Here is a 66521-nt window from a genome sequence, read left to right as displayed (position 1 = left end):
ACCACCCTAGGCTGTCGTCATGAGTTGCCAAGGCTATGGAAGCCTTCCAAGTTTGCCAACTCTGATCATATTTAGACAAGTTCATAAAAGACAGGGTGAGGATAGTAACAAATGATCCTAAGAGTGGCATTTACCAGGTTTGAACAATTATACAGCATTAAGTGGGGAAGAGGACCATCAGTACACACAGGTTGGGAGTAGAGCCATTGGTGGTAGAGTAGAGGTTATGATTACAAAGGAATGAGGCCCAAGTATGCTAGACAGGGTCTAGAACAAAGGACAGAGTCATTATTAGAGGCGCTAAGAAAGGTGCTGTCTAAGTTACAATTAAGTTTTCTGATTGAGAGGCAAATAGAACCTGATAGAAGGGGCTTGATATTAATCTGGTGGGCTTTAGGCCTTGTAAGTTAAGAGGCCCAGACCTATCTATCTCTTCACATGGGGTATATCCTAAGGGGGGTGTGAACCTCCTAGGGGAAGGCACTCTGTTGACTTTCATTACTTGGCTGGCCTGGGAGGAGAGCTGGCCAGGTAAAGGCAGGTGGCATCTCTAACAAGAAATTTACAGTTCTGCCTGCAATGCTGCTGACCCTACTTGACCATCCCCTCAGCTGCAGTGGTCACTTTGGAAGTTGGGCTGAGTGAAGGGCTTTTCAGCTTAGAGCCAATAAGATCTGTGGCTCTGACCTGGGCATCCTTCGACTCCAGGGCAGGTCCATTTCCAGTGATCCAACTCTTTGGTTTTTCCAGTTTGGGCCCAACTGAAAAAATTGAAGGACCTATGTATCTCATCTTATAGAGACACCAACTAATCAGGCTATTTGGATTATATTAGAAGTACTGTCGAGATGTGATGTGGTACCAAACTTTAAGTTTCTATAATGGAAAATGCTATTAATACAAATGTTTGAGAATTAAAAAGTCTAATGATCTTGTGTTACTAGACATGATAGTTATCTTAATGAGAAAGCCCCAGAGGCCAAAAGGGTTAAATACTTGTAAAATCCTACAGGTGCTTTCAAAAATACTGTGAAGTAAACAAGTGCCTCTTGTTGGTTGATGAGTTTATAATTTTAAACATGGCGACTTAAAGTCTTTTGTCATCCACAGTTATATATGATGTGCTGCTCATAAAACTAAAGCGTTGTTGGTTCTGTGTTTAGCTGTCCTCCTATAGGCTCCTATGGACTTTTTCCAGCCACTTCTATTGTATTCAGTACTTTGGGATGGCTCTGTAAACAGATGAAGCCAATAATGTATTAACAGTACCAACTGAGAGAAAGTATGGTTAACTGAGGTTACTAAAAACAAAAAGCAATTCAAATCAATTGGCAATCGACAAAAAGAGTTAAAGATTTTAAAAGCTATTATTAAAATTGCTATATTGGTCTACTATGCTATGTTATATGTGTGTACATATTGTATGTCCACATGGGGAAATTTTATTAAGAGTTTTATTTTAAATGGCTTATAGATAAGATTGTCCATAAATTTAAGCTGCTAACATCAATCAAAGATACATTTTAATTTGTGTGACCTGAATCTGTGTATCATATGTTTTAAACTTGTTGGTAGCAAGAAACTAAAAACATTTTATATGGTTGTGCTTAAGTTTACTGGTTAAACAAACTACACCATGTTAGATATTTAAGAGGTGTTTTCAAATACATGATTCTTAAAATTTATAGAAGGCATTGGACCTTCTGGTAAATGTTTTCTTAAGTTGTTATCTAATTGTTGAAACTGTTTGCTAAGTATTCATGTGATATTGCTATTGTCAGCAAGCGATCTAGGACTTGCTCCCTCATTTCTCTATTCTAAGCCCAACTTGTTCTTTCATTTCTCTATTCTCTTCAAGGTAGGAAACTAATTCTATTATGAAGGAATCTGTAGGACACACAATTTAATCTTTAGACCTTATAAAAGAGATGGCTAACATTTTTCTGCAATAGCATAGCCAAAATAAGAACTCAAATAATAATCTCATAGCTAGATTCACTTCGCCATCAGCGAAGTATACAGTAAGTAGAAAAAACCTCCCTTTCAGACCAAAGGGAAAGAAAGTTTTAAAGTGAGAATATAATTTTCCTCATGGGCATTGTCTACCTTAGAAAAACTACTACAGAACATGCCTGTGACTATAGACTTGTAGTTCAGGCCACCGAAGATTAGAGATGGGACACGGGCACTCCCTTGACTTGCATCCTCTGGTCTGCTTTAACACAAACCAGGAGGAAAAGAAAGCTCGGCATCAGAAGCAATGGGTGGCAGGCCTATTAATGGCTGATCTGTACAGTGATCTGCCCTCAAGGAGACCCAACAGGCCAGTCCACTGCAGTGGCTTTCAATGTTGTAAGCCTGGGCTTCAGCAGAAGTCAGCTTGTGAAGAGCCCTGGCAGCTCTGCCAAGAGTTGGATCAGAAGGCATGTATTATTACTTCAACCTTTTATTAGTTACTGGTCTGTTTGATATATCGATTTCTTTCTGATTCAATTTAGGTTTGAATATATATTCAGTTCTATTTGGTTGAAATACAGTCCAAGTGCAGAATTTCCTTATTATTTCCCTGTCTTGTTGATTTATCCATTTTGGAAAGTGGGTACTGAAGGTACTATTACTGTATTTCTATGTGTTTCTCCCTTCATGTCCATTAACAATTGTTTTATATAGTAAGTGCTTCAATGTTGGGTAATATCCACTTATAATTATTATTTCTCCTTAATGAATTGACTTCTTTATCATTTAATAATGACTTTTTGTTACTTGTGACTTTTTTTACTAGAGAATATTTTATCTAATATAGACATAACCACTCCTCTTGCCTTTGGTTTCCATTTACATGAAATATTTTTTGCATCCCTTTACTTTAAACCTATGTGTGTCATTAGCACTAAAGTAGGTTTCTTATAGGCAGAATATAGCTGTATGTTTTTAAATCCATTCAATGACTGTAAACCTTCTGACTGGTGAATTTAATCCAATCAAATTAATTTTATTGATTAAATTCATTTGCACTCAGGGTTGCTATTGATAGGCAAGGACTTACTGTTAACATATTTTTAATGGTTTTCCTTTCTTCCTCTGTCTGCCTTTGTGATTTGGTTATTTTCTGTAGCTCTACTCTTTGCTTACTTTCTCATTATCATTTATGCATCTACAGTAGAGTTTTGCTTCATGGTTACCATAGTAACAATTTCAACTTGATTATGCACAGAAGTTCTGCAATTTTAACTTTACTCTCTTCCAATTTACATTTTGATGTTACAATTTATACCTGGGCTTTTTTATACCTGCATTTTTTAAAGATTTATTTATTTTACTTGAAAGTCAGAGTTACACAGAGAGAGGAGAGGCAGAGAGAGAGAGAGAGAGAGGTCTTCCATCTGATGGTTCACTCCCTAATTGGCTGCAACAGTTGGAGCTGCGCTGATCCAAAGGCAGGAGCCAGGCGCTTCTTCCGGGGCTCCTAGATGGGTGTAGGGGCCCAAGGACTTGGGTCATCTTCTACTGCTTTCCCAAGCCATAGCAGAGAGCTGGATAGGAAGTGGAGCAGCTGTGTCTTGAACTGGTGCCCATATAGGATGCTGGCACTTCAGGCCAGGGCGTTAACCCGCTGCACCACACCACCGGCCTCTATATTCTGCATTTTTAACAACTTACTGTAGCTATTTTTTTAGTGTTTTGAATTTAACCTTCACACCAAAGATATAGTTTGCACACTACCATTACAGTATTAGAATATTCTGTATATGACCATATATTTATTTTTATAGATTTTTTATATTTTCTTATATTTTCATGATATTTATAGCAAACTTCAATTCCTGTTTAAAGAATTTCCTTAAGTATTTCAGGCAAGACAAGTCTAATGGGAATTCCTTAAGCCTTTGTTTGTCTGGAATTTCTCCATTTCTGAAGGAAAGTCTTAGTGGGTATAGTACTCTTGACAGGCAGTTTTTCTTTTTAGTAATTAAAACATGCCATCTTGTTCTTTCTTGGCTCACAATGTTTCCACTACAAAATCTTCTGATTACCTAATGGAGATTTCCTGTATATGACATCTCACTTTTTTGTTGTTACTCACAAAATTCTCATTGCTTCTGATTTTTGACCACTTGATTAAAATGTAAGAGCCAATGTGGGTTGAAACTTTTGAGGAATCTTTGAGCTTCATGGATTTGGATATCCACATCCATCTAAGAATTGGAAATTTTACATCAGTCATTTCATTGAGCTCCCTTTCTCTGTTCCCTCTTCTTCTAAAATTCCTATAATGTAAACACTTGTTCATTTAATACTCATATGCCCCATTAAGTCCCATAAGCTTTGTTCATTCTTTATGTAACACTCTTTGGAAAAAAATAAATACTAATCTATATAAAATCATGATATCTGTCATCCAATCCAAAATTAGCTGCATACGCCAAGAAGAAAAAAAATGACAATAAACAGTAACCAAGAGAAAAATCAGTCAAGAAAATGGACCCATAAATTACAGATGAGAACCAAATCGAAGTTATGTTAAAACATATATAGTGGTATATACAAATTTCAGAGAAACTGTAGACAAAATAAGTATAAAAATGAAGTATGTGAGGGCCAGTGCCATGGCTCACTAGGCTAATCCTCTGCCTGCGCTGCTGGCAGCCCGGGTTCTAGTCCCGGCTGGGGCATCAGATTCTGTCCTGGTTGCTCCTCTTCCAGTCCAGCTCTCTGCTGTGTCCCGGGAAGGCAGTGGAGGATGGCCCAAGTGCTTGGGTCCTACACCCGCATGGGAGACCAGGAGGAAGCACCTGGCTCCTGGCTTCGGATCAGCGCAGTGTGCCGGCTGTAGCGGCCATTTGGGGGTGAATCAACGGAAGGAAGACCTTTCCCTCTGTCTCTTTCTCTCTCTCATTATCTAACTCTGCCTGTCCAAAAAAAAAAAAAAAAGAAGTACGTGGTGGGTGGGCATTGGACACAGGCTGCTGCTTGGGATGCCTACATTCCATTTGAAGGCAGCTGGATTCCAGTGTCAGCTCTGCTTCCAATTCTAGTTTCCTGGATGCAGCAGGTAGTGGTCAAGTAACTGGGACCTTGCTGCGCGCTTCAGAGGACTGAGTTGAGTTCTGGGCTTCTGACTTTATCCTGGTTCATGTTCTCATTTGAGGGAATGAACCATGGATGGTGGTGTTTTTTTTGTTTTTTCTCTCTCTCTCCCTCTCCCCCCATCTTCGTTCTCTCTCCCCTTTCAAATAAAATGAAAATTCAAAAAAGAAATACACACAAAGGATCCGAATAGAATTTTTAGAGATTAAGAACTACAATATATGATATGAATAAATCCCGGCACAAGAGTGGCGACACATTTACCTTTGAAAAGAAAAGTTTAGTGAAGCTAAAGATAGATGTAACATCTGTATACATGGAGCAGAGAAGGAAAGGAAGACCAGAAAGGTTAACAAATCATCAAGCGGGCAGTATAAAGTGGTCTAACGTGTAATCCAAGTCGAAGGTCATGGGGTTGGAAGTTATTTGAAGAAATGGTTGAAACTTACAAACTTGATAAAAAGTGTAAACTCACATTGAAAGTATCCCAATTACCCTCAAGCTGGATGAAAAAAAGAAAACCACACTAAAGAATATCACAGAGAAATCACTAAAAATGCATGGTAAACAAAAAAGTTTTTAAGTGAGACAAAGTATACTTTAGAGAACAAAGATAACAATAACTGCACAAAAAGACATCATTAAAGATAAAAAAAAAGTTTAATCAAGGACCCATATCCTGTGAAAATATACATCAAAAAACAAAGTAAAATTAAGATGTATTCAGGCAACAAGCAAAACAATCTGAAACAATGTAATGCCAGAAAAATTTCACAACAATAAATGTTAAAGTTCTTCAAGTTAAAAGAAAAAGATAGTTGATAAAAATGTGGATAAGGAAAAAAGGATTCCATAAAAATGGTCAGTATGTTAAAATGAATTGCATTTCTGAATACTATTAATAAAGTATAGCCCACTAGTCCTCATCTCAGCAATACCTTTTTGCCTTTGCCCTGCCAACTCTTTTTTGATAATACAGTGCTCTTTTATACTGCTTTAAAGAGATTTTTTTTTTACTTTCAATTTCTGCTGACCCATTAAGTGTATGATTTGCTTATTCAACTTCTGATATTCTGTTAAAGAGTCAGCAAATTGAATCATTGAGTAGTTTGGGAAAAAGGAGAACATGATTCTGAATTTATTTTACATATATGTCTAAGTTGGAGTCTAATACTTTTCCAAGTGGGATTCTTGCATTACAATCAGGGTAGATATTCTGGAACATTTTTCTGTTGATCTGTTGGCACTAAATCTTCTTTAAATGGTGCAGGGGATACCGGTTCTGCTCCATGTGAGTTTGTTGGCATAATGAGCACAACCTGTGAAATCAATCAGACTGTCATAAGTGAGTCACCCAAGCAACTTCAGAATTTCCCTTTCCTACCCATATTATTAGAGTTTAATTTCTCATCTCTGAACTCAAACTCAAGATAGATCTTCTCAGGAATTCATCAGATAAGGTTGGTACTATTACACACACTCAGCGATATTCTTTGCTAAGAAGTGTATGGTTATTGTTGACTTCTGAAAGTGGATCGATCTGACATACGGATAATGGCACCCAACAAGTTGAGTAAACTGACATGTTATGAAAAACACAGAGCTCTTCTTCCAAATTGGGTTGCTTGGACTGATGACAACCACATATCCAAACCATGATTTTATAGCCACGAATAAAGTATTACAAAAACCATACCACCTCAGAATGGCAGAGATCACCGTGAAACTGAACAAAGTGCTAGTCCTTATCCCTCAAACTGAGTGTGAAACGAAATTGAGGGAAGAGATGGGGGTGGGGAGAGGAAAGGAACAGGAAGGAGAGAGACTTCTATATGCCCCAAAGCCACTGATCTGAATTCACACCAGGGGCTTAACTGGAGCAAAATTTCCCAGCTCTAACTGCTCTAGGAGCAAAAAGGACCATCGACCTAAATGTCACAAATTAAAGGTTACTAAGGAATTTTCTCCCATGTCCAAAGGCTTCACATAATGAAGATAAAATGCTTCACTCAATGCAATTACAAAATCATCCGTGATTGCTGAGAAACACTTCTAAGAGCTTATAGCACAAAATCCACGATTAGAATTAATATGATTTATTCCCTATCTCTATTATGTGAGGAAGGGTCCTAGGGGTGGGGCATGTGGTTTTGCCTGGGAACGCTGAAAGAAAGCAAAGAAGCACAAAAGTTGGGCTAGTGCTGTGGCATAGCGGATAAAGCCACTGCCTGCAGTGCTGGCACCCCAAAAGGGCACTGGTTTGAGACTCAGCTGCTCCACGTCCAATTCATCTCTCTGTTATGGCCTGGGAAATCTGTAGAAGATGGCCCAAGTTCTTGGGCCCCTGCACCCACATGGGAGACAGGCAAGAAGCTCCAGGTTCCTGGTTTCAGACTGGCCGGTGGATGGAAGACCTCTCTCTCTGCCTCTGCCTCTGCTTCTCTGTAACTCTGCCTTTCAAATACATAAATAAATCTTTACAAAAAAAGAAGCACAAAAGGGTGGAGAAGAAGCACAGCAAGATAATATCAAACTATTAATAGTTTATTCATTAGCTATAGACTTCATAGGCATTTGAGCAATGAAACTAATGAGTCACTGCTGGAGTTTTACTCCCCATTTCCTCACTCTGGTATTCTCAAGCCTCAGAAGATATGTATATCCTGTTGTTTCTGGGGCATCTTTCTTGATCTCTTTTCTCCTTGAATTTCCCACTTCTCTGTCTCTGCGTGTGATGTTCTTTCTGTTTAACAGCCAGGAGGATCTGCTGTAAGTTTCAGGTTCAGAGAATGGGCAAGATGTGCACAAATTGCTGGAGATGTTTAAAACCCAATATTTCCTTAATAGCCCTGGGAAGGTTGCTGTAGTGGGGTAATGGAGCAAAATTTGGCAGTGTTTGTCAATTACTCCGTTAAGAAGCATTCTCTGATCTAGACTAAGAAAATGCTCTTTCAGGGACTAAGGATGGGAAACAGTTAAGATGATACCCAGTAATGCACATTTTCATGAATTTCAATCTTGGAGTCTGGGTGGTACCTGTGTATATAATGAAATATCACTCCTGTGACACTAGTTACCAAAGTTGGATTTGAATTTATTAAAAGGGAGCGATCTTCTGTATATAAAGATAATTGAAAATGAAAAAAAGAACCTTGGTGTTAAATTGGAAATTACATAGAAAATTAATCAATCTTTTTAAAAAAATACCATGCAGGATCTCTGTCATTAATGTGCTGTACACTGTTATTTAATGCTATAACTAGTACTCCAACAGTATTTTTTCACTTTGTGTTGCTATGTGAGGGCAAACTGCTGAAATCTTTATATATACTAAACTGATTTTCTGTATATAAAGAGAATTGAAAATGAATCTTGATGTGAATGGAAGGGGAGAGCAAGTGGGAAAGGGGAGGGTTGTGGGTGGGAGGGAAGTTATGGGGGGGGGAAGCCATTGTAATCCATAAGCTGTACTTTGGAAATTTATATTCATTAAATAAAATAATAATAAAAAAATAAAAGGGATATTATTGTGCACGGACCCAACCCAATAACGTGAACTCTAGAAGAGCTAAGACTTTCATTGTTCTGCCATACTCAAAGAAGTAGTCTATTGCCATGCATTCTAGAGTTGAGAAAGTTCTGCTACATGAGCTGCAAGGGGACCAGACATGTCAGATGAGACCATAGCCCCAGTTAACTCTTTAACTAAAGCCTTGTAAGACATTGAGCAGAGGACCTAGAAAGGAAGTACCTAGGCTGTCAACACAAGGAACCTGGAGATAATGAATGTGTTGGTTTTAAGCCTCTAATATTATACAATTGAATACATAACAATAGGAAACTACCAAGAATTGAAATGAATGTGTACTCACCCCACTAGGATTACAACAGGTTACTTTGCATCCAAAGGCAGAGAGGGACACAGCAATGCAGAACTCCAGCACACTTAAAAGGAGAGCAATACCATCCATACCCTTGGAACAAACAGAGAAGACACGTTGTAAATGCTGATCACTGATTAAAATGCCAAAATACAGAAAGCACTGTCAGGATTCAGGAAATCTAATTGCAGCCAAAACTTTGACCAATTCTAATCTGTCTAATGTCACTTAGCATTCTTTTTTTTCGCAGATAAAACAATAGCTCTTTTGTTTTGTTCCAGTCCACTACTTTCAAGTGTTATAGTGGACACAGAATATGGATGTTCTTTAAAAGGGGGTAGGGAAGATGGGCATTGGCACAGTTGTTAAGACACCACCTGGCTGGCGCTGTGGCTCACTTGGCTAATCCTCCGCCTGTGGCTCTAGCACCCCAGGTTCTAGTCCCGGCTGGGGAGCCGGATTCTGTTCCGGTTGCTCCTCTTCCAGTCCAACTCTCTGCTGTGGCCCGGGAGTGCAGTGGAGGATGGCCCAAGTGCTTGGGCCCTGTACCCGCATGGGAAACCAGGAGGAAGCACCTGGCTCCTGGCTTCGGATCGGCGCAGCACGCCAGCCACAGTGCGCCAGCCGTAGCGGCCATTTGGGGGGTGAACCAATGGAAAAGAAGACCTTTCTCTCTGTCTCTGTCTCTGTCTCTCTCTCTCTCTCTCTCTCTCACTGTCTAACTCTGCCTGTCAAAACAAAACAAAACAAAACCAAAAAACAAAAAGAAAAACCAAAAAAAAAAAAAAAAAAAAAAACCAAACAAAAAAAAAACACCACCTGAATCATCTGACTCATAGAGCCTGAACCCATTTACGGCAACTAGGTTCAAGTTCCAGTTCTGTTCCTGATTCCAGTTTCCTGCTAATGTGCACCCCAGAAGCTGGTGATGGCTTAAGTAGTTAGGTTCCTGTTAACACGTAGGAGATCAAGACTGTTTCTAGGTTCCTAGTTTCAGCCTAACTCAGCCTGGCTGTTGTGGATATTTGAAGAGTAAGACAGCAGATGGGAAAATTCCATAGATTTCCATAGACATTCCATACAGTTGACATATTGATATGATCCCCTATGAAGATACACTCCCTAATCCCCAGGATCTATGATTCTGTCACACTACATAGCAGAGGAGAATAAAGTTTACAGATAGAATTAAGGATGCTTATTAGCTGAGAAAGATGGATTTTCCTGGTTTACTTGCTGGGCCCAATGTAGGGTCAGCATCTTTGTAAGTAGAAACAAGTGAAAAAGAGAGTCAAACTTCGAGAGAGATCTGAACATGTTTCACTGCCAAGGAATCTAGACCCCTAGAAGTTAGAAAAGGCAAGAAACTGGTTCTTCCTTAGAGCCACAGAATGTAATGCCGTGCTGACAAAATTTTAATTTTAGACTAGTGACATCCATTTCAAACTTCCAACCTCCAGACATAGACATTAATGAATTAGTATTGTTTTAAGCCATTTTAAAGCAGAGGTAAGAAACTAATGCAACAATGAACACCTCATTAGTCCACCATTCACACATCTCCCAAGAGAACTGGTTTTAGGTCTAGTTATTGGCCAAAATATGTGGTCAAATTTGAGGAACACTGGGCAATACATTTATTCCTAATGGTCTTATCATGGATTGTTGTCTTAGACTCTTTAGTATAAATATTTCCTCTTTTTCTTTACAGTTAGAGATAGTCTCTCCGCCATAAAAAAGCCAATAGATTAAGATCTCAGGACATGAAAGGCACAGCTTCAGTGAATCTTGAGAACATGTACCTTCATTGCTTTCTTATTTACTCATGCATTCAACAGATTCAGATATAGAACTGTGGATAAAACAGATAACTTGTGTATCTTTAAGGATCTCACCTTCTAGTGGAGTAGACCAAGAGTTGGCAAACTTTGTTATGGACCAGATAATATATGTTTTAGGTTTTGCAGATAGTAAGATCTCTGACATAAATATTCAAATCTGTCACTATAACATGAAAGCAGCCACACGTGCTATGTAAACAATTGGGCTAGGCCATTTTCGAGAAAACTTATTTACAGGGGCCAGTATTGTGGTGTAGTGAGGTAAAGCTGCTGCCTGCACTGCTGGCATCCCATATGGGTGCCAGTTTGAGTCCTGCTTGCTCCACTTCTGATCCAGCTCTCTGCTAAGGGCCTGGGAAAGTAGTGGAAGATGGCCCAAATCCTTGGGTTCCTGCACCCTTGTGGGAGATTCAGAAGAAGCTCTGGATCCTGGCTTTTGTCTTCCCAGCCCTAACTGTTATGGCCATTTGGGGAGTGAACCAACAGATGGGAGACCCCCCTCCCTCTCTATCTCTCTGTAACTGTGCCTTTCAAATAAAATAAATTAAAAAAAGGAAACATTTACAGATGCCATGCTATTTTTTATTCCTCCAAAGGAACAAGTATATATTTGTATATTTTGCATATATATGAACGCTGATATGCTTATATACATGTTACATGCAGACATATAAACATATAATATTATTCTTTTGAGACATATGAAATCACTATCTAATTCAAGTACAGCCGTTCATTGGCAATTCTATATGGCTCTGTTTAATGACTCAGGTCATTTTTCTTTTAACTCTCTTTTCTATAGAGAACTCACCTTTTCTAACCTCTTTATTATTATATGCTTTGTAGCATTGTATCTTTTTCTCTCAAAAGAATTAGAGCTTTCTGAAGATAGGGAACTGTTTTCCCTTTTATGTCTCTCAATCCCAGGATTGGGCACAAAATAAGGATTTATAGACCCATTGGCTGATGTACGGGTGTCCAGGCAGGAATGAGAAGACCTACTGCTTGAGGTTCTGGGAAACCTTTAGAAGAGTATTTTGCTGTATGTACGGGGTGAGTAGGGAGGAAACCCACATAATTAATAGAAATTCATGATGATCTTTGAGAGGTGACTGAGATAAATGGAAAACAGGCTATATAATTTACAGAGTTTCTAGTTAACAAATAATTAACCATTCCAAGAGAGCAATAGCAGAGCGTTAAGCCAAGTAGAGAGCTCTAAGGCCCAAGTGATGGCACAGTTTATATGCCCATGAAACCAGCCCTATGAAATCAGTCAGTTCAGGCTTTGTCCTGATTATTTTACTTTTACATTAAATCTGTAAATGCAGATATCTCCAGAAATAGAAAGTGAGGTACTTTGAGGATGTTGAGGATCTACTTAGGAAACCAGCAAATATTAGGGGCAATAGAGGCATGAGATTCTCAAATCTAATCTTGCTTTTGCAATGGGAATAAGTTAATTTATCAAAGACTCTCAAGGAATTATTCTGATATGACTATACAAGTAAAGCCCTCAAGACATGTAAGATTATCTGGGAAAGAGTTACAGGAAATGTGACTGGCTCTACATAGGAAGTTAGTGAAAGTACTGAATTTCCACATTTAGGTATAGGAAGGAAAAAATGAGACCACTATGAAGCAAGATAAAGGGTTGGAAGGTAACTACAGAGAGAAGATAAAAGAAAACTTAGTGGTTTTGAGAACAGCCAGTAGGCTTTTTAATAGTAAAGATTTTTTTTCAAAATATTTATTTACAGTCAGGTCTGGGCCAGGCCAAACCCAGGAGCCAATAATTCCATCCGGGTTTCCCACATGAGTAGGAGGCACCACCTTCTGCAGTCTTCACAGGCACAGTAACAGGAAGTAGAATTGGAAGCAGAGCAGCCAGGACTTGAACCAACGCTCCAATATGGAATGTTGGGGTCATAAGTGGTAGCTAAGCCCATTGCCCACAATGCTGGCACAGTAGTAAAGATTTAACTGTGCATTTTAGTCTTCCATGATGTGCTGCCATAACTCTTCATCCTTGCTTTTTCTCAAAGGCCTAAAACTTCAGGAAGTTTTACTGCTTGAAAATACTTGTGTGAGACTTAATTTGCAGAATAAAGCAAATGTAGATGAGGGCAATTTCTACAAAAAAAGAGGCAAGGTACAGAACTGAGATTGAGAATTTGCCAGCACCTGAATGTTGAGGTTAAAAATGATTAACATTAAAAGAACATCCTTGAAAGGACAATGGTTTACTCACCACTGTAGGATAATGTTCAAGACAATATTCATTTGTGAGTAGGGAACAAAGTAACTCCACCAGGGTCTACCAGGAAGCTCTGTTAGATATGTAAGGGCTGGCATCTGTACTCCACTTTTACAAGGGATAACTATGCAAATTGATTAGTATTTTAAAATTAAACAGGAAAAATTAAGCGAAATGCCCAGGACAGTAACAATTAACAAGCAACTATTCTATAACTGAGAATTTTCTTTGTACTCTATCTCTTCACAGATAGCAAAGGATTTAAGAGAGAGGAGATGTGAACCTGACTCCCAAAAATAAAAGAGTGTTCTGTTCCTCAATCACTTCCAATTTCCCAAAGTAATTCAGCAAGTAGGAAACATTGATTGGTGCTTTTGCTAGAGCACATCCTCCTGAAACCTGCTTCCCCCACAGTAATCTATAAAAAAGGGAAGAACTCACCAGTAAAATGGAAGTGGTCATGAAGCAACTATCATGTCCTGTAATATAGTCACAGTAAGGATGATGGAATGAATAAATACTCAAGCTCGTTGCACTGATTATGATCCCAAATGCAGTCAAGACAGAGCTGGTTATGTTCAATCCTAGGCTGCCTCGTACCTAGTAAGGATTGTAAATCAATTAAATAATCCAGTCATACTGTCAGATACCTCTCCTTCAATTACTTTACCTCCACCCTTCCTTCCCCAACACAATTCCATTCTTTAAACTAGAATATTGATTATTCCAGAAGTCCTGCCTTGTCTCTCTCCTTATAGTAGTTTCAACGCTCATCTCTTGTTGAATCTCAGATATGATTCTGTTACTCCAAGCTTAAATTCCGAGGCTGACTCCACTGGGCACATGTGATAAAGTTCAAGTCTGCTTAGCAGGGTTTTCAGTGCCATTTACACTTTGACTAGACAGCGCTATGTGTGTCCATCTTCTGCAATGCCCGGCATCATGTATCTTAAATACTGCTTGTCTCATGCCTCTATACCTTTTGTGTACTCTCTCTCTCTGTTGTACCCACGTTCTCTTTTTATGTGTGAAGGTAAGAGGGCTTTTTATAAAAGACTAAAATAGCTCACAAAAGTGTGAGACTTTCAGTGTGACACCACAGTTTTAACTGGAGGAGATTCTAGAGAGGCAGCTTGAGGAGAGATCTGGAAAGGCCTTACTGACATTCTCCAGAGTCTGGTGTTTATTTTTTGATCAAAGAAAGCTTAAATGTGGTCTTTAGTCAGAAAAATATTTGTTGGGATCTGGGCTTTTGTCTTTTATTGGCTTTATCAAAAAAAAGCATCGGCACGAGAGCTATGTTCTAAATTTGCCTCTTAGGTCATAGCTTATTGTGAATTTCTTTCATTGCAAATTCAAATTTCTTTTTTGATACAGTAGGAATACACAGATCAGTCAGCTAAAATATTATGCCACGTCAACTGGGTGTCGTTGGCATGGGCTGGACCTCAAGCTTCAAGGCTTGTGTGACTGATGCCGCTTGGCATTGCTTCTCAGGAACTCTATATCTTCAGAAAGATGTTCTCAGCAACCACCTTGTCAAAATGTCCAGTCTAACGCCAGTGATTCTACCAATAGCCAGTTGTTGATTACAATTTTTGAAAAAGATCCTAGGGCCAGCACTTTGGTGTAGTAGGTAAAGCATCCACCAGCAGTGCAGGCATCCCATATGGGTGCCGGTCTGAGTTCTGGCTGCTCCACTTCCAATCCAGCTTCCTGCTGATGGCCTGAGAAAGCAGTGGATGATAGCCCAAGTGCTTGGGACCCTGTACTCATGTGGGAGACCTGCAAGAAGCTTCTTGCTCCTGGCTTCTGATCGGCCAAGTTCCAGCAGTTGGTAGACCTCTCTCTGTTTCTCCCTTTCTCTGTGTGTAACTCTGCATCTCAAGTAAAATAAAAAATAAAAAAAATCAGATCCTGCTAAATAAAACTCAGTCTCCCTTGATTTTTCAAAAATGTTTTCTTTATGTAATGTTATATTAGTTTTCTTAGTATAATTTGTCAGGATACACAGTTGATTAAGCTCTTCTTCTTGTAGTATCAAAATCAAATAAAATGAAAGATTACTCACCAGACCTTTTGTAGTTCTAGTTCCTGCTGCAACTGAGAAGGATCCTGACAAAATAAACTAGTAATAAAGAGAAGGAATTCAGTTTTAAAAGACTAAACAAAAATTAGAAATCATAACATTAAAATTTAGTCCTAAATTAATTAAGAGTCAAAGGGATCACATAAACAAGACTAGTGGCTGCTAATACTAACTGATAGAATTAAAAAGCAGAGTACAATCCAACATGGGAAGCAGGATACACAGAAGACTCAGAGAATGGCAGATGTCCTAAATAGCACTCTGGCCTCAGAATCAGCCCTTAAGGCATTCAGATCTGGCTAAAAAGCCCATGAGAGTATTTAAGGCATGGAAAGCCAAGACACTCTGGCAAAACAAACAAACAAACAAAACACCTAAATGAAAGATCTCTGTGAGTGAGATCCCAGTGGAAAGAATGGGTCATCAAAGAGGTCCCTTTCTCTGAAGGGAGAACTTCCACTTTGACTATGACCTTGTTTAAATAAGATCGGAGTTGGCGAACTCAAAAGGCTTCCATAGCCTTGGCAACTCATGACAAGAGCCTAGGTGATTACTGAAACCATAAACAAGAGTGTCAATTGTTAAATCAACAACAGGAGTCACTGTGCACTTGCTCCCCATGTAGGATCTCTGTCCTTAATGTGTTGTACTATGTGAATTAATGGTACAACTAGTACTCAAACAGTACTTTACACTTTGTGTTTCTGTGTGGGTGCAAACTGTTGAAATCTTTACTTAGTATATACTAAATTGATCTTCTGTATATAATGATAATTGAAAATGAATCTTGATGTGAATGGGATAGGAGAGGGAGCGGGAGATAGGAGGGTTGTGGGTGGGAGGGTGGTTATGGCGGGGAACAGCCACTGTAATCCAAAAGCTGTACTTTGTAAATTTATATTCATTAAATAAGAGTTAAAAAATTTAGTCCTAAATTAGATAGATATGTTAAGTAACCAATTATCTTAATAAGAAACTGTCCCATGTTAGACCCTGATGGATTTCCAGGTTCCTGGCTTTGGCTTGGCCCAGCTCTGAGTGTCAAGGCCATTAGGGGAATGAACCAGCTGATGGAAGATCTCTTTGTCTTTCCCACTCTCTGTAACTCTGCCTTTCAAATAAACAAAATAAATCTTCAAAAAAATCAAGATAATGTTACTACCCTATTATGTTCTAGTCTGGATAAGTTAACCAAAATAATTATATAAGACAAATAATTAAAACAAGTAACTAAAATTGTTATTATTTAAGTATGAATGAATTATACTACAAATATCCAAGAATATTACCAAAAAGTACTATAGAGTTCTAAAAACTTTAGTAAAGCACATGGGAAAGCACTATATACATAGATTCTATGTGCCTATTAGAGATGTGTTCGAAAACAGGATGGAATAAGAGAACCTCATTTATCATAGCAAAAGTAAGTAAATAAATGACTAAAATGATGGCTATATATGGGGAGCTCCAATAAGTTCACAGGAAACACGTATTATAAAGAAACTATGTATGGACTTAAAAATTTTTTGCATCAAAATAAATTTATCTTTTAATGCCAGTTTTCCAAGGAACTTATTGAAATGCCCTCATATTTATTACCTTACAGCAATAAACATAACAAGGAATGTGAAAGTTATATAGGAATGAAGTTTTACAATGTTCCCAAAGTACTCAAAACAAAATAAAACAAAAAGGCTAATATGGCGATAATCTTGTGGAATTCTAGTAAAAGCCATGTAACTCTCCTGGAGATTAAAGGAGTCAAAAATAAGAGAAATCTGTGATTGGTTCTTAGTATTGGTACTTGAACTGTATAAGGTAGAAAAAAGAGGCACTTTACAGGGAAGGATTTGGATATAAGGTTGAAAGATCACTAAATAGTAGCAGCAAAAATTATTTCACTTTTCAAATAAAGGACACCTGCTACAGTCTGAGTGATCACTGATTCAACAAACACAACTCCTGCAGTTCTGGAGTGAAAGGCATAAACTATGGAAGTTGGTTTGCAATGTGGACTTGAAAAGGAAATGAAGATGAAAGCAGAAAACAAGAGTGGTTAACTGTATGCAGTTCTGACATTAGACTGACCTAATCTGATTCTTGTACCAAATAGACGTGGGGCAAATTACTTATGTTTGTAAATTCCAATTTCTTCATCCATAAAATGAAGATGATGATAAATCCTCCTTCAGAGTTTGTGGTGAGTTTGAAATGTAAATGCACATACAAAACATGCAGTAGCATGCCCCAGATCATAGTAAGAGTTTAATAAAATCCAATATTGGTATTCATTAGACATATAAAGTATTTGTACTACTTCCCAGAAGTAAATTAGCATTTGCTATTCCTCAAGTCTTGCACTTCTACTCTAAACCAGAGATTGGGTGCAAAATATCAGCTCTTTAATAACACTCTGAACAACCTCATTCTCAGATTTCTAGGTAAATGGAAATTCCCTGCTTCTAACATTAACTCAGTTTACAAATTTTATTTTCCTCATAAATTGACAAAACTTTGTATTTTCTATGCAACTTACATTCTAAATTTGCAGAAAAATTCCTGTGTCTTGTCTTGGAGGAAGATTTTTTAACATTCTTAAATTCCAATTCTAATTTTTTAATCAGTTAGTAATTACCCTTCCCAATAGTTGGTTTAAGAATATACATATAAAACATTTATGAACAATGTAATGTGTACTAAATTTGATATGATCTGCCAACAATTCTTGGTGAGGCTTTTGCACTAACAAAATTAGAAGTGACTGGCCAATGGACTTTTGTGTAGCAACCAGTGCTTTCAATGTTTAAGCCATTCTAGCTTGGGGCTTGTCTATAAGTTGCTGTAATATATTCCAATCGGTACATGTTAAGCATGCATTTTATTATTAGCCCTTTAAATATGAGGAAGCTGAGTGAAAAGGTTACCAACTGTTGTCAAAGTCATTGTACCAGAAGATAGTTAGGATAGGATCCCAAACTTAAGCTATTAACAACTGTCACTCTATCTCCATTTGCTAGAAAGTTTTCCACTCACCATGACTGACCCCCAAATTGTGTAAAATGTGTACACTGAAATGGGATGTGTCACCCTATATGGCAATGTGACACTCATCATTGTTACTCCAACACTCATGGTCATCACAGCAATCATAATCTGTACAACCTAGAAATGATGAGGAAAATAAAAAGTGATTATCTTCCACCAAAACATGGCCCAAGCCACCCCCTTCCAACCACCAGAAGCCCTCATTCTCCATCTTTTGATGCAATCAGATGACTTCTGTGATATTCTCTTATCACGTTTTTAATTTAAAGAACTGTGGATGAACTAACATTAACATCATCTCTCTGGATAACTCTTACTGCCTCAGTGACTCCAGGATTATGACGAGTGTGCCAGAACCTGCCCACGGGGGCCTTTCTGATAACTGTGATGCCGAGCCTTCCACAACCACTTCTCTCCTTTGTCAGTGCTCAGATGGGAATGGTCTTAGAATTAGAGAGTAATTATTGGAGCAATGAGAAATAACTGAAGGAAAAAACCAGATACATGAGAAGAAAAAAATGAAGAGTAAATATGACATTCTCTTGGGCCTGGGGTCAGAGTATAGGAATCTAAAAATGGGAGATCTGAAGTACAATTCTCCCATAGATAAAAAGAAATCCAAAAAAAAGAGAAGGAAAAAAACAATTATCAAAATGAGCCAAGTACTGTGCATCAAGATTATGGATAGAAGGAACCAACTAAGGACAGCTCAGAAAACTTCCAGGCTGCTCCTCTACCCACAGGCCCAGGGGCCTTGTATAGAAGACCCCTTAAGGGAAATAGCCTCGGGGCATCCTCTAGGAGCTCACTGTCCAGGGCTATCCTGTGATTCTGCTCACTACTTTCTGGTGAACTTCACCAAGGCCACTCCAGCCACGGTACAGATGGATCCAGGTAGGGTTTATGTTTCCATTCTGAAGGAGCAAGCAGCGGAACTTGATGACGTTCACATGGTGCCAATTTTTCAGGTGCACAGAATGCAAGAGCTAGGGGTCACAGCAGTCTCCAGGAAAGCCTGGGAGGCCAGGAAGAACTTTGGTCAGGGGTGGAGCAGCTGCAGATACTCTCCACCAGAATCCCTACTAAAGCAGCAGGAGAGGGACCACTTTCTGGAGACTCCCCAAAGATAGAGCCACCAGCAATATGCAGCTCCAGTCTGGGGAAGTCAGGCATCAGTGTGCCATCTGAGTCAAGCCATCTGGACAGCTCACCAAAACTGTGGGGGCAGGGCTGCCCAAAGCCTTGCCTGCCCTATGCATCCCCCCCCCCCCCCACCACACACACACAGTAAATTCTTCAAGAGTATATTATCTGCCCTGCTGGGTTTTTGATATTGCTGGAGGATTGTGACCACTTTCTTTTAGCTTATGTCTAGGAATGTATTTCCGACTCCTGTCCAGCTATTGCATCAGAGAAGTATTAATGTGTGTGTGTGTGTGTGTGTATTTTATAATTTCACAACTATAAAGAGCTTGCCTTGTGTCTGAGATGAGATCCTGTACACAGACTTCTGAGCTATGCTCGAACAAGTGAAAACATTTGGCTCTATAAGTAGGGAGAGAATGCATTTTGTAGTGTGAGAGGACATGAACCATGGAGGCAGGGGCAGGAGTTGTGGTTAGGGTATCATTTGATTCTCTAAGATTCATGTGCTGGGAGCTTGTGTTGGTGTTGAGGTGGTGGATCTTTAAGAGATAGAGCCTAGCTAGCAATTAGGTGGTGAGAGCGCTGGCCTCAGAAGGAGTGCATACTGCTCTTGCAGAGTGGAACACCTTGTTATACATCCAGTCTTGGCCTCAATGTGCTTGGATTCTTCCACACGTGGCCATTTCTCTTTCCACTTCTCCATTGTGTTGTCACGTGGCCCCAAAACCCTCTTCCAGGACACCAGTACCACACCATTTGGGCTCTCCAACCACTGGAATCATGAGTTAAATGAGCCTCTTTTCTTTTCTTTCTTTCTTTCTTTTTTTTTTTTTTTTTTTTTTTTGACAGGCAGAGTGGACAGTGAGAGAGAGAGACAAAGAGAAAGGTCTTCCTTTTCTGTTGGTTCACCCTCCAATGGCCGCCATGGCCGTCACGCTGCGGCCAGCACACCATGCTGATCTGAAGGCAGGAGCCAGGTGCTTCTCCTGGTCTCCCATGGGGTGCAGGGCCCAAGCACTTTAGTGTGGAAGAGGGGCAACTGGGACAGAATCCGGTGCCCCGACCAGGACTAGAACCTGGGGTGCTGGCGCCGCAGGTGGAGGATTAGCCTAGTGAGCAGCAGCACCGGCCGCCTCTTTTCTTTATATGTTACCCAGCCTCAGGTATCTCATTGTAGCAACACAAAACAGACTAATAGACCATACAATCCAACAGTTGTTTTGACTCAATGAGTTGAAAACTTTTGTCTACACAAAACCTGGACACAGATACTTCTAACAGCTTTATGCAGAACTGCCAAGTTTTGGAAGATGTCCCTCAGAAGGCAGACACATAAATAAACTATTATACCTCCAGGCAATAGAGTATTATTTAGTGATAAGTAAATAAGCAATCAAACCATTGGAAAAATGGAGTAAACTTAATGTATATTAAATTAAGATAGTTTATCTAAAAGGATACATGTTATATAATATCTAATTGTGTGAATTTTCTGGAAAAGACACACTATGGAACATTTGCGAAGGGTTTAGAGGACAGGGAAGGATGGAAAGGAAGAGCACAGAGGATTTTTATGGTGGTGAAACTTCTTTTGATGATGTTGTAAAGGTGAATACATGTCTTCATACATTTTTCCAATCTTAAAGAACATACAACACAGAATGAACTCTAATGTAAATTACAGACTTTGAGTGTTAATGATATGCCTTTGCAGGTTCATCAGTTGTAACAAACATACTGCTCTGGTGGGGAAGGTTAATAACAGGGAAAGTATGTAAGCGTGAAGGCTTATACTCATACAAGAGATTTATGGGATATACTAATATATATACCATCCTCTCAATTTTTCTTTAAGTCTAAAACTGCTTTAAAAATAAAATCTTTAAAATAATTATTGATATATTTTTAAAAGCCTTGCATACATCAACATAAATAGCATATTTCCTCAAAGATAGATGATGTACGTAGTATGAGGTTAGTGGAATATAGTATTTAACATTAATTTGGAACAGTTCACAGTTTACAATGATGCCAGTCTTCTCCCAGATCCAAAAATGACTTACTCCAAGGACTTTGGGTTCCCCCTTCAGGAACTTCTCCGCCAACCCTTTCCACATATATGAATGTAGATTGGCTTGCTGTCCTGGTTGGGACAGGGCAGGGCCAGCATCTGCTCTGGTTTGCTCATTTCCTTGTATTATTGTCATGGCAGTAGATATGGTGCTGGAACAAGAAATGGAATTTAGGAAAAAGTTCTGAAGATGATGAGAGGGATATAACACTCCGAGGCAGGTTCCTCCCTAAGGCCACATTCTGGGCCACATTCCCTACCTTTATCACTATAGCTTTTAAAAGCCAGGGATGGTAAGTAACACACTGATAGAAGACAGAGGGGAACAGCCTAAGTGCCCCTTGATATCAAGATACTAGAAACCTTGATCTAAGGAAAATGTGAACAGAACTGAGGCAAATGTGCTAGACACCTCAGCTTAGGGAAATTTATTCAAGTTCGTATCCCACTTCTGTTCAGATTCGGTCTCTATACCTTTTACTGCAGATACCCTTGATTACAGACATTTCCCCATTGAAGAAGCACTTACATAGTAGTTAACTACACAGAACAATCTGCGTTACTATTTACTTCACCGTATTTTGGATTCTCCCTTTTCTCATCAGAGCTCATTCTTGGAGCGAGAAGCCTTCCCAGATCCATCTTCAGAGTGCAATTTAATTAATTTTTACATTTTTTCCTATAAACTATAGACGAGTTGGGTTTATTTATCTCAACTGAGGAAATCTGCATTGAACACAACTACCTCCAAGGTTCTTTCTGATCCTAAGAAAGCTGATTCTTCAAGGTGTTTTTTATGAGTGTGCTTCCCCATGAGCAGCTTCAGTTTATGGCTAAAGATTGTTGGAGAACTAGGTCAGGCCACAGTCTATCTTGAGACCAGTCTCACTGTATTAGATTGGGGTCCTTTACCCTATACCATCTCCACCAAATGTTGCATGTGGCAGAACTTCTCTTAAACTTTGAATTATAAAAATAGCACATTGGAGGCAGAGAAGAAAGCCCATGGAAGAGGGGACATTAAGAGTATCTGAAATAAATAGTCAAAAGTTTAAAGTACTGCTTTCAGCATTTTTTTTTCACCCTGAGAATTTAGAACACAAGGGTCACTGAGTAACTCTATGATGTTCATCCATGGACTGCAGGAGCCTTTACTTTCCTCCATGCTCTGCTTCTCAACATCCCCAAATGTACATATAAAGCAGCTCAATCCACTCCACCCAGAATACTAGCTTGTTTCATTGGAAGTGGCTTCACTTTTTCTCATTCGACTCCCAGGGATTCCAGAACTAGGAAATGAAACATCATCAACCCCAAAGACCAGGAAGGCAAGACCCTGGACCTACCTTTCTTCCAGCCCGCAGTGTCTGCTGTGTGTCTGATGAATGCCAGACTCTGGGAGAGTGCCCCAGGCTCTTTGTCCATACAATCACCACCCCTCACTCCACACTTCTCTCAGTTTAACTCTGTATCCTTCTGCTAGTAGGTTTTCCAAACCCCAAATGCTGTGCTGAGAAGTGCAATTAGTTCCCTTTTCTTGTCGGAAATTGCTAGCTGATTCTGTGTCCCTAATATGGGTGTGAATGTTCATTGTGAAATTTGCTGAACAAGTAGTGACCGCCTCTTGCAGTCTTTCATAGGAAAATAATTGTCATTATTTCTGTGCCAAACTCCAGTCAAAGGTCTTTCTATACACAAACTAATTTAATGGCATCTAGAAGCCTAGTGAAAATCCCCTTCTCTCAGTTTCACACATTTCCAGATTATCTTTGTCTTCCTAGAGATCTTTATCTTACCAGTTTACACACAATCTAAAAATTCCACAACTGGAGATCGTGAATGGCCATAAAATGGCACCAGGCTTCTTGCATAGTAACAACTAATATAACACCTTGCGAATTCAAAGAAACACTTAGAATAATGGAAAAAACCTGACCTTTTGCTAAGACAAACTCAATTGAAATTATATATTGCACTACCTTGTTATCACTTCCCCCAATGTTAATCTTTTCTCAGGGCAGTACCACCAAGTGTCCTAGTTCCCTCCTGCCATACACCCACCTCTAAAGAGTCCACCACTTCAACACAGTCACACTGAGGACCAAGCTCACAACACAGGGACGCTTGGGAGACAAGTCATATGTCAACCATAGCATTGATTGAAGAGAGCAGAGTGGTTTTCAGTTTTCATTCACTCAGTATTTGCTTAGAAAAACACTACTGTGAACCTAGCAATGTGCTAGGCACTGCAGATAAAATGATGAAAAATGATTGGCACAGCCTCTGCCCCCAAGGAGTCTGTAGACTACTGGGAAGCATGGACAAGTAAGGATATTCTAATCCAAGACCATCAGTTCTCTGCAGGATAAAGTAAAGAGGAGCACACAGGAAGAGCAAAGAGCCCAACCTTGGGGATACACTGGAGACTTTCTGGAGAAAAGTACATCTACCTGGAGATCATGAATGAGCAGGAGACACGCAAGTAGAAGGAGAGTTCAAGGATGGCAGACAGAGTTAGCAGGAAGAAGAAAAGCCATGGGAGTAGAGAGATCATAGTGCAATCAAGAAACTAAAAGAGTTTCAGAATCAGAATAGAACAAGAGTAGAGAAAAATAATAGATCACACAGGGTCCAACTCACCTTCAAGCTTGTCTCAGTCAGCCTGGTTGTTATAACAGAAATTTATTTCTCACAGATCTGGAGGTTGGGAAGTCCCAGGTCAGGGTATCAGTGCTGGTGAGGGCTTTCTTCCTGGTTAGAGACAGCCGTTTTCTCATTGTGTCCTCACGTGGGAGAGCAGAAACAGGAAGCAAGCTCTGTGTCCCTTCTTCTAAGGGCACTAATCCCATTCATGAAGGTGCCATCCTCATGACATAATTACCTCCCAGAGGCCCCACCTCCTAATGCTATCACATTGGAGGTTAGGATTCCAACACTTGAAATTTTGGAAGACACAAAAATTCAGTCTATAGAAATTAAGGACTTTGAAATGTATTCTATGAGTTATAGGAATTAATAAAAGAATCTTCAAGTTAGTGAATGTATCATTGATATTCAAGGCATTCTGCACACACTGTGACACAGGATGGGTCCCCAAGGCCTTGGGAAGCCCTTGCTGTCTGGCTGGTCACAGGCACATGGTTAGGCTCTTGGGCTGGCTCTCCATGCTGGCTGCAGCTTTCCTCTACAGGCTTTATGCTTCACTATTTCTTCTAAACAGTTGGGTTCCATGCTGCAGCTTAACTCCTGTGACATTAGACATTACCCCATCAGGCCTCTCCACAGAACTTCTGATCCTGTAGCAAGCTCCTCTCTGCCCTCTCAGGCTTTCATTTGAAATCTTGGTAGAAGCCACCATATGCCCACACTGTTAGGTTCTATGCACCTGCAAAACCAGCTGTATGTGAGTGCCTGGTACTGATGTCAGCAAAAGTTGTACCTGGTCCTGCTAGAACTACAGCTGTAGCCATAGAGTGTTGTACTAGCTGAATGCATGGAAATGAATCCACATGTCTTTGGGATTTCTGAGACATCCTGGTGCCTCTTTGTCATTGCCTTGTCCATTAGCACATGGCTCTCTTTTATCTTCACTAATCTTTCACAAGTCAGAACTTAGTCCCACTCTTGACACTTTGCCTTCACTCCCTCCCTAGCTACACTTCAAACTTTACAAACCCCTCGGCTCTGCCTCCTTTTATTCCCATGTGTCACCTGACTAAAAGTGGCCAACAGTACCCATGCCATGGCCTGAAAGCATTGCTGTTTTGAAATTTCTCCTGTAAGGTAAACTACCTCATCATTCTTAATTTTGATCCTCCATAAAGTCTTAGGGCACAGATACAATGCAGATAGAGGCTTTACCAGTGTAACAGTGCTGGCTTTTAGTAATTTCTAATAGAATACTCATTTCTGAGATGCTTTCCCTAGTCTCATCTTCTGAACCCTTCCCAGAATCTCCCACAATGCACTGCTTATAGCATAATTGGATTTTTCTAGCCTTCTCCGGATTCTTTCAACCTTTGTCCATAACCCAACTCCAAAGCCACTTCCCCAATTTCAGATGTTTGTTATTAGCAACAGCACCAAGGCTCAGTCCCGATTTTATGTATTAGTCTGTTTTCTATTGCACAGACCAGGGCAGTTTCAACACAAAGGGAGTGTGTTTAGCTCATGATTCCGATCCAAGGTCATGAGCTTGCCCCTGGGAATTGCCTGTTTGCTGGTCAGAGCCAGAGCCAGAGCATCCAAGGTCATCTTGGATCAAGAAGGCATATGTGAGTGTGCACCTCTTGATTCCTCTCCTTTCTTACAAAGCCACCAGTATTCAGTCATGAGAGCTCCACCTTGATTAATTTACCAAATCTGAACCAGCTCCAGTGGCCCCACCTCTAAACCTTATATTCCAATCAAATTTCACCCTTGCAACATATCAGAATGGGTGTTAAATGTCAACATACACATCCTTGGTAGTGAGGAAGGGGCAGGTGGTCATGTGGTAGCCTTACCCAAACCATAGCTTCTGCTATGACTGAACACTACTTAATATGCCCAGATTGCTTAACATTTTTTTTAACATAGAAGTGTTTTAATTCTTATTAAATAACTCAGAAAAGCAAAGACAAAATGTTCATTGGATTTATACTGAAGGAGGTCATTAGTGCCCTATTTCTTGGTTCTCCATTCTTTCTTCCAAAGCAAGGATTTAAGTTTTTATTTCTTTCATTGTTTACTTACATATTTCTGCATGAAATATTTTAATATTGGCTTTAATGTTTGGTTCTATGTATTATCTACTAACCTCCTTCTATTGAAGACAATAGACTGGCCCTTTCAGCCTCCGCCCTTACCCCACCAGAATATTTCCTTTGTCCTCATTCTCCCAACATGGTTTTATCAAGATTTGGGAGGTAGATCAACTTACAGTATTTTTTTTTATTTTTTTTATTAAACTTTTATTTAATGAATATAAATTTCCAAAGTACAGCTTATAGGTTATAATGGCTTCCCCCTCCCAAAACTTCCCTCCCACCCACAACCCTCCCCTTTCCCGCTCCCTCTCCCCTTCCAATCACATCATGATTCATTTTCAATTCTCTTTATATACAAAAGATCAGTTTAGTATATATTAGGTAACGATTTCAACAGTTTGCCCCCATATAGCAACACAAAGTGAAAAAAAAAATACTGTTGGAGTACTAGTTATAGCATTAAATAAGAGTGTACAGCACATTAAAGGCAGAGATCCTACATAATATTTTTTTAAAAATTAATTAATTTTCTATGCCATTTCCAATTTAACACCAGGTTTTTTTTTTCATTTCCAATTATCTTTATATACAGAAGATCGATTCAGTATATAATTAGTAAAGATCTCATCAGTTTGTACCCATGCAGAAACACAAAGTGTAAAAATACTGTTTCAGTACTAGTTATAGCATCACTGCACATTAGACAACACATTAAGGACAGATCCCACATGGGATGTAAGTACACAGTGACTCCTGTTGCTGACTTAACAATTTGACACTCCTGTTCATGGCGTCAGTAATCTCCCTAGGCTCTAGTCATGAGTTGCCAGGGCTATGGAAGCCTTTAGGGTTCGCTGACTCTGATCTTATTCCGATAGGGTCACAGTCAAAGTGGAAGTTCTCTCCTCCCTTCAGAGAAAGGTACCTCCTTCTTTGATGGCCCCGTGCTTTCCACTGGGATCTCACTCACAGAGATCTTTCATTTAGGTCTTCTTCTTCTTTTCTTTTCCATGGTATCTTGGCTTTCCATGCCTAAAATACTCTCATGGGCTCTTCAGCCAGATCCAAATGCCTTAAGGGCTGATTCTGAGGCCAGAGTGTTGTTTAGGACATCTGCCATTCTATGAGTCTGCTGTGTATCCCACTTCCCATGCTGGATCTTTCTCTCCCTTTTTGATTCTATCAGTTAGTATTAGCAGACACTTGTCTTGTTTGTGTGATCCCTTTGTTTCTTAGACCTATCCAAGCCATCGAATGTGAACTGAAATTGATCACTTGGACTAGTGAGATGGCATTGGTACATGCCACCTTGATGGGATTGTATTGGAATCCCCTGGCACATTTCTAACTCCATCATTTGGGGCAAGACTGATTGTGCATGTCCCAAATTGTGCATCTCCTTCCTCTCTTTTTCCACTCTTAAATTTAACAGGGATCACTTTTCAGTTAAAATTTAAACACCTAAGAATAACTGTGTGTTAATTACAGAGTTCAACCACTAGTACTAGAACAACAACAACAACTACTACTACTACTACTAAAAAGGATAAAGTATTACATTGTACATCTAGAGTCAGGACAAAAGCTGATCAGGTCATTATTTCTTATAGTGTCCATTTCACTTCAACAGGTTTCCCCTTTGGTGCTCAGTTGTCACCGATCAGGGAAAACAAATGATATTTGTCTCTTTGGGACTGGCTTAATTCACTCAGCATGATGTTTTCCAGATTGCTCCATCTTGTTGCAAATGACTGGGTTTCATTGTTCCTTACTGCTGTATAGTATTCTATGGAGTACATGTCCCATAATTTCTTTATCCAGTCTACTGTTGATGGGCATTTGGGTTGGTTCCAGGTCTTAGCTATTGTGAATTGAGCTGCAATAAACATTAATGTGCAGATGGCTTTTTTATTAGCCAAATTAATTTCCTTTGGGTAAATTCCAAGGAGTGGGATGGCTGGGTTGTATGGTAGGGTTATGTTCAGGTTTCTGAGGAATCTCCAGACTGACTTCCATAGTGGCTTAGCCAGTTTGCATTCCCACCAACAGTGGGTTAGTGTCCCTTTTTCCCCACATCCCCTCCAGCATCTATTGTTGGTAGATTTCTGAATGTGAGCCATTCTCACCAGGGTGAGGTGAAGCCTCATTGTGGTTTTGATTTGCATTTCTCTGATTGCTAGTGATCTTGAACATTTTTTCATGCTATGGCCAGTGCGTTGTGCCGATCTGAAGCCAGGAGCCAGGTGATTCCTCCTGGTCTCCCATGTAGGTGCAGGCGCCCAAGCACTTGGGCCATCCTCCACTGCCTTCCCAGGCCACAGCAGAGAGCTAGACTGGAAGAGGAGCAACCAGGATAGAACTGGCGCCCCAACTGGGACTAGAACCTGGGGTGCTGGTGCCGCAGGCGGAGGATTAGCCTAGTGAGCCGTGGTGCTGGCCCAGGCTGTTTAGATTATAACTGCCTTGTAGATGGATTGAAATTTGGTATTGTGATGCTTCCAGCTTTGTTTTTGTTGTATAAGATTGCTTTAGCTATTCAAGGTCTCCTGTGTTTCCAAATGAGATTCTGCATCATTCTTTCCAGATCTGAGAAGACTGTCTCTGGTATTTTGACTGCTACTGCAGTGAATCTGTAGATTGCTTTCAGAAGAATGGATGTTTTGATGATGTTGCTTCTTCCAAACCATGAATGGAAAATTTTCCATTTATTCTGTCTTCTATTTCTTTCTTCAATATTTTGTAATTCTCATCATGGAGATCTTTGACATCTTTGGTTAAATTTAATCCAAGGTATTTGATTTTTTTGTAGCTATTCTGAATGGGCTTGATCTTAGAAGTTCTTTCTCAGTCGTGGCCTTGTCTGTGTAAACAAAGGCTATTCATTTTTCTTATTGATTTTATATCCTGTCACTTTACCAAACTCTTTTGTAAGTTCCAACAGTCTTTAAGTGGAGTCTTTTGGTTCCCCTATATATACAATCATTTCATCTGCAAATAGAGATAGTTTGACTTCCTCCTTCCCAATTTGAATCCCTATGATTTCATTTTCTTGCCTAATGGATCTGGGTAAAACTTCCAGGACTATACTGAATAGCAATGGTGAGAGTAGGCATCCTTGCCTGCTTCTGGATCTTAGTGGGAATGTTTCCAACTATTCCCCATTCAATAGGATGCTGGCAGTGGGTTTGTAACAAGTTGCCTTGATTGTGTTGAGGAATGTTCCTTCTATACTCAATTTGCTTAAAGTTTTCATCTTGAAAAGGTGTTGTATTTTGTTGAATGCTTTTTCTTCATTTATTGAGATATTCATACAGTTTTTGTTCTTCAGTTTTGTTAATGTGATGTATCACACTGACTGATTTGCAAACCGATACCTGTATACCAGGGATCAATCCCACTTGGTTTGGGTAGATGATCTTTCTGATGTGTTTTTGGCTTTGGTTGGCCAGAATTTTGCTGAGGATTTTTGTGTCTATGTTCATCAGGGAAATTGGTCTATAGTTCTCTTTCTCTATTGCATCTTTTGCAAGTATAGGGATTAAGGTCTGGCTTCACAGAACTAATTTGGGAGGATTCCCTCCCTTTCGATTGTTTTGAATAACTTGAGAAAAATGTCTGGTAAAATTTAGCAGTGAAGCCATTTGGTTCCGGGTTTTTCTTTGTTGGGAGGGTCTTTATTACTGATTCAATTTCTGTCTTGGTTATGGGTCTGTTTAAGCTTTCTATGTCTTCATGGCTCAATTTAGGTAGGCTGTATGGTCTAGGAATCTATCCATTTCATCTAGGTATCCCAGATTGTTGGCATACAGGTCTTTGTAGTAATTTCTGATGATTCTTTTTATTTCTGTGGTGTCTGTTCTTTTCCTTTTTCTTATCTAATTTTGTTGATTTGGGTCTTCTCTCTCCTTTTTTTTTGTTTCTTGGGCCAGTGGTGTGTCGATTTTGTTTATATTTAAAAAAACCAGGCCCTAATTTTACTTATCTTTTGTTTTTGTTTGTTTGTTTGTTTCAATTTTGTTAATTTCTTCTCTAATTTTAATTCTTTTCTCCTACTAGTTTTGGGTTTGGTTTGCTGTTGTTTTTCTAGATCCTTGAGGTGCACTGATAATTCATTTATTTGGTGCTTTCCAATTTCTTGAAGTAGGCACCAATTGCTATAAACTTTCCTTTTAACACTGCTCTTGCTGTATGCCATAAGTTTTCATATGTTGTATTGTCAGCTTCATCTGTTTGCAGAAATTTATTTATTTCTCTTTTAATTTCTTCTATGAGACACTGTTCATTCAGAAGTGTGTTTTTCAGTCTTCATGTGTCTTGTATGTTCTGGAGATTCCTGAGTTGTGACTTCCAGCTTCATTGTATTGCAGTTCAACAAAATGCATGGTATGATTTTGATTTTTTTGAATTTGCTGAGAGTTTCTATATGGCCTAGCATGTGGTCAATCCTAGAGAAACATCCATGCACTGGTGAGAAAAATGTGTATTCTTTGGCTTCAGGGTAGAAGGCTCTGTAGATATCTGCTAGATCTATTTGTTTTATGATATCAATTAACTCTGTTGTTTCCTTGTTGATTTTCTTTCTGGTTGATCTGTCCATTGTTAAAGTGGGTATTGAAGTCCCCCATTGTATTTGAGTCTATATCTCCCTTTAAATCCATTCACATTTCTTTTAAACAGCTGGGTGCATATACATTTATAATAATCACATCTTTCTGTTGAATTGATCCTTTAATCATTATGAAGTTTCCTTCTTTGTCTCTTTTAATAGTTTTTGAGTTAAAGTCTATTTTGTCTTATATTAGGAATGGCCATAGCAGCTCTTTTTTGGTTTCTGTTATCATGGATTATCTTTCACTTTCAGTCTGCATGCATCTTTGCTGGTAAAATGTGTTTCTTGCATGCAACAGATAGATGGGTTGTCTTTTTTAATCCATTCAGACATCCTGTGTCTTTTAACTGGGGAGTTGAGACCATTTACTTTCAGGGTGACTAATGTCAAAGTCTGACAAAGTACTGACTTTGCCCTGCCATGTTTCTGTAAATAGTCCCGTTTTTGTTTTTTGGATTTCCTTTGTACTTTTGCTAGGTCATTTTCTGCATTCATCTTCTTTCATCATCTTTAGTGATGTTCCTGTTTCTGTGTGTAGCACATCCTTGAGCATCTTTCATAGGGCTAGGCAAGTAGTTACAAATTCTTTCAATTTCTGTTTATTGTGGAAGATCCTTATTTCTCCTTCATTCATAAATGAGAGCTTTGCAGAGTACTGTATTCTAGGTTCACAGGTTTTTTTTTTTCTTAGGACTAGGAATATATCTCGCCATTCTCTTCTTGCCTGTAGAGTTTCTGTGGTGAGTCTAATTGGATTTCCTCTGAGTGTAATTTGGCATTTCTCTTGTGCACATTTTAAGATCGTTCCTTTATATTTTACTGTGGAGAGTTTTACTACAATGTGATGTGGTGAAGATCTTTTCTCATCATGTCTATTGAGAGTTATGTGTACTTCCTGTACTTGGATGTCTCTTTCTTTCTCCAGTATGGAGAAGTTTCCTGTTATTTCATGAAGAAGGCCTTCTAATTCTTTCTCTCTTTCCATGCCTTCCAGAATTCCTAAGATCCATATGTTGGGTCGTTTGATAGAATCTTATAGAACTACAATCATTTTTTTAGTTTTCTAAGTTCTCCTTCTTTTATTCTGTCTGACTGTAATATTTCCAGAAATTTGTCTTATAGCTCTGATATTCTTTCTTCTATCTCACATATTTTCTTGTTATGACTTTCCAGTGCATTTTTAAATTTGATCTATTGAATTCTTCATTTCTAGTATTTCATTCTGACTTCTGTTTAATATAACAATTTTTTGAAAGCACTTTTCATTTAGACCATGAATTTGCTTCTGATTGCTTCTAAGTATTCTGATAATTAATTTTCTTAATTCTGTTTCTGGCATTTCCTCGATCTCTTCATCTTCACCATCTATTACTGAAGAGTTGTAGTGTTCCTTTGGGGGCCTTATAGTGTCTTCCTTATTCTTATTTAGGGTTTTTCCTGTGTTTTTGGCATTTGTGTATTTTTTTCTTTTTGTCATGCTTTTCTGTTTAATTTGTGTCTTTGTGTGTGTTGTAAGGTTTCCCTCTGATATGAGTTGCTCCGTGTCTGTGAGTTGCAAGTGGAAGCACGCAGCCCTGCCTCCTGGAGCCCAGCTGAATTCACAATTGTGGTGGGGGCAGGTACAAGCTTTGGTGCACTGAGCCCCGCCTCCTGGACCTGGCTTGCTTCTTACTGATGCAAGTTTCCGACATTCAGGACTTCTCTTTGTTGTATAGCTTGTGTGGTGTGGCAGCAACTACTCTGAGATGTTGTGGTCCTCATTCCTCAGTGGGAGGTGTGGTGAGGAGGCCTCCGCAATTGATGGGCATGTGTACATGAGGCAAAGGAAGTAGCCCCCTGCTTACATTAAAAAATGTAAACAATTAAAATGGCTTCTCCCAGCTGCTGTAGAGCTGGCTAGGGAGCGTAGAGGGATGTAGCTGGGTATGGGGGTGCCCACCCTTTCTGTTTGTTTCTCTATACCTTCTTTTTTTTCCCACATGGAACTTCAAATGCTGTTAGCCCTGCTCCTTCTCCTGCTGCTATCTGCAGCTCCATGGACCTGCAATTTCCCATTTAACCTGGTCCACTAGGGGCTGGTGCCAGCCTCTCCATTCTGCTCCTCTGCCACACCTCCACTGCTTCCCTTTCTTATTTGCTCCTTCAGCATGGACTTGCCCAGTCTCTGCTGGACTCCAGGGCTTCCCATTGTGAACTTCCCATGGCTCCATCGCTGGCATGTATCCTCTCTCTTTTTTAACTATCTATATTGCCCTGCATGACTTGGATGGTCTTGTTGTTATACTGCCATCTTGGGCTCCTCCACTTCCACATCTTGACCGTTCCTCTTGGGGCACTCTTAGAGCCTTTCTCCAGTAACCAACTTGTTTTGTAGGTTAAGATACATATTTTTTTCATATATTTATGAATAAATGTACCTCTGTAGTTCTCTAAGTTGATTTGCCTGATTATGTTATTCATCTATTTATTTTTCCTTTCTTTTGTTGCTTATTACATATGTTACGAATATTTAACTCTTACTATAATTTGGCTTTTCCTTTCCAATAATCAGCTTTTTTTTTGTTAAAAATGCTGAATGTTTTCATGTTTATACACTGTTTAGAGATGGCTTCCAACTAAAATGAAAACAAATAACTTCTCTCTTCTTTAATGTTTTCACATTGACATTTTATTATTCATTCAATCTCCTGTTGGTTTTTATATAGTCTAGGATATGATTTAAGTACTATGAGCCTGAGAAGCTTTCACAGTCTACAGGGACCAAGAAGACAGGACAACTCAATCCCTGGATGGGGTACTGCAGTAGAATTATCTCATTACATAAGGTAAAGACTAAGGAAATTCTGAATGAAGAATGGACATCAGTCAATAGTAATCAACAGTAATCAATCAATAGCGGTTCATTAACTGTACTGTACAAACATAAGGTGTTCATAACTGGAGGATCTGCATGTAGAGCACATGAGAATTCTCTGCTGTCTTCACAATTTTCCTGTAAACATAAAGCATTTTTTAGCATAAAAGTTTATTTGAATGTGTATGTGAACACTACACAAATCTATGCAGCTATCTTGGATTGGTATATTTTTTATGACAATTGCCCAGCAGATGGCAGCAAAATGTCCTGAGAAAGGGTGGTTCTTTCTAATCCAGCTGTAAAAGGCAGTGCAACAGCTAGAGGCTAAGGTATACACATAAACCAGATACAAAAGGACACAGGAAACTCTGTTCAGGTTCATCTGAGTTCCAAATACAATAGGCTACGCACACTCAGGCCAGGGGAGGAAACTGTCCTTGGAACAGGCAGTTGTTGAGATTAGAATTTAGTCATTTATTGGAGGGGAAGCAGAGTGTTGTTTTATTATCAATCTGGCTTACATTTCCTTACATATGGATGACAAAAGGCAGATGGCAGTTTTGCTACTTGCATAAAAATTTTTACCAGCCATACTTCTCTTGACTCCCTGCATCTGAAGGAATGGCTTCCATCACCTGTGTTCTTGGTTTGCTGGAGAGATGACCATTGTTCCTAATTTTCAAAACAGAACACCACTCACAAAGCAGAATTTACAAAAGAAATGACCATAAGTGGGTTTCTTTTCTTTTTTTAATATTTTATTTATTTATTTGAGAGATAGGGAATTATAGACAGTGAGAGAAAGAGACAGAGAGAAAGGTCTTCCCTCCGTTGGTTCACTCCCCCAAATGGCCGGAGCTTAGCCTATCCGTAGCCAGGAGCAAGGAGCCTCTTCCTGGTCTCCCATATTGGTGCAGGGGCCCAAGGACTTGGGCCATCTTCTACTGCTTTCCCGGGCCATAGCAGAGAGCTTGATCAGAAGTGGAGTAGCCAGGATTAGAACCATCGCCTATATGGGGTTCTGGCACCGCAGGCGGAGGATTAACCTACTGTGCCATGGTGTCAGCCCCCATAAGTGGGTTTCTCAACCAGTCTATAAAAGAGGTTCATATACCTAGGGAAAAGGGAAAAATTTCCTTAGAAACAGATTGTTATTTGAAAACTTTACTGGAGAATTTCATTAGAAGATGACAGTTGCAATTCTTTGTGATTTTCTCCCCCTTGCAGTACAGGAGAAGGAAACAGGAATTTCCTCCTCATCTCTAGATCCGAGAGTATGACTCCAGTGGGTGCAAGTGAGAATTTGATGTAGATCTTTCACAGGCTAGAGAAAACAATGCACTTATTATCTCATAGTTCCTACATATACAAATCAATGTGACACACACATTAACAATTGAAGAATAAAACCCTTATTACTATTTCAACAGATGCAGAGAATGCATTTGATAAAATACATCTTTTTATGATGAAAGTCTTAAGCAACTTAGATACAGAAGGAACATACATCAACACAATCAAGGCAATTTATGGTAAATCACATCCAGCAACATATTAAATGGGAAAATATTGAAAGTATTTCTACTAAGATCTGGAACCAGACAGGGATCCCCACTTTCACCATTGCTATTCAACATAGTTCTGAAAGTTTCATTCAGATCCATTTAGCTAAAAGAAGAAATCAAAGGGATACAAATCTGAAAGGAGAAATTCAAATTATTCTGTATGCAGACAATATGATAATGTGATATAGATAGGGAAACCAAAAGACTCCACTAAGTGACTATTTAAACTGGTAAGATAGTCTGGTAAAATTGCAAACTATAAAATCAACATGCAAAATTCAATAGCCTTTGCACATACACAATGTTATGGCTGAGAAAGAAACTGTAAGATAAATCCCATTCACAATAGCTACAAAAATTAGAATATCATAGAATAAATTTAAACAAGAAAGTTAAAGTTCTCTACAATGAAAATTACTAAACACTAAAGAGAGAGGGTGGGATCATAGGCAGGATGGAGGGTAGGGTGAGCAGTATTAATATACCTTTAAATCTGTACTTAAGAATTACATGAAATTTTTCCCTCATACAAATAAAAAATTAAAATCATTAAAAAAATAGAAGACACAAAAATGGATGAATCTTCCATGTCTGTGAATAGGAAGAATTAATATAATTAACATCTTCAAAATATCCATACTACTCAAAGCAATTTACCAATTCAATGTGATCCTATTCAAAATACCAACAACATTCTTCTCAGATCTAGAAAAAATGATGCTGAAATTCATATGGAAACACAAGAGACCCTGACTAGCTAAAGCAATCTTAAACAAAAACAACAACAACAAAAGCTGGAGACATCACAAGAACTGATTTCAATATATACTACAGGGCAGTTATAATCAAAATAGCCTGGTACTGGCAAAAAAATAGACATGTATACCAATGGAACAGAATAGAAACTCCAGAAAACAATCCATGCATCTTCAACCAATTATTGTTTGACAAAGGAGCTAAAATCAATCGCTGGAGAAAGGACAGTCTCTTCAATAAATGCTACTGGTTTTATTGAGTCTACGTGTGCAGAAGTAGAACCCTACCTTACACCTTGGTATTTTGATACAAAAATCAACTCAAAATGGATCAGGAATCTAAATCTACGACACAATTCCATCAAATTACTAGAATAAAACATCAGAAAATCTCTGGAAGACATTGGCATAGCCAAAGACTTCTTGGAAAAAACCCAGAAGTACAGACAATCAAAGCACAAATAGACAAATGGGATTACATCAAGCTAAGATGCTTCTACACTACAAAGGAAACACTCAACAAAGTGAAATGGCAACTGACAGAATGGGAAAAAATATCTGCAAACTATGCAGCAGATAAAAGATTAATATCTAGGATCTATAAAGAGCTCAAGAAACTCAACAACAACAAAACAACAAAATAAACAATCCAGTTAAAAAATGGGCAAAGGATTTGAATAGGAATTTTTCTTTCTTTCCTTCCTTCCTTCCTTCCTTCCTTCCTTCCTTCCTTCCTTTCTTTCTTTCTTCCTTTTTTTTTTTTTTGATAGGTAGAGTGGACAGTGAGAGAGAGAGACAGAGAGAAAGGTATTCCTTTTCCGTTGGTTCACCCTCCAATGGCTGCTGCAGCCGGCGCACTGCGCTGATCCAAAACCAGGAGCCAGGTGCTTCTCCTGGTCTCCCATGCGGGTGCAGGGCCCAAGCACTTGGGCCATCCTCCATTACACTCCAGGGCCATAGCAGAGAGCTGGACTGGAAGAGGAGCAACTGGGACAGAATCCGGCGCCCTGACCAGGACTAGAACCCGGTGTGCCGGCGCCGCAGGCGGAGGATTAGCCTAGTGAGCTGTGGCGCCGGCCACTGAATAGGAATTTTTCAAGAAGGAAATTCAAATGGTCAACAAACACATGAAAACATGTTCAGGATCACTAGGCATTATGAAAATGCAAATAAAAAACACCTCACCTGTTATCATCCAAAATTCAAAAATCAGTAAATTCTGGCAAGGATGTGGGTGGAATAGGTACCCTAAAACACTGTTGGTTGGAATGTTAATTGGTAGAACCATTATGGGATACAGTGTGGTATTTTCCCAGAAATCTGAAAATAGATCTACCATAAGATCCAGCCATCTACTCCTGGGAATTTATACAAACAAAATGGAATCAGGACATGAAAGATTTATTTGTATCCCCATGTCTATTGCAACTCCATTCAAAAAGCAAAGATATGGAATCAACCTAGGTGTGCATCAACTGATGACTGGATGAAGAAAATGAATAAATAAATAAAATAAAGCTCTGTCTTTTGTAACAAAATGGATGCAAATGGAAACAATTATGCTTAGTGAAATAAGCCAAAGAAAAGAAGAAGAAATTAGAAATCTAAAAAATATTGTCGGGAATCTACAGGATACTATTAAAAATCCCAACATTCGGGTTCTAGGAGTTCCTGAAGGCATGGAGAGGGAGAAAGGATTAGAAGGCATTTTCAGTGAGATACTAGCAGAAAATTTCCCAGGTTTGGAGAAGGACAGAGGCATCTTAGTACAGGAAGCTTATAGAACCCCTAATAAACATGATCAAAAGAGATCCTCACCACGACATGTTGTAATCAAACTCACCACAGTGAAACAGAAAGAAAAGATCCTAAAATGTGCAAGAGAGAAATGTCAGATTACTCTTAGAGGATCTCCAATTAGACTCACAGCAGACTTCTCATCAGAAACCCTACAAGCTAGAAGGGAATGGCGAGACATAGCCCAGGTACTAAGAGAGAAAAACTGCCAGCCCAGAATATTATATCCAGCAAAGCTCTCATTTGTGAATGAAGGTGAAATTAAGACTTTTCATAGCAAACAGAAACAAAGAATTTGTTGCCACTCATCCTACCCTGCAAAAGATGCTTAAAGATGTGTTACACACAGAAACACAGAAACATGGTCACCAATATGAAAGAAGGTAAAGGAAGGAAACCTCACAGCAAAAGATCACAGGAAGCTCAATTTCTCTTTGACATAGAATTAAACTCTGATGCTCTGTTAAAGCAATGTGTTAAAGTAATCTATTATGTTCTCTTGATGTCTGTGAAATTCTAATTGTTCAAAAACAGCTGAATTTTTATTAAGAGCTATGGGTTATTTAAACATGTGCTTATTTTCAAAGATTTGAATAATCACCTTGTAGCAATGATCAAATTTGGTCTATGTTATGTCATGATTTTAAGGAATCTTATTTCCACCAGATATTTTGGATTTTGAGCCTTCTTGGCATTCTTGACAGGCATTCAAAAAATCAAAGTTTCAAACAATCTGGTCTCTAAAATTTCCAGTAAATCCTGGACTTTGGTTTTTCCAGTTTGGGCCCAACTGAAAAAATCGAAGGACCTATGTCTCTCATCTTATAGAGACACCACCTAATCAGGCTATTTGGATTATATTAGAAGTACTGTCAAGATGTGATGTGGTACCAAACTTTAAGTTTCTATAATGGAAAATGCTATTAATACAAATGTTTGAGAATTAAAAAGTCTAATGATCTTGTGTTACTAGACATGATAGTTATCTTAATGAGAAAGTCCCAGAGGCCTAAAGGGTTAAATACTTGTAAAATCCTACAGGTGCTTTCAAAAATACTGTGAAGTAAGCAAGTGCCTCTTGTTGGTTAATGAGTTTATAATTTTAAATATGGCGACTTAAAGTCTTTTGTCATCCACAGTTATATATGATTTGCTGCTCATAAAACTAAAGCGTTGTTGGTTCTGTGTTTAGCTGTCCTCCTATAGGCTCCTATGGACTTTTTCCAGCCACTTCTATTGTATTCAGTACTTTGGGATGGCTCTGTAAACAGATGAAGCCAATAATGTATTAACAGTACCAACTGAGAGAAAGTATGGTTAACTGAGGTTACTAAAAACAAAAAGCAATTCAAATCAATTGGCAATCGACAAAAAGAGTTAAAGATTTTAAAAGCTATTATTAAAATTGCTATATTGGTCTACTATGCTATGTTATATGTGTGTACATATTGTATGTCCACATGGGGAAATTTTATTAAGAGTTTTATTTTAAATGGCTTATGGATAAGATTGTCCATAAATTTAAGCTGCTAAAATCAATCAAAGATACATTTTAATTTGTGTGACCTGAATCTGTGTATCATATGTTTTAAACTTGTTGGTAGAAAGAAACTGAAAACATTTTATATGGTTGTGCTTAAGTTTACTGGTTAAACAAACTACACCATCTTAGATATTTAAGAGGTGTTTTCAAATACATGATTCTCAAAATTTATAGAAGGCATTGGACTTTCTGGTAAATGTTTTCTTAAGTTGTTATCTAATGGTTGAAACTGTTTGCTAAGTATTCATGTGATATTGCTAATGTCAGCAAACAATCTAGGACTTGCTCCCTCATTTGTCTATTCTAAGCCCAACTTGTTCTTTCATTTCTCTATTCTCTTCAAGGTAGGAAACTAATTCTATTATGAAGGAATCTGTAGGATGCACAATTTAATCTTTAGACCTTATAAAAGAGATGGCTAACATTTTTCTGTAATAGCATAGCCAAAATAAGAACTTAAATAATAATCTCATAGCTAGATTCACTTCGCCATCAGCCAAGTATACAGTAAGTAGAAAAAACCTCACTTTCAGACCAAAGGGAAAGAAAGTTTTAAAGTGAGAATATGATTTTCCTCATGGGCATTGTCTATCTTAGAAAAACTACTACAGAACATGCCTGTGACTATAGACTTGTAGTTCAGGCCACCGAAGATTAGAGATGGGACTTGGGCACTCCCTTGACTTGCATCCTCTGGTCTGCTTTAACACAAACCAGGAGGAAAAGAAAGCTAGGCATCAGAAGCAATGGGTGGCAGGCCTATGAATGGCTGATCTGTACAGTGATCTGCCCTCAAGGAGACCCAACAGGCCAGTCCACTGCAGTGGCTTTCAAAGTGGTAAGCCTGGGCTTCATCAGAAGTCAGCTTGTGAAGAGCCCTGGCAGCTCTGCCAAGAGTTGGATCACTGGAAATGGACCTTCACTCAGCCCAACTTCCAAAGTGACCACTGCAGCTGAGGGTATGGTCAAGTAGGGTCAGCAACATTGCAGGCAGAACTGTAAATTTCTTGTTAGAGATGCCACCTGCCTTTACCTGGCCAGCTCTCCTCCCAGGCCAGCCAAGTAATGAAAGTCAACAGAGTGCCTTCCCCTAGGAGGTTCACACCTCCCTTAGGATATACCCCATGTGAAGAGATAGATAGGTCTGGGCCTCTTAACTTACAAGGCCTAAAGCCCAACAGATTATTATCAAGCCCCTTCTATCAGGTTCTATTTGCCTCTCAATGAGAAAACTTAATTGTAGCTTAGACAGCACCTTTCTTAGCTCTTCTAATAATGACTCTGTCCTTTGTTCTAGACCCTGTCTAGTGTACTTGGGCCTCATTCCTTTGTAATCATAACCTCTACTCTACCACCAATGGCTCTACTCCCAACCTGTGTGTACTGATGGTCCTCTTCCCCACTTAATGCTGTAGAATTGTTCAAACCTGGTAAATGCCACTCTTAGGATCATTGGTTACTATCCTCACCCTGTCTTTTATGACCTTGTCTAAATATGATCAGAGTCGGCAAACTTGGAAGGCTTCCATAGCCTTGGCAACTCATGATGACAGCCTAGGGTGGTTACTGGCCCCATAAACTAGAGTGTCAATTTGTTGGGTCAACAACAGGAGCCACTGTGCACTTGCTCCTCATGCGGGATCTCTGTCCTTAATGTGCTGTACATTGTGATTTAATGCTATAACTAGTACTCAAACAGTATGTTTCACTTTGTGTGCTATGTGGGTGCAAACTGTTGAAATCTTTATACTAAATTGATCTTCTGTATGTAAAGAGAATTGAAAATGAATCTTGATGGGAATTGAGGGGGAGAGAGTGCGGGAGAGGGGAGGGTTGTGGGTGGGAGGGAAGTTATGGGAGGGGGAAGCCATTGTAATCCATAAGCTATACACTGGAAATTTATATTCATTAAATAAAAGTTAAAAAAAATTAACTTGATATGTTGCTTTAATTAATATTTATATAGTTTAATCAATTTTGCTGCTATTACTGCAATATAAAATATCCTCTATTATTGTAGAACTATATTTGATTCTATATCTCTTTTACTGCTGATTTTTTAAACTTGAAAATGCAAAGAGAGATTTTAAATTTTATCATCGATATACATAAACACAAGCACACACAAGATAACTATGTGAGGTAACAGATATTTCAATTAGGTTGGTTGTGGTAATCATTTCACAATGCATACATTTGTTAAAACAGTACATTGTATAATTGACATATAATTATTGTCAATTTTACTTTAATAAGGATGGTTGAAAGAAAAGATTCACAATTAACTACTGATTTTTGTGGTATAAAGACAAATAATAAACAATGTCAGACAAATCATAAACTAAAATTGAGAAGCTCTCTCTGAAGGGTAGTGGAGACATGATTTAATAAAACAACAGTTTGGAGACAGATTAGAAGGTGTTGCTTCTTTCCTCTGTCCCCTACACTTTCATTCTCTGTTTCAGCACTATAGAGTTGTTAAAAGGACAAATGTTGCTGCATGCTGAAATAAACACCGTCTACAGTGCCTGGAACATGGCAATTATTCCATAATTCGGAGTTCTTTTAGGTCTGATGAACATAGTTTCAGGGACATTATTTTGTACACACGATCTATTTATCTTGTGTTTATCATGAATTTATAATTGAATCAATAGGAGAGTTGGTCTTATAGGTAACTTTGCCTTTCACCAGGGAAACAGGCAGCTGGGTGTGCTCCAGAATTCTAAGAGTCTATGACTTATGACTGGTTCTGTGGTTCTAGAGCTGAGGGTAGAAATCGCTAAGGGCTCATTGCTAAGGACTCCATGTAACACTGGTGGGGAAATAGATCATGGTTTTCACTACAACGTTCACTCCCTGATTCTCTTCACAGAGTTCTGCCATTGAATCATGGAGTCACCATCCGAGGGGAAAAGAGCCATTGCCTTAAAACCATCAGACACCGTACTGACTGCATTTCCCTACAGACCTCATAGCACCCTGCTGGATGTCCTGAGGGGAGAGCCGAAAGTCTTGGGGGTAAGATCTCTCCAATCACAAGTGTTTCTGGAGGGGAGGAAATAAGCTATTTCTCCATGCACGCTTGAAGAAACGCCACTCAGGAAGGGAATTGATTTGACTTTTTTTTTCCCTCCTTCACCATTTGTAATATATCTTTCTTGATTAATCACAAGTACTTTTAAGTCAGTTTCTTGTACAAATACTTGGATCATTTGTAGAAAAGCAAATATGTAACCAATAATATCATTTCTGTAGATTTTGAAAGTTCTATTTAGAAGCAGACAATCTTTGTTTTACATCTTAGAAATGCATCTGAGGGCTTATTTAATTTTGAGAAATACAGTATTCAACTCTAATATCTCCTCTAGCTCCGAGGTAATCCTAAGGCTATTTCATTAGGAGTTAGTACTGAACTTTGAATCCATCTAGCAGAGTAGAAGCATAAACTGGCATAAATTTTCCAAATATCTTATTAAGGAAGTGACTTCAGGGTCTGGTAGAAGCTCCCTTATACCTAAGAGCCATTAGAAATGTTAAACTTCCCCTTACTGATATTATAGGAAACAGAAGTTCTTTGAAATCCCCATCTAAAGCTACATGGTGAATAGACATATACAATTATTTTCAATATAAATGTACCCTGGAGAGAGTTGTATAAATAATACCCACCCTTAGTGTAACAGTAAAATCACTACTGTGCTAAGGTGCACACAGTGTGGCCAGGGACACATCAGAGGAAAGCCGCTGCCCCTCCAGTTCCACTGTGGAATTCACCTCCTGTCAGACCCTAACAGGTGGAAAGGCCACCTGGGTTGTCCTCAGCTCCAGTCAGGTCTTTAGGTGAAGGGGAAATAGACACGACTTCACCTCAGTTTCTACTCTCTCTGTTAGAAAATTTCATAAACTTTTAGATAACATGGAGGACCATCAGTTCCAAAAACAAAAACAACTGGCCCTCCATATCCATTCAAAATGCACAGATTTAACCAATCATTCACTGGTGGATATTGCTGGAAAAAAAACCCTGAATTTGCACAGAACATGTATATACTTCTTTTATTGCCATCATACCCTAAACAATACAAGCTAACGATGATCTACATAGCATTTACATTGTATTAGGTATTGTAAGGAACCTAGTGATAATTTAAATATACAGGAGGTGCGCAGGTTATACAGAAATGTTACGGCATTTTATATAAGGGACTTGTGAATCCAAAGAAGTTAGTGTTCACAGGCATCCTGGAACTAATACCCATGACCCCTGGAAATATACTTTTTAATGGGGAAAATGTGAGATGTGGGTATATCAGTCAGATTTTTATTAGTACAATGAAATACTTAAGCAACTTATGGAGGAAGTACTAACATCACGTACTCCTTTATCTCTCCACAGGCTGTCCAGATCCTGCTTGCTCTGATCATCTTGGGCATTGGAATTATATTTTTACTTAGTTACCTCAGTTTCTCCTCCAAATTCCCTATCGTTTTCCTCACAGGATACCCATTCTGGGGAGCAGTTATTGTGAGTATTATTTAATAGCTTTTGAGAAACTGCTATAAAACCTGCTTTGAACTGCTTTACATCCTAGGATAATAAATTCAGTTTTTCCCTCCCAAAAAATCACACATGAAGTCCCCTCTATGGCAAAACAAATAACTCTATTGGTCATTGCACATAGTAAAAACTACTTTAAGGTGCGCCGTGCTTAAAAGTTCCCTAAGCTCTGATATGTACAGCAAGTCATTTGCTCCTCTCTGCCAATATGGGGGTTTTTCTGGAAAAGTATCCTACTTTCTTCTCTGCCAATAGGAAAGTGAGTCTGAGAGTAGATAATAATTTAAACATTTTTAGCTATCACTCATAGAATCACATATTTTCACAGCTTAAGGAAATTCTGAGATTTTTATGGCTAATTCTCTTCTAAGTATTAGAGACAATTTAATGATTGTGGCTTATCTAAATAATAGAGTCATAAATACAACCCTCATTTTGGGGCTATTTCCAACCAATCCAACCCTCATTTTGGGGCTATTTCCAACCAATCCCCCACAAATTTGGTTCCCAATGTTATGTTATAATATATAAGGAAAATTTCATTAGAGCTTCCTCCACTAGAACATGCACTTACAAGAGGCCAACCATGTTGTCTGTTTTGCTTGATGTTATATGCTCTGAATCCAATATCATGTTGCACAATTCTATGAATAAATTAATGAATGATTTATGAATGAATGAATCAATAGATTAAATAATGAATAAACGACACCACTATCTACTAAACCATACTCTTCTGACAAATATAAATATTCATATCTTTTCTATAATTTGTATTTCAAAAACAACTGGTAGCATTTTCACTTTCCTAGTATTAATTACATCGAATATGATTTTCAAACTAGACATGACACTGTAGAATATTTAACACACCAACTCTTCACTTCCCCATTTCTTTCCCCAGTGTGGTTCCGTGTAATTTGTGTGTTTGAGTGATAATAAAGTTCTGGCCTGCTGCTTTCTGAAACTCCACTCTTCTTTGAAAAGACATTTCCTCAGCATATACTAGTCTATTCTTTATAGTAATTGAGTCATAAATATAACGTGATCCGAGTACTGGTTAGCACACCCTCTTTGAACAAAGTAGTGAGTTTTTCTTCATAGCATTAGGTGGAGTTTTTCATCTAATACGGAGAATAGAGATGGAACAGTAAAATAACCCCACGAACGTGTTATTTCACTTATGCTAAGTGCTCTTAGAGAGGAAGTTCCAGGTGCGGCCTAGGATAGCAAGGAGGACTTGCCTGATCCAGGGAGCGGGGGAGTGTTTTACACACAGAGGGTCACTTGGCTACAATGGAAGGAAAGTATTGCATGGCAAAGACAAGGCATAAGCCAATGGATGAATGTGAAAGAGAGAAAATGAAAAACCAGTGAGTCTGTAATGGTGGCATAGAATATGACCATTAATATAAGCTTCACTCTGGTTGTGCCAATTCTTGTGATCACTTTAAGATCACAGAACTTTAATATGACAGCAAGGAGAATGATGACTTTTTAAAGACGGCAGTGACATTGGAAGACTTGAGAGCTTCTTATGGGTCTCCCACGCGGGTACAGGGGACCAAGGACTTGGGCCATCTTCTACTGCTTTCCCAGGTCATAGCAGAGAGCTGGATTGGAAGTGGAACATCTGGGACTCGAACTGGTGCCCATGTGGGATGGTGGCACTGCAGGCCGCAGCTTTACCTGCTATGCCACAGCGCCAGGCCCAGAGTATTTCTTCTTACATCAATCAGCACATAAACTCCATCCTCCTAAGGGTCAGGCTGAAAGACTACAACGTCTGGGAGAGCCACAGACAGTTTTTGAATCCAAAGGAAATTATATTATAAAGTAACTCAACATGCCATGTTTAAACTTTTGTCTTGTTTTCTTTACAGTTTTTTCTTGCAGGATGCTTCACAGTGATCGATACATCAAAAAGAATTCTGGTACGTCTCTTTGTGACTTCTGTGTAAACAAAAACCTTCTATTTTCTTTAGATCACATTGCATGTGAGTCCTTTAGTGAAGAATGATCTCTTAGGCAAATCTCTGATTTGCTGTTTGGATTATTCCTGTTTGTCAGTTTCCTATCAATTAAACTCAGGAAGTTGCTTATTGAAAGCCATTCTACATTTCTCTAACTCAATGATTCTTAACTGGAGGTAATTTTGTCCTTCTTCCCTCTGTCCCCACACCAGGAACATTTAACAGTATCAGAAGATATTTTGCCTGATCACAATTGGGGGGGGGGGGTTTTCTACCGGCATCAAACCGGTAAAATTTAGAGTTGTTTCTAAGTATCCTAACATGCATAGAACAGCCTCCTGCAACAACAAAAATCATCTGACCAAAAATGTCTAGAAGGCCAAGGTTGAGAAATCTTGCTCTATTCAAAACTAGTTCCAGGATGCCAGTAGTTATCAATCCCCAACTCCAACTCCACTTCAACTGTCAACAGACTTTGCCTTGGATCTGGAGTAAAAGGCTTGGACATTGATACTAGATGATTCTAAGACCAAATCAATGTTTTTGCTTGCTGCTGTGTCAACTTGAAGGGAACAGGACCTACTTCTAAGTGTTATTTTGAGGATTTAAGATAGTGCTTACAAAAATGTGAGGATACTTAAATATTCATTCACCCCAATAACCACTCTGATCTTGTTTAAAGTCTTAGAGACATGGGCTGCCTCTCAAAGTCATTTTAACTGTATGCTTCTTATTATGGTTCTCTGCCAGTTTCCTTTGGAGATAGTTACATGCTATAGAGAAGTTCTGGAGAGATGAATGTCCTCATCTCTACCTATGGAAATAAATCAAGACAATGCAGATGAGCTGTTCTCTGTATTGACTTCCTCCCAGGGCTGAGAAATACACCAAGGTTAGAGCAGCTCTATGTTTGACCTCTGACATCTGGACCAGTAGAGGCAGAAAGAATGTCATGGGTGCAAAGGCACTGAACTGGACACCAGCAGACCAAGATAACTAGGACTGCTCATAATCACTTAATCACTGAATCCCATTGATTTGTAGAAGGGTAAGTTTCCAGTCCACATCTTAAACCTGTGATGAGGAGCAGGTGAATCTAAGGCTGCGCATGTTCTTTGTAAAGCACAATACACATGAAGGGTTGCTTATAGGGATAACTTAGATTAATTAATGTCCCATGGGAACCAAAGCAGCTCCTTGAGAGAACAAAAGACTGAAGATTGAGAGGGATGTCTTGCCTGCATGGCCCTGTGCACCCTATGTCAAAATTCTTGTTTGCAATAAAGATCTGGGTTTGAGGTAAACATTAAGCCATATGTAGACTTTCGGGGCCTGCCACACAAGACTCCAACTGCTCTAGGAAGGGCTAGCTGTGTAAATATATTCATGCCTTGCTTGTCACAACAGGCATAACATAATAAATAAAAGTACAGTCAATATATGATTAATTGAGACATAAGGGTTTTCTTTTAAAAAGCAATACTAGTTCTGCAAATGTACCTGACGAAAAAAGTATGCTCCCCCCTTCCTTTGAGGATGCTTAGTCATCCTTACCCCTCCCCAAAATAATTAATAGGCACGAATAAAGGAAATTGAGTGGGATGAGCTGAACTTTTTATGATTTCCTTATTGGGTTAAGACAGGACACCTTTAAGCCTCAGTCCAGATCGTGTTGGTTACTGTTTGAGTCTTCTTGGAAAATGAACTCAAACTATATTGTGCAGGATGTTATCTCTCTGTTTCATCTTTGTATCTCCAGGACCTAATGTGGTGTCCAATACATATTAGGTTATCACTAATATTTATGAAATAAATAAAATATTCAGATGAGATGTCACTCATCTTTAAAGATAGAAATTAAGACTACAAAAGATTAAGTAATTTATACAAAGTCTAATTTTTAGGTCAAGATATTTTCCAACCCACCATACTGTTTCTTGATCATGAAAAATGGTGTGTTGAGATAAGATGAACTTTTTTTAACATTAACCATAGACTTTCCTTGGCCAATTCTAAAACTTTTATTTTAGAATTTTGTCTTTGTTTTAGAAGTTTGTCTTCTAACTTTGACAAATTACGATTTAAATTACAAGTCACTTCAGCACTGAGAGGTATCAGGAAAGATAGAAGCACTAAGAACTTCTTAGAAGATTTTTCTTTGATTTGGCTTGGTTTTTACTGATTTTATTATTTGTTAAAACTGTTTTCCAGGGACTAAGTGTCACTACCATAAATATTATCAGTTCCTTGGTTGCAGTAGCTGGGATTACTCTCACCATCATCAGCTATATAAATCAACACAGATTCTGCCAAGACCTTTCCTTTGAAGGTTTATGTGCTATAGGTAGAACACTTCTCATAGTAAGTGGTCATTATTTTGTACAATGACTCTGTATAATGTTATCTGAACTGTCTCCATTATGTAATGATTCATGAATTTATTTTTTCTAACTTTTATTTAATGAATATAAATTTCTAAAGTACAGCTTATGGAGTACAATGGCTTTCTCCCCCACCCCCACAACTTCCCTCCCACCTGCAACCCTCCCCTTTCCCACTCCCTCTCCCCTTCCATCATGAATTTATTTTTTAATAATTTATTTTTATTAATATACAGAGAACAGATTACATATAGCTCATGGATATAATTCTAAGAATATAATATTACTTACTCATTTCATCATCCCAGTCCTCCATGCCTCCCTCCCTCCCTCCTTCCTTCCTTTTATACTTTTTGTGATAACGTATTTTTAATTTATAGTCACAGACTTAATGCTCCACTAAATAAAGAGTTCAACAAGTGAAAGGTAGAAAGATCACTGTTCATCATGTATATAGACAAGGGATATAAACAATAACAAAATTCTAAGATGTCAATTTCACTCATATACATTAAATATTCTTATACTCCACCTATTAGCTACTATACATCAGAGAAAATATGTGACATTAGTATTTTGAGGTCTGGCTTATTTCACTAAGCATAATGGTCTTCAGTTTCATGCACTTTGTTGCAAAAGACAGGATTTCATTCTTTCTATGACTAAATAGTATTCTGTCATGTATAGATACCACATTTTGTTTTTCCAGTCATCAGTCAATGGGCATGTAAGTTGATCCCATATAAGGCACTGTGACTTGAGCTACTGTAAACATGGAGGTTCAGTTTACTCTTTCTTATTTCATATGCTGATTTCATTTCCTTTGGGTATATTCCCATGAGTGAGATGACTGGGTCATGTGGTAGATATACTTTGATTTCTGAGGAATCCCCATTTTGTCTTCCATAATGGTAATACCAGTTTACATTCCCACTAACAGTGTAAGAGTTCCCACTCATTGATTCCCTCCCCAAATGCCTGCAATAGCTGGGACTGGGGCTGGGCCAGGCTGAAGCTGGGATCTGGGAACTCAGTCCAGGTTCTGCACATGGTTAGCAGAGAATAATTAAGCCATCAACTGGTATTTCCCAGGATCCACATTAGTAGGAGGCTGGAACAGGGAGCAGAGCCAGGATACAAAACCAGATACTCCAAAATGGGATGCAGATGTTCTTCTTAAAAACTAGGTCAAATGTGAGAGCCTGATTGATTATCTTTTATTCCAATCATTAAAGTTACATCAGCATTTGAACTGGTGGTTCAGAAGTCAATTGTGAGATGATGGTTACGATGACTCAGAAGCCACTTTGTCTGATTTTAGCCCTAGTTTTGTCATGTATAAGCTTGTGACATTGGCCCAAGATTATATCCACTCTGAGCCTCGGTTTTCCTCAAGTGGGAAGTGAAGATAATACAAATACCTACCTGATTGGGTTGCTGTGAGGATTATTTAAATTAAAATAGTATCTGGTATGGTATAAATAATAGTCAATATTTTTAATTATTACTATTCTAATTGATAGGATTGGTTTAAATTTTACCTTTTAATCATTAGTGAGAAATAAAAAGATCTAAAAAGTCTGTTCAATTAACACTGAAAATAAAATACAGTGGGAGAAAGTGATTAAGAAATTAGGTTTCAATAAATATGGAAAATGAGTCATTTTAAATAATTATAGAAATTATATGGATAAAGAAGATGATTTATCTTTACCAGGAAATATAATTGCATGCATAATTGTAAATATTTGCCCAATAAGTAATATAGGACATTATTTTTAAGCATATCAAAGATTACAATAGATCTCTCCTTCTGGTTCCTTAAGCAAGTTGTGGGGTTACATCCTGTTTATACCAGGTACATCTTGATGGCTTGGAGGTATCTGAAATATTATGGACATTCAGGACACTTAGGCTGGAAGTAGGGTGAAATCATGGGAAACAGTCTTCCTCAATAAAGAAGAAAAGGGAAAGAGCTATCAGTTAATGTTATAAGATCTTAATTTTCACACACACTCACTGAAGTGGACCCAAGATATTCTGTCATGTGTTCTGAGCTAAATTCCAGAATTAGCCTCATAATTACAAAGGCAACTCAGGAAACAATTTAAGAGATAAAATCCCATCTGAATTGGGATTTTTAATAATGGATGGGAGTCTATTGCTGTCTATTATGTTGGTATATACCAGGAAAAAATTGTATACTAAAAGGGTTAAATGTCCAGATATATGAAGGTCTACTATCTATTTCCAGCCCTCCATGGTTTAAAAATGCAAATCTGGGCACTTTACTGAATGTCTCCCTGTCAAACATAGGATTAGGACTCATATCTTACGCGATGGACATTTGGCCTACTGGTTGGGATGCTTGGTTTGGTGTCCCCGCTCCACATTCAGTTCCAGCTTTTTGCTAATGCACACCCTGGGAGGTAGCAGGTAATGACTCAAGCAGTTGAGTTTCTGCTACCTATATGGGAAACCTGAATTAGGTTCTCAGCTCCTGGCTTCAGCCTAGACCAAACGCCATCATTGTGAACACTTGAAGATTGAACAAGCACATGGGAAACTGCCTCTCTGTCTCTCTCTCTCTTTTTCTTTATCTTTAAATAAAAAGAGACCCCAATCTTAAAAGGCCTACAAAACCCTGTAATATCAATCCAAATTACCTTTCTAATGTTATTACAGGAATTTATTGTTCTTACTTCACACTCCAGCTACTTAGAATCCCTTAATGTATAGAGCACCTACTACCCCAGGACAGTAAGAACAATTCTTCCTCCTTTGAATGATCCCCAGTCCAGTGCTTACCATTTTCTACTAATAAACTTGTCCCCTACTTAAATCTCAGCTCAAATACCACTTCTTTAATGAAATTTCCTGATCACACTTCTGCTCTCAGATCTGGTTAAATCCCCCATTATAATAGTTCAGAGCCCCAAGTATTTCTTCATAGCACTTTAGTTAAATAAATAAGTATCTAATTATTTGGTACTGTCTGTCTCCCCTATCATGTAAGTTCCACAAAGAATGGAACTAGCTCTATTTTTATTCAATGGTTGAAGCCAGGAAATACATATGGTAGGATTTTCATATATTTCAGTTTTATTAACAAATGGTGAAGATCCAAGCTTTCAAACATGTTCCAGGGAAACTGAGACTCGGACAGACACAGTCACTTGTCTGAAGTTAAGTCTGATCTTGCACTCAGTTGCACTCAACCTTTTTTGTCTGTAGAGTATAAGTTTTTTGACACCATGCTATATCATGCTGCTTCTCACTGTAAACATTGCTGTAAAACAGAGTGTACGAAATGGCAACTTCAGGCTATATTCAGACTGCAGATATGCGCTATTTGACTCAAAAAGATGAATAAATAACAGTACAATTCACCTTAAATATAGATAGATTGATTGGATCCAACTTCCTAAAAATAAAAACATAGGCAGCATGGCACCGTATTCCTGCATGGAAACAATGGCCTGGAACTACATAATCATTGTCTGCTATAAATTCTGTTAGTTTCTACTGTCTGTCTTCCTGATTTGCTCAAGATGTTTGCCTGGCCTCATAGGCACTGGAGTTTGTTGTCCCTGCCTCATCATAAAGACACAATGGGGCAAGCATTAGGTCTAGCAGTGAAGACTTGTACCAGAATGCCTGGGTTAGATTCTCAGCTCCAGCCCCAAATTCCAGCTTCCTATGAATGCAGACCCTAAGAGACAGTAGGTGATGGCTCAAGTAGTTGAGCCCCTGCCATCCACGTGGGAGACCTGGATTGAGTTCCCATCTCCTGGTTCCAGCTGTTGCAGTCTTTCAGTGGAAAGTGAACCATTAGATGATATCCCCCTCCCCCTTTCCGTCTCCCCATCCCTATCCCTCTCACTTCCCCCTTCCCCCTTCCTCTCAAATAATAATTAAAAAATAAAAACAAAGACATAAGATGAATATTTTTCCAATAGCTAATGACTAAAGGGTCATCTAAATTAAAAGTTTTACCAAAGTTGGTCTTAGAGTTTAAGGGATTTGGGATTTATACCTTTTTTAAAAGGCCTCCATAGCCTTGGCAACTCATGACAAGAGCCTAGGGGGATTACTGATGCCATAAACAAGAGTGTCAATTTGTTAAGTCAACAACAGGAATCACTATGTACTTACTCCTCATGTAGGATCTCTGTCCTAAATGTGTTGTACATTGTGATTTAATGCTATAACTAGTACTCAAACAGTATTTTACACTTTGTGTTTCTGTATGGGTGCAAACTGTTGAAAGCTTTACATAATATATGCTAAATTGATCTTCTGTATATAAAGAGAATTGAAAATGAATCTTGATGTGAATGGAATGGGAGAGGGAGCAGGAGAGGGGAGGGTTGCGGGTGGAGGGAAGTTATGGGGGGGGAAAGCCATTGTAATCCATAAGCTGTACTGTGGAAATTTATATTCATTAAATAAAAGTTAAAAAAATTATGTTATACAAGTTTCATGTATTTCATATATACAAATTTAGGAACATAGTGTTACCTCCTACCCTACCCTTACTCCCACTCATGCTCCAACCTTTCTTCCTCCTCTCTTTCCCATTCCCATTCTTAATTTTTCTTAAATGATAACAGCTTTCATTTCAAATGCCATTTATTTCTCCTCCTTTTCAGGGAATGTTGTCGGTTTTACTGATCATCAGCATAGTAGAGTTCAGCGTCTCTGTGACTATCACGTGCTTTAGAAGCAAGTGCTGGACAAGATCAAATGAGGTGCGTCTAATGTTCAGTACAGATTCCTACTGGCACACTCAAAAGTTACATTTTGCTTCAGAGAGACATGTTTTAGATGCTAAAATGCAGGTCTAAAATTTAAGAAGGTTAGGCTCAGACAAGGTTAAAATTGAAACTTACCTCATCATTTAAAACAACTATGCTTTACCTTCTTGCTCAATTTGCTCAGCCATCTCTGTTCAAATATGGTTCCTTATTTCCTGTGAAAACATATGAAATATCAGACATAATGAGAACTCATATTACAATGACATGGGAGGCTTTTGCCTAGGTCATAAAAAGCTGTGAGACAATTCCCTCACCAGGGAGAAAGTAGAGGAATAAATCAATACTAAATATTATCTATAATAATCATAATAATTTATACATACTGAATGCTTACTATGTCAGTCATTGTTAGTCAAAAAGCATCAACTTACTCAAACTTAACAAAACTACAGAGTACCTTATTTTAGATGTGAATGAATAAAGAAGTTGAATACATCCTACAGCATCATATAACATCATGATTCCGACTTGGCTAGTACATCTCCAGAGCTTGCTCTCTAAGTCCCAAATATCAATCCAGACCCTGTGTTTGGTGTATTTTTTTTTTACATCAGTTCTTTAGAAGTGTGATTTAATAACGTTAAAATACACACACATTTTAACTGTACCATTCAATGAGTTTTAACAAATCATATACATCTGTGTAGCTACCATCACAAGTATGCTCCCATCACCCCAAAAGTCTCACTGTGGTCCCTTTGCAGTCAATGCACTCATTACTTAGATTAATTTTGACTTTTTCAAATTTCTTATCTATAAGATCTTAAGGAGTGCTCCCTGTGGCTGGCTTCTTTCACACAGAAACATATTTTTGTGATTATTTATGCTACAGATCTATCAAGAACACACCTTTGGGGGTGGGTATTTGGCATAACTGTTAAGACATTTCTTGGAATGCTTACGATCCACATATGAATACTTGGGTTTGCGTCCTGGCTCCACTGACGAGTCCAGCTAACTGCTGATACATACCCTCAGAGGTAGCAGGTGATGTCTCACATATGAATACTTGGGTTTGCGTCCTGGCTCCACTGACGAGTCCAGCTAACTGCTGATACATTCCCTCAGAGGTAGCCGGTGATGTCTCACATATGAATACTTGGGTTTGCGTCCTGGCTCCACTTACGAGTCCAGCTAACTGCTGATACATACCCTCAGAGGTAGCAGGTGATGTCTCATATATGAATACTTGGGTTTGCATCCTGGCTCCACTGACGAGTCCAGCTAACTGCTGATACATACCCTCAGAGGTAGCAGGTGATGTCTCAAATACTTGCGATTTTACAATCCATGTGGAAGACCTGGATTTTGGGCTCCTGACTTCAGCCCAATGTTGAAGGCATTGGGAAGTGAACCATTGGATGGAATAAATTGTTGGTCTGTCTGCCTCTCTGATTTTCAAATAAATAAAGACAAATAAACCAAAAAATTTTTTAAAAGAATTCATTCCTTTTATGTTTGGGTAGATCACAATTGGTTTAATGCATTTACTTGTTGGTGGATATTTGGATTCTTCAAAGTTATGAACTATTGTGAGTTGCTATGAACATTCTTATATAAATATAGAATATATATGGACATATATTTTAATTTCTCTTAGGGAGTGGTATCTAGAATTTAATTGCTAGATCATATGGAAAAAAGAATATTTAAGTTTGTAAGATGTCTAACAGTTCCCCAGAATGTCTATACTACTTTTCATTTTCATCATCAATATAGGAGAGGTAATGATTGTGCCACATCATTATTAACACTTGAAATTTTCAGCTGTATTAATAATTGAGCCATTCCAATGGTATGACATTGTAGCTTAAGTCTGCCTTTCCCTAAGGAATAATAATGGTGAGAATTTGCTATTTATCACCCATTTGCATATCTTCTTTTGATATGTATATTCAAATCTTCAGCTGATTTTTTAATTTTTAATTTTTAATTTTTTAAAATTTTTTAAAATAATAAATTTTGACAGACAGAGTTAGACAGTGAGAGAAAGTGACACAGAGAAAGTCTTCCTTCAGGGCTACACCAATCCAAAGCCAGGAGCCAGGTGCTTCCTCCTGGTCTCTCATGCAGGTGCAGGGGCCCAAGCACTTGGGCCATCCTCCACTGCCCTCCAGGGCCACAGCAGAGAGCTGGACTGGAAGAGGAGCAACCAGGACTGGAACACGGTGCCCATTTATTTATTTTTTTTTAAAGATTACCTATTTATTTGAAACTCAGAGTTATATATACAGAGCCAGACAAAGAGAGATCTTCCGTCTGCTCACTCACTTTCAGATGGCCACAATGGCTGGGGCTGGGCCAGGCCAAAGCCAGGAGCTAGGAGCTTCTTCCAGGTTTTTCAGATGAGTGGCATGGGCCCAAGCACTCAGGCCATGATTCACTGATTTTCCCAGGTGATTAGCAGGGAGCTGGATCAAAAGTGGAGCTACTGGGACACAAACAGGTTCCAATATGGGGTTCTGCCATTGTAGCCAGTGGCTTTACCTGCTCACCACAATGCTGGCCCCTGGAAGACTTTTGTAGAATCGTTTATCTTAATATTGAGTTCTAAGAGCATGATTAATTCATAATATGATTATCTTTTTGTATATATGTATTGTATTACTAATATTTTCCTAATCTGCAGCTTGATTTTACATTTTCTTAAAATTTTTTAAACTTAAAATGCTGATGAAGCTGAATTGACCTTTTTCAATGGTTAATTCTCCTTGAGTTCTAACAAAGCTTCCCTTACCCTAAGATCATAAAGATTTTCTTCTATGTTTTCTTATAGATGGTTGATAGTGTTAGCTTTTATATGTAGGTTTATGATGCATTTTGAGTTAACTTTTGTGTTCATACATGAGGTAAGGTTAGGATTAATGTACACCTGTCTCCGGTGGAGATGCCCAGTTGTTCTTATACTATTTGTTGAAAATGTGATGGCTTCCCTCATCACCTTGGCATCTTTGTTGGGTCTCTTATGGTGTTATCATTCTGACTGATCAATTGTCTTTACATCCACCTATCTTGATTTATGTAGTTTTAGAGAAAGTTCTATGTAGTAAAGCATACATAACATTATATTTTGATTTAATCATTTAAAAGTGTACAAATCAGTCCATTCATAGTGTCATGTAACCCTTATCACTATGTAAACCCAAAACATTTTCATCCCCACTACAAACTCCAAGCCTTGGAAATTCTCCTTTTTCCTTTTCCTTCCATACTTCTGAATCCTCTGTTCTACTTTCTTTTTTTTTATTTTTATTTTTTATTTTTGAGAGGCAGAGTGGACAGTGAGGGAGAGAGACAGATAAAAAGGTCTTCCTTTGCTGTTGATTCAGCCTCCAATGGCCACCATGGCTGGCGCACTGCGCTGATCCGAAGGCAGGAACCAGGTGCTTCTCCTGGTCTCCCATGGGGTGCAGGGCCCCAAGCACTTGGGCCATCCTCCACTGCACTTCCTGGCCACAGCAAAGAGCTGGCCTGGAAGAGGGGCAACCGGGACAGAATCAGGCGCCCCAACTGGGACTAGAACCCGGTGTGTTGGCGCCGCAAGGTGGAGGATTAGCCTATTGAGCCACAGCGCTGGCCTATGTTCTACTTTCTATATTATGAATTTACTCATTCTAGAAACTTCATATCAGTGGACCATATAACACTTACCTTCTGTGAATGGTTTATTTGATTAAGCATAATGTTTTCAAGGTCCATCTATAAAATTCATTCATTTGTTGAATAAAATGTCAATGTGTGTATTTATACTACATTTTGTGTACCATTCATTTTCTGATTGACACAGATTATTTCCACCTTTTGCCTACTGTGAATAATGATGTGTTGAATACTGGTATACAGAGATCTGTCCATGTTTTCAATGCTTTTGGAGATGTGTGTGTGTGTGTGTGTGTAATTTCCAAATCATTTGGTAGTTTTATGTGTAACTTTTTGAAAAACTGACAAAATATTTCCCACAAGGTTTTCATGATTTTATGTTCCTACCATCAATGCACAGGGATTCCAATTTCTTTTTTTTTATTTTTTTTAACTTTTATTTAATGAGTATAAATTTCCAGTGTACAGCTTATGGATTACAATGGCTCCCCCCGCCCCATAACTTCCCTGCCACCCGCAACCCTCCCGTCTCCCGCAACCTCTCCCCTTCCATTTGCATCAAGATTCATTTTCAATTCCCTTTATATACAGAAGATCAATTTAGTATAAAGATTTCAACAGTTTGCACCCACATAGAAACACAAAGTGAAACATACTGTTTGAGTACTAGTTATAGCATTAAATCACAATGTACAGCACATTAAGGACAGAGATCCCACATGAGGAGCAAGTGCACAGTGGCTCTTGTTGTTGACCCAACAAATTGACACTCTAGTTTATGGCGCCAGTAACCACCCTAGGCTGTCGTCATGAGTTGCCAAGGCTATGGAAGCCTTCCAAGTTTGCCGACTCTGATCATATTTAGACAAGGTCATAAAAGACAGAGTGAGGATAGTAACCAGTGATGCTAAGAGTGGCATTTACCAGGTTTGAACAATTATACAGCATTAAGTGGGGAAGAGGACCATCAGTACACACAGGTTGGGAGTAGAGCCATTGGAGGTAGAGTAGAGGTTATGATTACAAAGGAATGAGGCCCAAGTACGTTAGACAGGGTCTAGAACAAAGGACAGAGTCATTATTAGAGGAGCTAAGAAAGGTGCTGTCTAAGCTACAATTAAGTTTTCTGATTGAGAGGCAAATAGAACCTGATAGAAGGGGCTTGATAATAATCTGGTGGGCTTTAGGCCTTGTAAGTTAAGAGGCCCAGACCTACCTATCTCTTCACATGGGGTATATCCTAAGGGAGGTGTGAACCTCCTAGGGGAAGGCACTCTGTTGACTTTCATTACTTGGCTGGCCTGGGAGGAGAGCTGGCCAGGTAAAGGCAGGGGGCATCTCTAACAAGAAATTTACAGTTCTGCCTGCAATGTTGCTGACCCTACATGACCATCCCCTCAGCTGCAGTGGTCACTTTGGAAGTTGGGCTGAGTGAAGGGCTTTTCAGCTTAGAGCCAGTAAGATCTGTGGCTCTGACCTGGGCATCCTTCGACTCCAGGGCAGGCCCATTTCCAGTGATCCAACTCTTGGCAGAGCTGCCAGGGCTCTTCACAAGCTGACTTCTGCTGAAGCCCAGGCTTACCATCTTGAAAGCCACTGCAGTGGACTGGCCTGTTGGGTCTCCTTGAGGGCAGATCACTGTACAGATCAGCCATTAATAGGCCTGCCACCCATTGCTTCTGATGCCTAGCTTTCTTTTCCTCCTGGTTTGTGTTAAAGCAGACCAGAGGATGCAAGTCAAGGGAGTGCTCAAGTCCCATCTCTAATCTTCGGTGGCCTGAACTACAAGTCTATATTCACAGGCATGTTCTGTAGTAGTTTTTCTAAGGTAGACAATGCCCATGAGGAAAATTATATTCTCACTTAAAAACTTTCTTTCCCTTTTGTCTGAAAGGGAGGGTTTATTGCTATTGTCAGCAAGCGATCTAGGACTTGCTCCCTCATTTCTCTATCTAAGCCCAACTTGTTCTTTCATTTCTCTATTCTCTTCAAGGTAGGAAACTAATTCTATTATGAAGGAATCTGTAGGACGCACAATTTAATCTTTAGACCTTATAAAAGAGATGGCTAACATTTTTCTGTAATAGCATAGCCAAAATAAGAACTTAAATAATAATCTCATAGCTAGATTCACTTCGCCATCAGCAAAGTATACAGTAAGCAGAAAAAACCTCCCTTTCAGACAAAAGGATTCCAATTTCTTCACATCCTCGCCAACATTTGTAATTTTTTTATAATAGCCATCTTAATGGGTGTGAGTATCTCACTGCGGTTTTGATTTGCATTTTCCTAATGTCATTTGTATATATTTGTTGGGGAAATGTCAGTTATAGTCCCTTGCTCATTCTCTCATTGGATTATTTGCTTGTTACTGTTGTTGAGCTATTCAGCTCTTTATATATTCCAGATATTAATCACTTATTAGATATGATTTTAAAATATTTCTTCCATTCTGTAGGTTCTGTTTACATTTTCTGAAGATATATAAAATTTATATTTTTTATGAGTCTAATTTAGCTATTTTTTCTTTGGTTGTCCGTCCTTTAGGTGTCATATCTTATAAAATCATTGACAAATCCAATGCAATGAAGAACTTGCTCAATTCTTCTTCAATGAATTTTATAGTTTTCCTTCTTTAGTCTTTATTCATTTTCAGTTAAATTTTTTTCTTAGTACATCTAATAATGACTCTGTCCTTTGTTCTAGACCCTGTCTAGCACACTTGGGCCTCATTCTTTGGAATCATAACCGCTACTCTACCACCAATGGCTCTACTTCCAACCTGTGTGTACTGATGGTCCTCTTCCCCACTTAATGCTGTATAATTGTTCAAACCTGGTAAATGCCACTCTTAGGATCACTGGTTACTATCCTCACTCTGTCTTTTATGACCTTGTCTAAATATGATCAGAGTCGGCAAACTTGGAAGGCTTCCATAGCCTTGGCAACTCATGACGACAGCCTAGGGTGGTTACTGGCGCCATAAACTAGAGTGTCAATTTGTTGGGTCAACAACAAGAGCCACTGTGCACTTGCTCCTCATGTGGGATCTCTGTCCTTAATGTGCTGTACATTGTGATTTAATGCTATAACTAGTACTCAAACAGTATGTTTCACTTTGTGTTTCTATGTGGGTACAAACTGTTGAAATCTTTATACTAAATTGATCTTCTGTATATAAAGAGAATTGAAAATGAATCTTGATGCAAATGGAAGGGGAGAGGTTGCAGGAGAGGGGAGGATTGTGGGTGGGAGGAAAGTTATGGGAGGGGGAAGCCATTGTAATCCATAAGCTGTACACTGGAAATTTATATTCATTAAATAAAAGTTAAAAAAAAAGAGAAAAAAAAAGAGAGAGAAAAAAGAGAGAGAGAAAAAAAAAAGAAAAACTAAAACTCATGCCTCCACATCCTTCTTTGAACAAGTTAATAAATTTACAACTCTAATGGAAGAAAATTTTGAGAATGTATTGAAATACAGAAATTTCTCCCCAAGTACCATACATCTTCTCATAAATAAAAAGATGCTTCAAAACGTTTGTGGAAAACAGAATTAAAAGATAAATTTAATTTGATACAAAATAATTTGACATCATACATATTCATACATATTGGTATTCCTCCAATGGGGATAAAATGTAGGTGTGAAAAACAAATTAAGAGGGTGAAAACTGACATATAATTTAAGAGGACATGAAGATTTTCAATCTATGCAATTAACCAACCAGGTGAGCAGGATTAATTAATTTAATCACCGAGTTCCAATCACTTCATCAAATACAACTAATGATCTATTCCTACTGAATGAATGACCTCAAAAAGGTCATAGGTTGCTATAAATCAATAGGTTTTACTAATGACAAATACCTAAAATTTAATAATAAGAGAGAGAATGCAAAGGACTGACTAAAGGTTGCATCAGATGCTGTCACTGAGTTGTTTAAAAACTCCAATAGATCTTCCTGTCTGTAAAGGCAAGTGCAGGTTTCCTAGCTTAGCATGTCATCTACCAATACCCAGCTGCTCATCTGCTATCTTATCATGCTGTATCAAAACCTAGTGTTCTGTACTGTTTGCTCTACCTGGATTTTGACTCCTGTCTTACTTCACCTCACTTTTTATACTTGTGGAATTCCTACTTTTTCATCAAAACACAGATCAAATGCAAAATCCTCTGTGAGGCATTTCCTGAGTCACTCAGAATTAGGTAATCTTCAATTTCCATAAACCACTTACTACCTATTTCTTCAATAAAATTTGCTGGGTTGTATCATTATAATTATCTTCTTATATGTTCATTTACCTGTAGTTGTGAACACCTTAAGGGAAAAATCATTTCTAATTATTTTTGATTTTTAACACTTATTTCACCTATTTGTCAATAAAATATTATAGATTAAATCTGAATACATGAATTTTGACTGGGTGACTTAAAATGTCTTAGAAGCTTTATAATATTAATTACAGGGACAATGTTTGAAAAGTATTAATCAAATTACCTATTCAATATTTGGGATAAGGGGTAAAGACTTGCCCAAAATAATGCCAATTAATGATAGTAAAGGCAAGATTTACACTTGTTTTTTGATTCTTCAACTAGATGTTATTTCCTGTCTTATATATCTACTGTCTTAAGTCAGAGATAAAACTATTTTCACGTTACATAAACAACATCGAATATGATTCTGTCATATTAATGTCTCTCCTACCCCTTGGTTTCATAGGTTGTATTTTTCTTGCCTGAAGATGTTATGCAAAATAGTGAACAACCTGCTCCAGAGGAAAATGTTCAACTAAAATTTGAGCTTCAAGAAGCGTCTACAAGTACTGATGCAACAAAAACAGAGATTTTTTTCTTTGGAAGCTATGCTTTCTATAAGTTGAAAGTCTCAAGAATTCCTTCTGGTTCCCAACCTATATCACAGCCATGTAATACTGGTAGGGATAGTTATGAAATCACTTCTGCTTCTGTGCCTCATGGACAACACCAGAATATCCCTATATCTTTTAAATTTTTAGAGGAAGACATTGCACTAAAACAACTGCCTCCCATATCAGAGCAAAGGATCTCAGATTATGCTACATACACTAAGCCAGATTCTAAAACTGGAAAATTCAAAAATGTAGTTAGAGAATATGCTATGGCACAATCCCCCCAAATGCAAACTCAGCTGCTGCAGGATAAAGACTTGTCATTCCAAGATTTTCTAATTGATTCTGTACAAGACCTCCAAGCTTTACCACCTGATGATTTGCCATCCCAAGCTTTGCTACTGCAAGCCCAACAAGTACAAGCCATGTCCTCTAAATCTCCATCATCCCATATTATACAGTCTTATGACTTGACATCTGATGACTTACCCTCCCAAGACATACCATCCCAAGATACAGTAGCCCAAGATGTGAAACCTTTATATATGTCATCCCAAGACACACCATTAGAAAGCATGTTATACCAGGATATAATGTCCCAAGAAACGCAACCTGCATATACGCTATCCCAAGATACACAATCCCAAAGTTCAAAATCCCAAAGCATACCATCCCATGACAGGCCATACCAAAATACAGCATCCGAAAACATGACTTCTCAAGACATGTCTCAAAGCAAATCCCAAGATACATCATCACAATACACGCCTTCCCAAGATATACCATCTCAAGCTCTACCAACACAAGTTGCACTGTATGAAGCACTAACACCCCATACTGTGCAGATTCCTAACACACAACACCTACCTGAGCAATCCCCAGATCTTCAACCACAGGACATTCAAGCTCAAAACCAACAGCTTTCACAAATATTATATCAGGACATTCGATCAGAAGTCCTGGAACTAACTCAAGAATGGAACTATGAAGGAGTACTCCATGGCAGGAAATCCCCAAGACGGCATTCCTCAGACTGGAAAACCATAGGTGGGCAGTCTCCAAGGAGGCTTTCCTTAGAACTGCAGCCCAAAGGCTCACAAACTGCAAAACAAAAATCTAAAGACCATCAAATCAAAGGTTGGCTATCCCCAAAGAGGCATTCTATAGATAAGAGAACCCAGTACACTCAAACCTTAGAGCAACTCTCAGATCAGCAAGCTGAGGATCAGCAGGCCAAAGTAGGACAATTCTCAAAAGAACAATCCAGAGACATACAAACTGAAGATCAACTGGCCACTAAGGAGCAATCCCCAAACAAAAAAACTCAAGATCAACAAACTGAAGACCAGCAGGTTCAAGAGGAAAAATCCCCACAGGAACCACCCACAAACTGGCAAGCTGAAGGAGAGCAAACTCTAGCAGAGAAAGCTTCAAGGCAGTTACATCAATATTGGGCATCCCAAATTCAGCAACACCAAGACTCACAATCTCCAGAAGAGGAGACACCAGACTGGACAACTCAAAACTGGCGATCTTCTGGCAAGCAATATCAAGACTGGAGAAATCAAGACTGGCAAACCAGAGACTGGAAATCACAAGAATGGCAGTTTGAAATGCAGCATTCCCTAAACTGGGAAACCCAGGCTGGGCAAATCCAAGATCAACTAGAGGAAGAAGCCCTGAAGCAGAAAACTCTACACCAAGAAGTCCAAACTCAGCACACCACAGCAAGATATAGGTTTGGTCAGAAATTGCAAGATATGCTATGTCAAAACAGTCAGAATCAAGATAAGAACAAACAAAACTTTCTATTCAGATTTATACTACAAGAAGATACACAAACAAGCAGTATGCAAACAAGAGAGATCAAACAAGAGGAGAAGAAATATAGAAGTCAAAAACCAGTGGACCAGCAATCAGAGGACATGAAGCCAGACTGTCATCCTTCTTCTTCTCAAAGCTTAGCACAAGACACATATGTGCCTTGTTTTTCCAATATAGGTTCAGAACAAGATGTGCAACAGAATGCTTCAGTTTGCTCAGATTCATATAAAGAAGATCTGAATTTCCTTTCCTCCTCTTGTCATTCAAAAGATCAACAGCAATCTGAAGAGTCTGACTAACGCGCAGAGTCTACTAAATGTCACAAAGCCATCAATAATAGAACCAAATGAGAGAAAAAATAGTCTCCTCTAACATGTGTTCTCTGCTGTGGTTGTTACCCAATTTACTTCGCCAGAAAATTAAGGGCATGTGGAACACTCAAAGAGTTTGTCCTTAATTAAAATAAAATGGCAACAAAACAAATGTTGACACTATTTTAGAACTTTCTGGTGGAGTTTGGTGGGGGGATAATTCACATGTAAACTTGTTTTTATTTGTGAGGCAGAGGGAGACAGACAGACAGAGCTCCTATCTGCTGGTTCACTCTGCAAATGCCTATAATGTCCAGGGCTGGCAAGGCCAAAGCCAGTTGCTGGAAACTCAGTCCAGGCACCCTGCGTGAGTGGCAGGGATCCAACCACCTGAGTCACCATCTGCTGCTCCCCAGGGTCTGCATTATCAGGAAGCCAGAATCAGGAGCCAAAGTTACACACTGAACCCAGGCATTCTGTTAAGAGACATGGGTGTCTTAATTGTTATCTTAGCCATTAAGCCAAATATCAACCCTCCTATATAAACTTTCTGTTATTAAATTTAGTGTTTTGACTTATGATCACCAATCCATTAGGCTCTCTAAGTGCTCAAGAATCAAAAGAATCAATTTGATCATGTCCACCATTACCTTATTTTGTATTTCCAGTCATCTCATTTATTTTCCTTAAGTTTATGTTGAGAGTATATATATATATATATATATATATATATATATATATATATATATACTAAGTTTATTTAATTACTAGTAAGGTAGAATGTGTCAATAATTAGAGATTCTGATGGATGCGGGAGAAATAAAGCACATTTGAGACGAGAAAGTAGGTCAGGGAATGGCAGAGATGTAGATGTAATAATAGAAAGTATGAAAAACTGTGTTAAGTGAAACTCTAGCTTCCTTCCAAATATTTGCATTCACTGCTTCTAATTTATCAAAGCCATCAGTTACACTTCATCTTCCAAACCTCATCACATTTTTTCAAACATCTTTCCCATCTCTTTGATACATTTGGAGTTGTCAGTCTTCCCCTTTTTCTTTTTTTTTTTTTATTTATTTGACAGGTGGAGATATAGATAATGAGAGAGAGAGACAGAGAGAAGGGTCTTCCTTCCGTTGGTTCATCCCCCAAATGGCTGCTACGGCTGGAGCTGCTCTGATCCGAAGCCAGGAGCCAGGTGCTTCCTCCTGGTCTCCCATGCGGGTGCAGGGCCCAAGGATTTGGGCCATCCTCCACTGCCTTCCCAGGCCACAGCAGAGAGCTGGACTGGAAGAGGAGCAACCAGGACTAGAACCCGGCGCCTAATGGGATGCCGGCGCTGCAGGTGGAGGATTAGCCAAGTGAGCTACGGCACCAGCAGTCTTCCCTTATTTCTGAAGCTTTCATCACTCCTGTTGGTTTCCACATTTTCTTCTTCCTGGTTCAAAAAATTCTAAAATGGGCATTTCTAGGGATCCGTCCCTTATTTCCTTCTTTTGTGAAATCACATGCATTACTGTAGTTCCCTCACCTTCTTGTGAATGATTCAGACTGTGTCATATTTGTATCTTCTGCAGAATTCAGGAAAAAGTCTTGCTCCAAATAGGCATCCAATAAGTAATTTTTGAAGGCACCAAGGGAAGTTTGGACTCTCAGAGATAAGTGGAGAAGTTATGACAAGTAGAATGCTAACATACAGAGGTGAAGAGATTGGCTATATGCCCATTGTTGCCTTTGCCTGTGTACTAAGGGTTTGTTTCCTGAGCTTCTCAAGATTGCTTGATAATGGTATGCTTAAATTAGCCTCCAGTCCCTAAATTGCCACCACCTTGTATTCAGCCTACTGTAATTTCCAATAATAATTCTCACTTCTTGCTTCAGCTAGATAATCAAATGGTTCTGTGTTATTTATTGGGCTTAACTATCAATCTACAAGGTCAGCTATTCAGGAAACATTATTTTCTTATCAAATTCTCTGGTAATCCAATCCATTCAGTCATTCACATTATTTCAGTTCCACATCTACCCAACATATACACATTTACATTTACATACACATGTACAAGGATCTTGGGGTTGTAAATAGTGCCAAAACATCAGAGAGACAGTTCCTGTCATCAGTGACTAATCCATACCAGTAACCTCCAAGATATTCACTGACCCAACTCAAATAGACTCTATTGTTGCTTTTACATTACACTTGGAACATGAGGCTTTACCTCAAATTGAAGGAACACGACACCTGTGATATAGAACTACAAGGTGAGAATGTGAGAAAAAAAAAAAAAACTGTCCTTTTTGAAATCTTTCTGTCCTGCTGAGGGAGGTACTAGGGAGCAGGTTGGAAGCTTCCAGTCTCTTAAGAGCCCACAGTAATCTTTCCAGTCAACAAGAATCCCTCTTCTTTTTCTCAAAGGCATTTCCTTCTCACTCACTCCCCTTTCTGAGACACTTAATATTCTCCCATCAGTGAGTTTGGGTCTAGCTTGACAAAATCAACTATGTTTAAGAGCCAGTAAGATGTGGCCAGCAATGTGACATAGCAGATAAGGTTGTCACCTGCAATGCTGACATACCATATGGGAGCCGGTTCATGTCCTGGCTGTTCCACTTCTGATCCAGTTCCCTGCTGATGTGCCTGGGAGGGCAAAGCAAAACAGCCTGAGTATTTGGCCCTCTGCACCCACATCAGAGATCCAGAGCAAGCTCTTGGTTTCTGGCTTTGGCCTGACCTTGCCCAGGCTGTGTGTGGCCATTTGGGGAGTCAATCAGTAGGTAGAAGATTCTCTCTCTCTCTCAGTAACTCTGCCTTTCAAATAAACAAATAAATATTTTAAAAAAGCAAATAAGGGAATTTGAATGTGTGAGGTACCTGTTTACAAGACAGG

At 38.7% G+C, this 66521-nt stretch overlaps 2 protein-coding genes across 2 annotated transcripts; one reads left to right on the top strand and one right to left on the bottom strand.

Annotated features, from left to right (window-relative positions):
- Positions 1-5835: 5835 nt before the first annotated feature.
- Positions 5836-24149, bottom strand: MS4A4A (membrane spanning 4-domains A4A). The gene is made up of 7 exons (XM_062197857.1): positions 24059-24149; positions 21411-21570; positions 18190-18318; positions 15139-15195; positions 13509-13667; positions 8961-9062; positions 5836-6407 (listed from the first exon to the last, which is right to left on the bottom strand). The coding sequence occupies exons 2-7, from the start codon at positions 21552-21554 to the stop codon at positions 6291-6293; spliced, it is 708 nt and encodes a 235-aa protein (XP_062053841.1). The 5' UTR covers positions 21555-21570; positions 24059-24149; the 3' UTR covers positions 5836-6290.
- An 18035-nt stretch (positions 24150-42184) lies between these two features.
- On the top strand, positions 42185-63621 carry MS4A14 (membrane spanning 4-domains A14). Its single transcript, XM_062197394.1, has 5 exons — positions 42185-42313; positions 43692-43820; positions 48038-48187; positions 52860-52958; positions 61351-63621. The coding sequence occupies exons 1-5, from the start codon at positions 42185-42187 to the stop codon at positions 63619-63621; spliced, it is 2778 nt and encodes a 925-aa protein (XP_062053378.1).
- Positions 63622-66521: the final 2900 nt, after the last annotated feature.

The sequence above is a fragment of the Lepus europaeus genome, chromosome 7 (assembly GCF_033115175.1).
Source record: "Lepus europaeus isolate LE1 chromosome 7, mLepTim1.pri, whole genome shotgun sequence".
Taxonomy (NCBI): domain Eukaryota; kingdom Metazoa; phylum Chordata; class Mammalia; order Lagomorpha; family Leporidae; genus Lepus; species Lepus europaeus.
The sequence above is the reverse complement of the archived record's forward strand: the minus strand, read 5'-3'. Positions and strand labels throughout refer to the sequence as shown.

What these genes read in the sequence shown, in the direction of transcription:
- MS4A4A (XM_062197857.1), bottom strand. Translation starts at nt 21,554, where the DNA reads ATGACAATAATACAAGGAAATGAGCAAACCAGAGCAGATGCTGGCCCT. An exon ending in CAATTTGGGGGTCAGTCATG is followed by an intron (nt 15,196 to 18,189) that starts GTGAGTGGAAAA and finishes CTTTATTACTAG; the next exon opens with TTTATTTTGTCAGGATCCTT. An exon ending in TGACCACTTCCATTTTACTG is followed by an intron (nt 9,063 to 13,508) that starts GTGAGTTCTTCC and finishes GTTTGTTCCAAG; the next exon opens with GGTATGGATGGTATTGCTCT.
- MS4A14 (XM_062197394.1), top strand. Translation starts at nt 42,185, where the DNA reads ATGGAGTCACCATCCGAGGGGAAAAGAGCCATTGCCTTAAAACCATCA. An exon ending in GAGAGCCGAAAGTCTTGGGG is followed by an intron (nt 42,314 to 43,691) that starts GTAAGATCTCTC and finishes ATCTCTCCACAG; the next exon opens with GCTGTCCAGATCCTGCTTGC. An exon ending in CATTCTGGGGAGCAGTTATT is followed by an intron (nt 43,821 to 48,037) that starts GTGAGTATTATT and finishes ACTGTTTTCCAG; the next exon opens with GGACTAAGTGTCACTACCAT.